This window comes from Macaca fascicularis, chromosome 9 (genome assembly GCF_037993035.2).
Source record: "Macaca fascicularis isolate 582-1 chromosome 9, T2T-MFA8v1.1".
Lineage (NCBI taxonomy): Eukaryota > Metazoa > Chordata > Mammalia > Primates > Cercopithecidae > Macaca > Macaca fascicularis.
The window spans coordinates 126,131,348-126,202,005 of record NC_088383.1 but is presented as its reverse complement, the minus strand read 5'-3'; the positions used below and the strand labels follow the sequence as shown (position 1 = coordinate 126,202,005).

The 70,658-nt window shown below is 47.7% G+C and overlaps 2 protein-coding genes and 1 long non-coding RNA gene across 5 annotated transcripts in view; 2 read left to right on the top strand and 1 right to left on the bottom strand.

Moving 5' to 3' along the window:
• Nucleotides 1-155, bottom strand: part of KCNK18 (potassium two pore domain channel subfamily K member 18) — a 12,734-nt gene extending 12,579 nt beyond the window's left edge. The window contains exon 1 of the mRNA XM_005566543.4: nt 1-155. This exon is cut by the window's left edge and continues 68 nt beyond it. Coding sequence (XP_005566600.2) covers nt 1-155 — 155 coding nt within the window.
• Nucleotides 156-30,197: 30,042 nt separating this feature from the next.
• Nucleotides 30,198-45,742, top strand: LOC107130898 (uncharacterized). Its single transcript, XR_001493629.3, has 3 exons — nt 30,198-30,392; nt 38,410-38,636; nt 45,599-45,742. It is a non-coding gene; the product is annotated as an uncharacterized lncRNA (long non-coding RNA).
• Nucleotides 45,743-60,621: 14,879 nt separating this feature from the next.
• On the top strand, nt 60,622-70,303 carry VAX1 (ventral anterior homeobox 1). Of its 3 annotated transcripts, XM_065521462.2 has the most exons (4): nt 60,622-61,065; nt 62,222-62,409; nt 66,391-66,428; nt 66,566-70,303. In XM_065521462.2, the coding sequence occupies exons 1-4, from the start codon at nt 60,825-60,827 to the stop codon at nt 66,657-66,659; spliced, it is 561 nt and encodes a 186-aa protein (XP_065377534.1). In that variant the 5' UTR covers nt 60,622-60,824; the 3' UTR covers nt 66,660-70,303. The 3 variants fall into 3 exon arrangements, with proteins under 3 accessions (XP_065377534.1, XP_045217545.1, XP_073856910.1); XM_045361610.2 differs by lacking the exons at nt 66,391-66,428; nt 66,566-70,303 and adding an exon at nt 64,304-65,580; XM_074000809.1 differs by lacking the exons at nt 66,391-66,428; nt 66,566-70,303 and adding an exon at nt 64,304-65,580 and having other exon boundaries at nt 60,622-62,031.
• Nucleotides 70,304-70,658: the final 355 nt, after the last annotated feature.

The window sequence follows — 70,658 nt, the reverse complement described above, 5'->3', positions numbered from 1 at the left end:
GCCACCAGGACCTGGCCATCCTCAATGGCAGAGAAGAGCACAGCACCCACCAGGGCGTAGGTCACCAGAAAGCAGAGGAAGCAGAGGCCGGGAAAGAGCTTTCCCAGGGCCTCTGGGCAGCATCTCCTGGCCTGGGGGTGCCCGGAGGCCTCCATCCTCCCTGGAGCATGCAGGGCAAGAGTTGCTGGTGGAAGAGGCAGGAGCATCTAAGCCCCGCCAGGAAGATGGGGTAGGAGTGCCCGGAGAACAGCCAGGCTCCAGCGCTAAGTGGATGGTGCGTGTGCTTCCCCAAGGACTCAGGAAGCAGCCGGCAACTCATCATGTTCAGTTCATCCGAACTACTCAGATGGCGCCCTCCCTAGCACCCCAGATTGCTATTGATCCGCTGGGCCGGCCCTGGAGCTGCCTGGAAGGGGCTTTGGGAGGATAGTGTGGTGGTGGTTTTGTGCTTCGTTTAATCTTTTCTATCCCCGAACTGCAGTTTTGAATTGCAGATCCCAAACCTGATCTTTGGCATTTAGTCAAGTGATTCTTTCCTGAGAGCTGCCCGTGACACCACTTGGCTTAGGGTACCTGGTCTCCTGGACAGGTGATAATAGTAGTAACTAATAATAGTAATAGTAACGAGAGTAACTAATGCGGCCAGAGCTCAGTAGTTTCCAAAGGACCTTTATCCTGTGTGGATCTAATTACTGGTCCCCATGCTTCACTGCCCTGCTGCATACCCCCTCTTGCCGTGGCCTCACGGTGGGCAGAGTACTTCCTTGAACTTGGCTTTACAGCAGGTCATCTCAGTTGTTCCAGCCAGCTGGGCATTAGCAGATGTGATGCAAGCAGGGGCGAGGCCTGTGCTTGTGCATTTGGACTTCCTCAGCTATGCCTTTGTCTGCCATGAGAAAAGGTGCCCCAGCTTTCAATTTTCAGTTCAGAGTAGGCCAGCGTGCAACTTTTTTTGGTCGTCCTGAATCCAGGTTCATCCAACACCAGCTACCTCCACCCCGCACCCTAAGTTTGACCCCAACGAGACTAAAGTCTGAGGTGCACTGGGAATGATGTTGGTGCCATGTCTGTGCTGGCCCCTAAGATCAACCCCCTGTGTCTGTCTCCAAAACACATTGGTAATGACATTGTTAGGGCAACCAGTGACTTGAAGGATCTGAGGATGACAGTGAAACTGACCATTCAGAACAGACAGGCACAGGTTGAGGTAGTACCTTCTGCCTCCGCCTTGATCATCAAAGCCCTCAAGGAACCGCCAAGAGACAGAAAGAAACAGAAAAACATTAAGCACAATGAAAATATCATTTCATGAGAATGTCAACATTGCCTGACAGATGCAGCTCCGATATTTAGTTAGGGAACTCTCTGGAACAATTAAAGAGATCCTGGGGACTGCACTGTCTGTGGGCTGCCATGTTGATGGTCACCACCCTCATGACATCAACAATGATACAGCGGAATGCCCAGCTTGTTAAGCACAAAGGAAAATACTTCAATAAAGGATCGTTTGACAACCAGTGGGGGTAAAAAGTGCCTCAGATGGCAGCTGTGGAGATGCAGGCAGGTTTAGATCCCTCTTCCAGAAAGGACTCGCTGTGCAGCTCTGAAGAGCATGGTTCGTGACAGCCCCTTTCGTTCTCTAAGGGTTTGCTACTGGTTTCAAGCCCTCTTCTTGGAGAAGCCTGTGCCTACTGACTAAACAAGGCGGGGACCCAAGGGCCTATTCATTTCTGCCCAATACAGGACTCCTCCAACCTTCAGTCTTTGTTCCAGAGTGGCCCGTTGGTCTACAGAGACCTTGTTAGTCTGCGTTATGATCCAGAGACTTTCCCTGTTCCATCTACTTCCTTCGTTTTCATTTTACCAGTCTTCCCAATAAAGCTTTTGCAATCATGACTCTGTCTTGGTGTCTGCTTCCCAGAGGATCCAACAGTAGTTGGCACCAGAAGTGGTCTGAGAAAGCCTGCTCAAAAAGCTAAGATGGGGGCCGGGCACAGTGGCTTGCACCTGTAATCCCAGCACTTTGGGAGGCCGAGGAGAGCGATTGCTTGAGGCCGGGAGTTCAAGACCAGCCTGGCCAACATGGCAAAACCCCATCTCTACTAAAAATGCAAAAATCAGGTGTGGTGGTGCACACCTGTAATTCCAGTTATGTTGGGAGGCTGAGGCACAAGAATTGTTTGAACCTGGGAGGCAGAGGTTGAAATGAGCTGAGATCACACCACTGCACTCCAGCATGAACAACAGAGTGAGACTGTCTCAAAAAAAAAAAAAAAAAAAAAAGCTAAGATGGGGTTTGAGGACTGGGTCCCTCAATACTGAAGTGGTAAGGAGATGATATATAGGTAGCCTTTGGTGCAAGGTGGCTGCCCAACTATTAAACTTGTCACCAGCAGTGAGCTGGGATGGCATGTTGACTAGTGCAATGATTCGCATTTGAAACATTGAAGGAATGATAAACACAAGATCAATAAGTTTGGATGGCTATTATGAAGTTGCACTGACCCCCTGCAGGCAAGCTGAGAAGAAGGAAGTTCATAGAACAAACAGCCCCTGTTACTGCCACCAGTCTCAAGGCTGCAACTGACACTCATCATCTCCTTCCTTCACTATTCATTCTAACTTTTCCTTGCCCTCTGCTACCTCTTCTACTGGTCTCAATGGCTTACCCGATGGAATGATCCTAATCCTCATCCCTGGGGGGGTCTGAGCCCTTGGTAACCACATCCTTTTCCGGTTGGGGCTGCTTGTGCTTGTCCACTTACAGACAGTTGGGTAAGAAGTACCAAGAGGTACCTAAGTGAGTCACCTGAGCTCCACCTATATTATTCTCTGCCCTCCTTGTGTGAAAGCAGCCCTGCCTCCTGCTGACCAGGTCAATTGCCCCTGTATTAGTCCGTCCTCATGTTGCTGCAAGGATACTACCCAAGACTGGGTAATTTATAAAGGAAAGAGGTTTAATTGACTCACAGTTCAGCATGGCAGGGGAGGCCTCAGGAAACTCACAATCATGGCGGAAGGGGAGGCAAACACATCCTTCTTCACAGGTGGCAGGAAGGAGAATGAGTGAGTGCCCAGCGAAGGGGGAAGCCCCCATAAAACCATCAGATCTTGTAAGAACAAACTATCGTGAGAACAGGATGGGGGAAACGACCCCATGATTCAGTTGTCTCCATCTGGTCCCTCCCATGACACATGGGGGTTATGGGACTTACAATTCAAGAGGAGATTTGGGTGGAACACAGTCAAAACATATCAGCCCCTGACAAGATGGCCACCTATTTTCTTACCTGCTGGTTCCTGGACACAAGGATCTCAAAGTGCCCAGGGAGCAGTCATAAGGTGTATTCAATGCACCCCTTGCTGGGTTTCCAGATGAGTGTGTCCCCCTTGGGGACCAAGAATTCTAACACTGCAGAGCCTAGAGTTCTGGAGATGGGAAAAAGTGAAGACGACATGTAGTTGCATAATTTTCCAGAAAAGGGCAAATGCTTCATTGCACCTGTACCACCCTGAAGAAAGAGAAGGCAAGATCTCCAAGCCTTGAGCAAACCAGTCTCCCGGCACGTCCTACTCCCACACTCCATCTGTATCCAGCCTCCCAGATGAGTCAAGTGTAAAAATTCTTTGCCTAGCCCTGAATGCCCAAGGTTTTCTGCTATCTTCTCAAAAGTTCTATGGTTTTGTGTTTTCCATTTCAGTCAGTGATCCATTCTGAGTTAATTTCTGGTAAAGTGTGAGGTTAAGCTTCACGTTTTTACCCTATGGATGCCTGTATTGTTCGGGCTTCATTTGTTGAGAAGGTTGTCTTCACTGCATTGAATTTGTTTCTCACCTTTCTGGAAAATCTGTTGAACATATTTGTGTGGGTCTGTTTCTGGGTTTTCTATTCTGTTCCATTGACCGATGCATCAATAGCACATAGCCCTTCACCAATAGCACACTTTCTAATTCCTGTAGCTGTGTAGTAGGTCTTAATGTCAGATAGAGTGATTTCTCCTGCCTTATTCTCTTTTCAAGATTGTTTTAACTGTTTTTAAGGCTTTTCCCTATAAATTTAAAAATCATCTTATCTATGTATACATAAAACCTTGCTGAGATTTTGATAGGGATTACATGAAATCTAGAGATCAATATGGGCAGATGCAACATCTTTACTGTGTTGAATCTTTCAATCCATAAATGCGGTATGTCTTTCCTGGCCATTACTTTTGAAAAACAGCTTAGTGTGCTCCCATGATTCTTGATTCAAGGCAAGAATTAATTTTTAGGGCCAGGTGCAGTGGCTCATGCCTGTAATTACAGCAGTTTGGGAGGCCGAGGTGGGCAGATTGCTTGAGGCCAGTAGCTTGAGACCAGCCTGACCAACATGGTGAAACCCCGTCTCCACTAAAAATACAAAGAAATTGGCTACTAAAAATACAAACAATTGGTGGCACATACCTGTAATCCCAGCTACTCGGGAGGCTGAGGCATGAAAATCATTTGAACCTGGAAGGTAGACGTTTCAGTAAGCTGAAATCGTGCCACTGCCCTCCAGCCTGGGTGACAGAGCAAGACTTTGTCTCAAAAAAAAGAAAAGAAAAAGTTTAAATATAAGAATGAGTGGCCGGGCGTGGTGGCTAATGCCTGTAATCCCAGAATTTTGGGAGGCCGAGGCGGGTAGATCACAAGGTCAGGAGATCGAGATCATCCTGGCTAACACGGTGAAACCCCATCTCTACTAAAAATACAAAATTAGCCAGGCATGCTGACGGGTGCCTGTAGTCCCAGCTACTCTGGAGGCTGAGGCAGGAGAAGGATGTGAACCCAGGAGGCGGAGCTTGCAGTGAGCTAAGATCGCACCACTGCACCCCAGCCTGGGCGACAGAGTGAGACTCCATCTAAAAAACAAAAAAGAGCAAGTAGTCAAGTTATTTGTTACTTTTTAGGTAAGGCATTCTAAGTGTTATTTAATGCATGTGAGGTCAGTGTTAATGGAGAAAAGTGTTAGATGGTGAAAGTCTGAAAATGTATTTTTACTCCTTATTTTAAGTCTTTTCAAAAATACTTCGAGTATCTAGAATAGTGTACAGAACGACTTCACAGACCCCTGTGTCTCCATCCTCCTTGATGGTGGGTATCACAATGTCATGCATCATCTAGAAACCAACAGGGAACTGGGAGGGAGGGACACTGATGAGCCACAAGCTGAAGGTAAGTGAACTCCAGCACATTACTAGCCAGATTATCTAGTTGTGTGTAACTCCGTGTGTCTATTTCCCAGTTTCAGTTTTTATTGAAACATTCCAGTCTTGTCTCAAGTATACAAGAGTCATTTGGCCACATTTGGGCCAATGTAATGATGGTGGCAAGAATGGGCAAGAACCCACAAGAGAAGGGAAATATTGTGGATAAAGTCAGGACCGTGAGGTCCAGCCACTCCTCCGCACTACATGCCTGTCAGAGAGAGAGAGAGAGGGAGCAGGTGGCCATCAGTCAAGCAGCCAACAAGCACTTCCAAGGCCTGCTGGAAGCCAGATGATGTGAGGGTACTAAAGGTCCCCCACAGTTCCATGGAAGGAAAGGATGTAGATAGATGAATTGCTATACTTAAATATGGGTGCAGGATGAATTACAAAGTAAGATGCCAACTCTCTGTGTCTTGTGGAGTCAGAAGAAAGATGCCATGAGCCAGCACAGCCCATACAGGGCTCATTAAAAAAGGAGCTCACAGGATGGCAAAGAGAAGTAGAATAATGGTCAGCTGAGAGCGGACCAGTGCTAACAGGTCTCACTAAGGGCATACTTTCTAGTTCCTGAGGATGGAAATGATAACAAGTTTTTTCCCCTCTATATGAGCCGTCCTTTTGCAGAGCACACGGGTTGCACAAGGTGCAGATAAGATAAAATCAAGCTTTAAAGCCACTGATACAGTTTGGCTGTGTCCCCACCCAAAGTTTCATCTTGAATCATAATCCCCATAACCCCATCATCCCCACGTGTCAAAGGAGAGACCAGGTGGAGGTGATTGAATCGTGGGGATGGTTCCCCCGTGCTGTTCTCGTGATATTGAGTGAGTTCTCATGAGATCTGATGCTTTTATAGTGTTTGGTAGTTTCTCCTGTGTTCGTTCTCCCTCCTGCCGCCTTGTGAAGAATGTCCTTGCTTCCCCTTCACCTTCCACCATGATCGTAAGTTTCCTGAGGCTTCCCCAGTCATGTGGAACTGTGAGTCAATTAAACCTCTTCCCTTTCTGAATTACCCGGTTTCGAGCAGTTCTTTATAGCAGTATGAAAACAGACTAACACAGCCACCTCCTGTGGCCTGAGACCTAATGGGGTACCTCACTCCAGGCAGGTACAGTGCACACAGTGGAGAAAGCCGGTAATGTTCTGTCAGCCAAAGATGAATCCATCTAATCCAGGATTAGGGGAGTGCTACGGTATGAATGTATGTGTCCCCTCAAAATTCTTATATTAGAATCTGAGACCCAATGTTTAGTATTAAGAAATGGGGCCGGGCACAGTGGCTCAAGCCTATAATCCTAGCACTTTGGGAGGCCGAGACGGGCGGATCATGAGGTCAGGAGATCGAGACCATCCTGGCTAACACGGTGAAACCCCGTCTCTACTAAAAAAATACAAAAAACTAGCCGGGCGCGGTGGCGGGCGCCTGTAGTCCCAGCTACTCGGGAGGCTGAGGCAGGAGAATGGCGTGAACCCGGGAGATGGAGCTTGCAGTGAGCTGAGATCCGGCCACTGCACTCCAGCCTGGGCGACAGAGCCAGACTCTGTCTCAAAAAAATAAAAAGAAAAATAAAAAAAGAAATGGGACGTTTGGGAGGTGATTAAATCATGAGGGTGGAGCCCTCATGAATAGAATTAGTGCCTTTATAAAAGGGCTGGAGAGAACTAGCCAGGACTTTTTTGCCCTTCTGCCTTCTGCCTTCTGCCATGGGAAGATGCTGCCACAAGAGGGTGCCATCGGTGGAGAAAGTCCTCACCCAACACTGGCGGCACATTGCACCTGGACTTCCAGCCTCCAGAACTACTGCGAGCAACAAAGTTCTGTTCTTTATCAATTACCCAGTCTGGGGCATTTTGTTATAACAGCACAGGTGACTGTGACAGGCAGGGAAAGCATGGCCTCCCCAGGTGCTGCAGCAGCAGCAGCAACCAGTGTGAGCTCCATTGTCACATCTGGCTCCCAGCAGGCCTTGGAAGTGCTCGTTGGCAGCTTGACTGATGGCTACCTGCTGCCTCATTCATAGAGGGATGTAGGCTTCACAAAGAGGCCTCTACCTAACCCATCCGCCTTCCTCCCAAGGAAAAGGGGCTGGGTAAACTATGGGACTGTTAACAAATTCCTCCCTCCTAAAAACAAAAGGAACTCAGATCACTTTGGAGTTCCATGTTGGGCCAATGTGATGATGGTAGCCAGAATGGGTGAGAACCCACAAGAGAAGGGAAATATTGTAGATAAAGTCAGGACCGTGAGGTCCAGCCATTCCACCCTCAGGAACTAGAAAGTGTGCCCTTAGCGAGACCTGTTAGCGCTGATCCGCTCTCAGCGAGACCTGTTAGCGCTGATCCGCTCTCAGCTGGCCATTATTCTACTTCTCTTTGCCATCTTGTGAGCTCCTTTTTTTTATGAGCCCTGCATGGGCTGTGCTGGCCCATGGCATCTTTCTTCTGACTCCGCAAGGCACAGAGAGTTTGTATCTTACTTTGTAATTCATCCTGCACCCATATTTGAGTATAGCAATTCATCTATCTACATCCTTTCCTTCCATGGAACTGTGGGGGACCTTTAGTACCCTCACATCATCTGGCTTCCAGCAGGCCTTGGAAGTGCTTGTTGGCTGCTTGACTGATGGCCACCTGCTCTCTCTCTCTCTCTCTGGCATTCGGAGGTGGGCTACTTAGTCACAAAGTACCCACCAACTCTTTTAAGAATAATGAGAAGCCAATTACACTCCTACATGAACACAGCATTGGTACCTAAAATCCAATTGCTGTGTTACAATCCAGTTGTATGGCCAGCTTGCTATTCATGGCCTACAGGTTTAATCACTTTAGGAGAGACTGTGGGAATTGAAGAAATAAAGTCTGAAAAAAAAAAGTTGGTAGAGAGAGCAGGAGTGAAAGCCAGCCTCCAAAGCTTGTTTATTTGACCCAGCCCACACACTCGGCCCCCAGATGGGCACCTCTTGGGTAGGGGCTCCACCTCTGGCCCCACTGGCTTTGCTCTGGCAAGAGTCATGTGGTCTGCTATGTAGGGGCTATGGGCAAAGGACAATTCTTTCAGAAAAAGATGGTCTTGCACAGCTGGCCGTGGTGGCTCACACCTGTAATCCCAGCAGTTTGGGAGGGTGAGGCGGGTAGATCACCTGAGGTCAGGAGTTCGAGATTTGCCTGGCCAACATGGTGAAACCCCATGTCTACCAAAAATATAAAAATTAGCTGGGCATGGTGGCGGGCACCTGTAATCCCATCTACTCCGGAGGCTGAGGCAGGAGAATCGTTTGAACCTGGGAGGCGGAGGTTTCGGTGAGTGGAGATCATGCCATTGCACTCCAGCCTGGGCAACAAGAGCAAAACTCCATCTCAAAAAAAAAAAGAAGAAGAAAAAAAGAGCAAGAAAGGAAAGAAAGAAAGAAACTGCCAAGCTGTCTTATGAAGTGGGTGTATTATTTTGCTTTCCCACCATTGATGAATGAGAGTTCCTGTTACTAGTGTTTTGCATTTTGGCTATTCTAATAGAGATATAGAATATTTCATTGTCATTTTAATTTGCAATTCCCCAGTGACATATGATGTTGAATAACTTTTTATATGCTTATTTGCCAGCTGTATATTTTTTTTCATGAGGCATTTATTCATGATTTTTGCCCATTTTTAAATTGGGTTATTTTTTTCTTTTTTTAATTTTTATGAATACATAGTAGGTGTGTATATTTATTGAAATTTTTCTTATTGTTGAAATTTAAGAGTTATTTGTGTATTCTGGATAACAGTCCTTTATCACATATGTCTTTGCACATATTTTCTCTTAGTCTGTGATTTACCTTATTCTCTTGAATCTAATAAGCTTTAAATTTCATGTATTTTAATTTTGAAATCTAGAATATACTTTTGATTCTCTCTCTCTTCTTCTTCTTCTTCTTTTTTTTTTTTTTTTTTTTTTTTGAGACAGGGTCTTGCTCTATCCCCCAGGCTGGAGTGCAGTGGCGCAATCTTGGCTTCCTGCAACTTCCACCTCCTGGGTTCAAGCAATTCTTATGCCTCAGCCTCTCAAGTAGTTGGGATTACTGGCACCCACCACCACACCGAGCTAACGTTTTTATATTTTTAGTAGAGATGGGATTTCACCATGTTGGCCAGGCTGGTCTTGAACTCCTGACTTCAGGTCATCTGCCCACCTTGGCCTCCCAAAGTGTTGGGATTACAGGTGTGAGCCATCATGCCCAGACAGATGACATCTTTAATCAGTTAAAGTCCCTCCTTCCTGTTATTGGAAGATAAGGTGAAGCACTGATGACCTCAATTATAGATTGAACTGGGGGAAGTTGCAATTTTATTAAGTCCTATTATCTTTGCAATTTTTCTGGCCCCTCAAGCATTATCCCTTTGAATAGTATTTTGGGTGAGAGATCGGCAGTTGTCGGTCTTCTCAGTTATGAAAGATTTTCTTTTTAGAGGATCTCTTAGCCCTTAGTCTCTTGCCACACATAGACCCAACATATGGCAAACATCTTCAGGGGGAGACTTTCCATATATTTGAGATAGAACTCTTCTCTCTAGCAAGACGTCATCTCCTAAGCACAGTGGGATTTTACTGTACCTTTCTATCCAGCCCAGCTTCTCAGTCTGTCACATCACCCTAAAATATATCGTTTTCCATATGGGAAAATCAGCCTCATGTTTGGTGTCCTTTAGTTTCTAATTTGTTGTGCTAGCCCCAAAATAACCACTGAAACCTCTCTTGTTTTCTCTTTCCCCAAGCAAAGTCCCTGCATAGGCCATGTCCCAATCCTGCAGCCATGACCAGATGACCAAATACCCAAAGGGCAGAAGATGCCTGGTGCCCACCAGCTTACCTAGGGAAGGCTCTTTCCACTCTGGAAATTTTATCTTCTTGTTTCCAGAACTCTCTTATGCTTTTTTAAAATGGGATTTTTGCTATTTGTCTTTTTTTTTTTTTTTTTAAGTTGCTGCAGCAGGAGTGCTGGCTTCTTGCTACTTTCTCCTGGCTACCAGAGCACAAGTTCATGAGTCAGCTTCTGCATCAGAGTCACAGATGCCTATGTCTTTCTACACAATCTCATTCTCTGGATCATGAAGATTATCTGTGCCATAGTATGTCTTAAAGAGTGCTCTACTGTGGTTTCTAGGTTTTTTGCCATGCTGCAGACACACTCTACAAATTTTGATAAGAATTTGACTAAATTCTTTCATTTTTTGCTTCAATTGAATCAAAATCAAATTTTACTGGAAGTTCCTCAGCTTCTGTTTCAAGACAGCAAGAAATTTATGACAAATTGAAGTTTAGCATCCTAACTGTTAACTCAACACAACACATAAATTGGTCACACCAGACTCTTTTAAGTTGAAATTTCTTTCCTTTGTTCTGAGAGTATTAGCAACTTCTCCTCATGTCACCTATATTTTCTGGCCTGTATTATCAACAGTGGACATAACTCAAACGAAATGACAAAGTGTGAACAACTGTGACCCAATTTGTGCACATGGGAAGGGATGACAAAGTCCTTGCTGCTGCCTGGTAGGTGCAGATTATAAAATGCATCTTGATTTCAGAAATGTGATAAGTGCTAAAGCTAGAAAGGTGAATAAAGCAGATACAGTCTCTACTCTTAAGGAGTTCACAATTTAATGGAGGAGATGAAGATTAATTAAATATGTATAAAAAGCAATTACATGATTTAAAGTGTATAAGGTGTCCTAACACATAGAAAGCAAGTAATAAATTTTTGATGAGCTGGGTATGAAGAAGTATAGGATGCTATCATAGCAAAAAAAAAATATGCTACATATTACCAAGGATAACTTTTCAGCTGCCATAACATTGATCGAAATAATAAGAATGCTATTCTTTTTTCACAGTCTGGTAAGTGGCCCAGGCCTGGCCAACTGGCTCTGCTTCATGCAAACCACATTCATTCTATTGTTTTGCCACCCTCAACAAGTTTACTACCACCATCAGGACTCATTAAGTCATCGGCAGTGACTAATGTTGCAGTCACTGATTTAATTTGGTCCATGTGGGCACCTGGCTCTGGTAGCCTTTGAGGCTTCCTAAGGTGGCTTTGATGAGTAGCCAAGGATGAGAACCACTGGTCCAGTGGGGTCCTTGGCTGAAACCATAATCCACCAATTTTATTCCTAGCACATTTTGTGAGTGTTCTAGGCTAAACACTTTACATGTATAATCTAATTTTCTACCTTGCTAAGGAGGTTATTATTTCCATTTTACTGATGAAGAGATTGAGGCTCAGAGAGGCTAAGTAACTTGCCCAAGGTCCCTTGGCCAGTAAACAGCAGAAACGTACGCTGGGGAGATTACCCAGAAACTCTGTTCCTTTCTCTCTTCCCAACATCCTACTTACTCAAGGCTGTACAGTCCCTCCTTGATCTGACTTAGCTTAAAAGATCATTTTGTACCAAGAAGTTGGTTGGTCCCAAGCCAAGATTTTCCAGGAAACCCCTAGTCTTCTAATACCCCTCAGTGAAAGTAACATAAAGGCCCCAGATCAAATCAGTTGATCAATTGTTACCTTTCGTAGACCCAGGTTCTGACTTGTCCTCCCAAACAGTGGCTCCCAACCTTTTTGGTACCAGGGACCAGTTTTGTGGAAGACAATTTTTCCATGGGCCACAGAGGTAATGGTTTGGTGATGATTCAAGCATGTTACATTCATTGTGCCCTTTATTTCTATTAATATTACATTGTAATATATGATGAAATAATTATACAACTTATCATAATGTAGAATCAGTGGGAGCCCTGAGCTTGTTTTCCTGCAACTAGACAGTCCCATCTGAGGGTGATGGGAGATAGTGACAGATCATCACGCATTACATTCTCACAAGGAGCATGCAACCTAGATCCCTCACATGCGCAGTTCACAATAGGGTTTGTGCTCCTATGAGAATCTAATGCTACCTCTGACCTGACGGGAGGCAGAGCTCAGGCAGTAATATGAGCAATGGGGAGCTGCTGTAAATGGAGACAAAGCTTCGCTTGCTCACCCGCTGCTCACCTCCTGTGCCCTGTTCCTAACAGTGTCCATTGCCTGGGAGTTGGGAACCACTGCTCCAGAACCCTGCCTGTGTTTATTAGGGAGAAGTTAGAAAGTTCAAGATGGATACCACTCTTTTTCCAGCAGAGGCTGCAAATTTAAGTACTGTATTTCCCAGTCTCCTTAGCTGTTAGGATTCTGGATACAAATTAGGTTAGATTCTAGACAACAAATGCAATTAGGTTTTGGATTCAGAGTAGATGTCTTTCCGCAAGATTTGGAAAGCAGAAGAGCAGTAAAGATGCTTTTCCCATCCCTTTGGGACGTTTCTCTGCTGGCAAGCAGGGTCACAGAGGTAAGGTGCTTCTCACTGGCCAGGCATGGTTGTTCACACCTGTAATCCCAGGACTTTGGGAGGTCGAGGCAGGCAGATCACAAAGTCAGGAGATCAAGACCATCCTGGCTAACACGGTGAAACCCCATCTCTACTAAAAATACAAAAAATTAGCCAGGTGTGGTGGTGGGTGCCTGTAGTCCCAGCTACTCGGGAGGCTGAGGCAGGAGAATGGCGTGAACCCAGGAGGCGGAGCTTGCAGTGAGCCGAGATCGTGCCACTGCACTCCAGCCTGGGCAACAGAGCGAGACTCCATCTCAAATAGATTAGATAGGTAGATAGATAGATAGATAGATAGATAGATTAGATAGATTAGATAGATTAGATAGATTAGATAGATAGATAGATAGATAGATAGATAGATAGATAGATAGATAGATAGATAGATAAGCAAGCGAGCCAGAAGTAGTCCCAGCTACTCGGGGGCTGAATGGGAGAATATCCGAACCTAGGAGGTGGAGGTTGCAGTGAGCCGAGATTGCATGACTGCACTCCAGCCTGGGTGACAGAGTGAGACTCCGTCTCAAAATAAGTATTTTGATCCTGTGTAAGCTGTGGAACTGCCTCCTCTGTGACGGTGGCTACCCTCAGGCCAGGCCCAGGGCCAGCACTGGGCCTGCTTCAAGGGCTCATCGGTCCCTCAGATTTCCCAGGGGAGAAAGTCCAGCCTTGACCACAGTCTGTTACCAGATTGGGCACAGTGCTGCTCAAGCCTCTCTGTCTTCACCATTTGGGAGGAAGACGAGGCTGCAATGGACAGGCTCCTCTGGGCCATTCATAAGATGGAAATCTGGGATGCCTGCATAGGCCCTGAACAATGACACTTGATTTTTATCCAAAAACCAAACCAAAAACCAAAACAACCCATGCAAAAACTCCAAAAGGCTGTTGTGGAATGAGAAGAAAGAAGACCTGGCATCCAAGAAAGACCAGGCTCTGCCACTACCTAGCTGTGCAGCCTTGGGCAAATTGCTCAGCCTCTCTGAGCTTGTATCTCTTTCTGTAAAATGGCTATGATGATACCCATCTCAAAAGCTTGTCTTAACTTGCTTAGCACAAGGACTAGCACATCCGAAGTCCAAATACATGATTGCTCATTCATTAGTTTTGCTAGCGTGGTGGCCAGCACTCATTATGTGTTTGTTGGTTGTGTTTCAAAAGTATTCTAAGAAAAAACTGAGTAGGTACAGTTCTGTCACAATATGGTTCAAAGAGGTTTGCTGGTTGCCTGAAAACCCTGACATGATTTTAATAATTTAGGTCACAAGTAACCAATTTATTACCATGACCAGTACAAGCCACAGTTACCACTTACTGAACACATACAGGGTGCCAGGAGATATGCTAATGCTCCACATGCATTATCTCATTTAATCTTCACAGTAAATGGAGAACTGAATGCACCAGACCTCAGTAGAGGAAATAGTTTACTCTGGGTGTTTCAGCAGGAAGGGGTTTAATATGGGATACTACATGCTTTCAAACACTGCAAAGCCCAAAGGAGCAGGTTCTCAGCTGGTCCTGCAGGCTTGACACCCAGACACTGCAGACCTGGTTCTCCAGGGGAGCTGCTACCTCAGAGGCTGGCACTGGAAACACTGAGTTTATGAGGACATGCAGCAGCAGCAGCAGCAGCAGCTGAGATCCAGAGATCAGAAAGCCAGAGTCAAGAAGCCACCTGCCCTGAAATTTCTTCTGGACAGTCAGGAGGCTGGAGAACATGTCTTGTGTCTTGGAGCACAGCCCTGAACAAGCACCTTACCTCTGTGACTCTGCTTGCCAGCAGAGAAACGTCCCAAAGGGATGGGAAAACATCTTTACTACACTTCTGCTTTCCAAATCTTGTGTAAAGACATCTACTTTGAATCCAAAACCTAATTGCATTTGTTGTCTAGAATCTAATCTAATTTGTATCCAGAATCCTAACAGCTAAGGAGACTGGGAAATATAGTACTTAAATTTGCAGCCTTTGCTGGAAAAAGAGTGGTATGCATCTTGAGTAAGTCAGTAGTGCCACAGATGCCATTGTTATTCCCATTTTAGAGAGGAGGAAATGGATTCTGAGACTAGGACACAGGTCATCTTTGCCCTGAGTGAATGAGCAAATCCATTCAATGGCTGGCGGAAGTCACTGAACATCGATTTTGGCCTCAAGTTCAAATCACTTCCTCAGATCCAACTTTATCAGCAATAAAGCTGATGTAGGGCCCCTCTCCGACTTGCGTGTCTATTTCCCAATTGGTGTGGAACCTGTAGGAGGGAAGGGATGGGACTCTCCAAACCTCAAAATTCTAGAATAAAAATAGCCACCACCGCAAGAGCAAGAAGGGTGGTACCCTTTGGACTTAGTGCTTTCAAGTTCCTAAGGCATTTTACATGTATTTTATCTTTAAGCTCTCCTCACTCTGTTCTCCTCCAACCAGGATAATTAATAGCAGGCTATAAGAAGTCATTTCTAAAAGGAGATTTTATTAAAGCCCTTGCCAAAGGCTCGGAGGTGTGAGTTTCCATCAGCAAGGGTAGTGATTTCAGCAGCCGTCTTAGGATGTCCTGTTTCCTTTAGCAGGATTATGGTCAGTTGTGCCTTCAAAATCAGTTCTTCCTTCTTCCTGTGCAATGGACACCTGCTAGAGGCTACAGTTGGCAGCTGACTTTGTGGCTGGGTGTGGCTATGACAACTTGGTCATCAACTGGATATAAGCAGAAGCGGTGTTTGCCATTTACACGTCACTGGCCTAAAAGAAAATTGATTAGACTGGACTTCCTCTCTTTCGCTTTTCCTTGAGCTAGAAGAGAGGTGCGCCTGAGATCGCAGTCTTACCCACACAGATGAAGATAATGCCTGAGACTCACCTGGAAGTCTTGGTCAGATAGCTGTGTCCCACTCCTAGTGTTTCCAATTCAGTAGGTTTGGCATGGGGCCTGGGAACTTCCATTTCTGACAAGTTCCAAGATGATGTTCATGCTATTGGTCCAGGGACCACACTTTGAAAACCACTGCCCTGGAACATGAAAGGGAAACAAATGGAAGACCCTGGACTTAATGGCTGAGTGCAGCAGAGCTGCCCCCAAACTGGAACTGCTGCTTTTGGACATCAGTAAGAAACCAATCAACTTCTATTTCTTTTAAGCCACTTGCGATGGTTAATTTTATGTGTCAACTTGACTGAACCATAGGATGTCCAGATAGCTGGCACCGCATTATTTCTGGGAGTGTCTGTGTGTATGTTTCTGGAAGAGATTAGCATTGGAATCAGTAGATTGAGTAAAGAAGGTCTGCTCTCACCAATGCAGGTGGGCATCATCCAATCTATTGAGGACCTGCATAGAATTAAAAAGTGGCAGAAGGGCAAACTCGCTCTCTTTTTGAGCCGGGGCATCCTTCTTCTGCTTCAGAACCCTGGAGCATCGGAACTCTGAGTTCTTGGGTCTAAAGACTGTGGGACTTACACCAGTGGTCCCCGGGTCTCTGAGGCCATCAGCCTCAAACTGAGAGTTACATCACCAGTGGCTCTGGTTTCCAGCCTTTGGACGCAGACTGAATTATACCATTGGCTTTTCTGGGTCTCCAGCTTGCAGACAGCGTATTGGGGGACTTCTAGTCCCCATAATCAAGTGAGCTAACCCCCACAATAAATATCCTCTTCTATGGCTTTATATATCCCATTGGTTCTGTTTTTCTGAAGAATGCTGGCTACCCCACCATATATATATATATGCTGATATATATATGGCTGATATATATATTATATATATATATTCCTCTTTGTGAAAGCATATATATATTTTGGTCCTCTTTGTGAAAGAAACTTCCCTTTTGCCCCATCCAGCACCCTGAGTGATTGTCTAGACAAGAAATAGGAGCCAGAGGCTGATTTTCAGCCAGCGGTTGATTTAAAGTCCAATTAATTATTCCTCTATGGTTAGGTCCTGCAAGAATTTTTTTTTTTTTTTTTTTTTTTTTTTGAGATGGAGCCTCGCTCTGTCACACAGTCTGGAGTGCAGTGGAATGATCTCGGCTCACCGCAACCTCTGCCTCTTGGGTTCAAGTGATTCTCCTGTCTCAGCCTCCTGAGTAGCTGGGATTACATGTGCCCGCCACCACACCCAGCTAATTTTTGTATTTTTGTTAGAGACGGGGTTTCACCATGTTGGCCGGGATGGTATTGAACTCCTGACCTTAGGGGATCCACCCTCCTCGGCCTCCCAGAGTGCTGGGATTACAGGCGTGAGCCACTGTGCCTGGCCGGCAGTTTCTTACAAAACTACATATACTCTTAACTGTATAATCCAACAGTCATGCATTTTTTTTTTTTTTTTTTTTTCCTTTTGTGAGATGGAGTCTCTCTCTGTGGTCCATGCTGTAGCACAGTGGCATGATCTCGACTCACTGCAACCTCCACCTCCTGGGTTCCAGCAATTCTTGTGCCTCAGCCTCCCAAGTAGCTGGGACTGCAGGCATGTGCCACCACACCTGGCTAATTTTTGTATTTTTAATAGAGACGGGGTTTCACCAGGTTGTTCAGGCTGATCTCGAACTCTTGACCTGAAGTGATCCACCCGCCTCGGCCTCCCAAAGTGCTGGGATTATAGGCATGAGCCACAGTGCCTGGCATGCTCCTCAGTATTTACTCAAATGAGTTGAAGACATGTCCACACACAAACCTGCACATAGGTATTTGTAGCAACTTTGTGCATAATTACCAAAACTTGAAAGCAACCAAAGTGTCTCTCAGCAGGTGAATGAATAAATAAGCTGTGGTACATCTAGACAATGGAATATTATTTAGCATTAAAAAGAAATGAGCCATCAAGCCATAAAAAGACATGAAGGAAACATAAATGAATGTTCCTAGTAGCCAATCCAAAAGGCTACTTACTACATGATACCAACTATACGACATTCTAGAAAAGGCAAAACTATGGAGACAGTAAATATATCAGTGATTTCCAGGAGTTAGTGGGGATGGGGGTGGAGATAAATATGCACAGCACAGAGAACTTTTAGGGCAATGAAACTACTCTATATGATATTATCATGGTGGGTACATGTCATTACACATTTATGTACACTCATAGAATCTGCAACACCAAGAGTGAACTTCAATGTAAACTGCAGACGTTGAATGATAATGATGTCAATGTAGGTTCATTGATTGAACAAATGTCCCACTCAAGCATGGAATGTCGATAGTGGGGAAGTTTTGCATGCATTGAGGTATGGGTATATGTGAACTCTGTGCTTTCTGCTCAACTTTGCTGGGAACCTAAAACTGCTCTTTAAAAATGAAGTCTCATTTTTAAAAAATAGCTTACTGGATTGGTTTGACTGAAGACTGAACACAACAGAAGGCAAAATTAATGAACTCAAAGACAGTCATTTGGCTCAGCCAAGATGAAGAAACAAAAATCAGATTTATCCTCCCACATGAAAAAAAAAAGTTATATAAAGCAATGTTTTTAAAAAAAAAAAAAAAAAAAAACTGGGCATCAAGTAACAAAGGCCAGTGACCCCTGAGACGAGGGGAAACCCTGAGGTTGTCCAGCTTACTGCCTTCAGTTTCCAGGTATGGCACAGGGATGGGGAACCATGGCAGAGCTGGGTGGGTTCCCTGAGTTGAAAAGAATGAGCTGAGAATCTGAAGAAAGCCAGACATCTAGGATTACCAGGACAGAGAGGACAAGAGAGAAGTAAATGTTTAAAGTGGGTGGGTGCTTGGTGTTTGATAAATGCTAGTTTACCTTCCCTCCTTTCCAAAGTCTTTGCATCCTGAAAGGCATCTTTCAAAGAAGCAGAGCTTTCAGCTTTCAGAATGGTTTTTAGAGATGGAACAAATTTCTTTTCTTTCTTTCTCTCTCTCTCTCTCTCTCTCTCTCTCTCTCTCGCTCTCTCTCTCTCTCTCGCTCTCTCTCTCCCCCTCTCCCCCTCTCTCCCTCTCTTTCTTTCTTTGGCAGAGACTCCCTCTGTCACCCAGGCTGGAGTGCAATGGCCCCATCTCGGCTCACTGCAACCTCCTGCTCCAGGGTTCAAGCGATTCTCCTGCCTCAGCCTCCCGAGTAGCTGGGATTACAGGCACGTGCCACCACACCCGGCTAATTTTTGTATTTTTTTTTTTTTTTTTAGTAGAGACAGGGTTTCACCATGTTGACCAGGTTGGTCTCGAACTTCTGACCTCAGTGATCCGCCTGCCTCAGCCTCCCAAAGTGCTGGGATTACAGGTGTGAGCCACTGCACCTGTCAGAGATGTAATGAACTTCTGATGTCTCTGTTCACAAGGAGAAAAGACCTTTCTGAGCAGAGGCCAGGTCCTTTCGCCAGGTCTGAGATTGCATCAGGGAGGCAGCCAGGTGCTCCCGACACTGAGTGAGACTGCACACACACGCCCTCCTTCGATCCTGCAGCAGAGGCCCCATAGACCAGTTAGCTGCGTCTGAAAAGGAAACATGGAGTCTCATTGAAATCTCTGCACAACTTAGATTCATTCTTCTCTGAAATCTGAATTTTTAATAGAAAGTTCCAGCCATTCAGAAAGTGAGCAGAGGCCCTAACACTGCAAAGAACGCATCTCCTGCTGGCGATTTCTCCAGTCTGCTGTCCATTTCTGAGAATGTTACATAAGGTGAATAATTTATGCTACTTATTGATTCATGGTCCTTAAAAGGCTGAGGTTAAAGGAGACTGAAGGTTTCCACTGAGTGGGAGCCCAGCTTCCCTGAAGGCACTTCTTGCAGATGCTTGGCTGCTCCACACTTGGGTGTGGGGGATCGCTATCTAAAAATATCCCACAGTGCAAAATCTTTTGTATGAACATCATGAATGTCTTTGATAAAATGTAAATATGTCAGAGAAAAGGTAAATTAAGCATTTAAATTACAGCTAAGAAACCTCGTTAGGAGTGGTAGGGGGAGATCACTGTCCCCAATCCTTTAATCCTTGCCTGTAAGAGGATGATACGGCCACACCCTCTGCCATGTGACTGCAGCACTGCCTGATGGAGCTGGTATTATAAACCCAGAAAATCTGAGACAGGTCTCAGTTAATTTGGAAAGTTTATTTTGCCAAGGTTGAGGGTGTGCCCGTGACAGTCTCAGGAAGTCCTGATGACATGCGCGCAAGGTGGTCGGGGCACAACTTGGTGTTATACATTTTGGGGACATATGAGACATCAATCAATATACGTAAGAAGCACATTGGTTCAGTTTGGAAAGGTGGGACAATTGGAAACAAAGGCAGGAAGACTTGAAGCAGGAAGGAGGCTTACAGGTCATAGGTAGACGAGAGCAAATGGTGGCATTCTTCTGAGTCTCCCATGAGCCTTTCCAAAGGAGGCAATCAGATATGCATCTATCTCAGTGATCAGAGGGATAACTTTGAATAGAATGGGAGGCAGGTGTGCCCTAAGCAGTTTCCAGCTTGAGTTTTTCTTTTAGCTTAGTGACTTTGGGGGCCCAAGATACTTTTCTTTCACAGTATAAACAACGCCTCTGCATTAAAATTTGGTTTGGTCATGTATCTTGTTTTAGCCAGTGAAATAGTAGCAGCTGTGATGCCAGCTGAGGTTTTGAATGTGTTCGCATGGATTGATTTAGCCTCTCGAGTTTCTGTTATGCACCATAAGAAGAGCATTTTCTGGGAACTGTTGGCCCTAGACACTTGGTGCCCAGAGGCCCCAGGAACCCCATCTGAAGCAAAGCCAAACCAGCCGGCCCACAAACCTGTGGCAGATACGGGAGAACCAACAAGGAGGTGTGATGTGGTTTGGATGTTTGTCCCTCTCAAATCTCATGTTGGTGTGATTCTCAATCCCTCCTGAATGGTTTAGCACCATCTCCTTGATGATGAGGGAGTTCTTGCTGTTACTCCCCATGAGATCTGGTTGTTTAAAACTGCGTGGGGCCTCCTCCCTCGTTCTCTTGCTTCCACTTTTGCCATGTGATACACATAACCCTCCTTTGCCTTCCGCCATACTTGGAGGCTTCCCAGGGCCCTCTCCAGAAGCAGATGCCAGTACCATGTCTCCCGTACATTCTGCAGATCCAAGAGTCAATTAAACCTCTTTTCTTTCTAAGTTACCCAGTCTCGGGTATTCTTAATAATAGCAATACAAGAATGGCCTAACACAGGGTGTTAGGAATTGGCAGATCCTGGAGGACATTGTCATCCATCCCCTCTTAATGACCCTTCACTCTAAAGAGCACTGTCAGCCAGGCAAGGTGTCTCATGCCTCTAACCCCAGCACTTTGGGAGGCTGATCACTTGAGCTCAGGAGTTCAAGACCAGCCTGGTCAACGTAGCGAGACCCCATCTTAACTAAAAATACAAAAAAAAAAAAAAAAAAACCTGGACATGGTGGTGGCGTGTGCCTCTGTAGTCCCAGCTACTCAGGAGGCTGAGGAGGGGAGGATCACTTGGGCCTGGGGGCAGAGGCTGCAGTGAGCCAAGATGGCGCCACTGAACTCCAGCCTGGAGAGAACTCCAATATGACCCAGAAATTCCACTCCTAGATACATACCCACAAGAATTGAGAACAGGAACTCAAATATTTGTATATGAATGTTCGTAGCAGTATTGTTCACAATTGCCAAAAGGTAGAAACAACCCAAATATCCATCAATGGACGAATGGAAAAACAAAATGTGGACATAACAGATTATTCAACCATAAAAAGGAATGAAGTTACATGTCACGATGTGTATGAACCTCAAAAGCCTTATATTAAGCGACAGAAAACAAACACAAATGGACAGAAAGTATATGTATTCCTATTACATACCCAAAATAGGTAAACCCATACAGACAGAAAGCAAATTGGTGTCTGCCAGGTGCATGAAGAATTGGGAATGGGGTCTACCTGCATCCTGGGTACAGGGTTTTATTCTGGAATGATAAAAAATATTGGCCGGGCGCGGTGGCTCAAGCCTGTAATCCCAGCACTTTGGGAGGCCAAGACGGGCGGATCACGAGGTCAGGAGATCGAGACCATCCTGGCTAACACGGTGAAACCCCATCTCTACTAAAAAAATACAAAAACTAGCCGGGCGCGGTGGCGGGCGCCTGTAGTCCCGGCTACTCGGGAGGCTGAGGCAGGAGAATGGCGTGAACCTGGGAGGCGGAGCTTGCAGTGAGCTGGGATCCGGCCACTGCACTCCAGCCTGGGCGGCAGAGAGAGACTCCGTCTCAAAAAAAAGAAAAAAAAAATATTTGGCCAGGCGTGGTGGCTCACGTCTGTAATCCCAGCACTTTGGGAGACCAAGACAAATGGATCACCTGAGGTTGACAGCTCGAGACCAGCCTGACCAACATGGAGAAACCCCATCTCTACTAAAAATACAAAAAAAATTAGCCGGGCGTGGTGGCGTGTGCCTATAATCCCAGCTACTCGGGAGGCTGAGGCAGGAAAATCGCTTGAACCCGGGAGGCGGAGGTTGTGGTGAGCTGAGATCACGCCACTGCACTCCAGCCTGGGCAACAAGAGCGAAACTGTTTCTCAAAAGATATATATATCTCTCTATATATTTTGAACCTAGATAGAGGTGATGGTTTACATAACATAGTCAATGTACTATATGCCACTGAATTATTCACCTAAAATGGTTAATTTTGTGTTATGTAAACTTCACCTCAATAAAAACAAGAAAAGATTATGTCCGTACAATGGGGTGTTGAATAACCAGAAATACCACATGGGCTTAGTGTCATCTCCTCTATCAATGAATCCGCTCTGCAGTAGGAGCATACCAGGTCTCAGAGCTTGCAAATTTTATTCTTTTTTTTCTTAACCGCCTCACTCCGCTCCCAAGAAGCTTGCAAATTTTAATCTGAGTTAATTTGCAAGTGGATTTGGGTAATCTGGCTCTAGATCCACTGAGAGGTTGCCTATAAAAAGCTGTCTTGAGGGTAGGGGAAAGGCATTATGGCATTAAGCAGATAAAGCCTCTGATCTAGTTACAGCTCCTTTCAGGGATGAATAAAGCTTTGGGGATATTATCCAACCCCTTTATAAACCCAGGTTTATAAGGCCTGAACCCTCAGGCCCTTGAATTCCTTGTCACCACTTGCAAATTTAGATGAGCTGCCGCAAGGGGGCAGTGGTGTCCAGGCGATGACCTCCTATGTTGCGCAAATTCGTAGAAATACTGAGTTTCAGATTCTCGAGTTTCTCTCGTTGAAAGTGGTAGCAATTATCCCCAGGCCACTTAACAAGCCAACAGCCATTTAGAAAATATGTACGTATATTACAGAAAATGCTGGATCTGGAAAAAGATCTTTCGAAAACAGCATGTCCAACCAGGGTTATTATACAGAAACTGGGTTGAGAGAGGGCAGTGACTGGCCCAGAGCCGCGGAGCCAGGTCTGGGACCCAGGTCTCGTATATTCACGTCCCATGCTCTGGGTGCTGCAGCCTCCTGCTCTCCTGAGCCTTTCTCCAGCGTTCAGCACAAGCCATACCTGCATGTTGACATGAGCACGTGTCATTGTTGTTCCTACAGCACAGTAGGAACTTGACCCCTGCCTCCAAATTCCCACCCCAGCTGCGCCCTTTCTCCCAAGCAGAGCTGGCGGTCCGAGAGCAGTGACTGGGGACAAGCGTCCACGCGGGGCTGACGAACTGTCAAAGTCGCCACCATCTGTCAAGACCTATGAGGACGCACACAGTACGGGCAGGCGGGCAGGAGAAGTGGCGGACGCAGTCGGTCACCCAGCATCAGCTTCCGAGGCGCACTGCTTCACCTGGTGACCTGTCCCCGGCCTACGGGTCTCCAGGAAGCGCTCCAGTCCCTGCCAGATGCTAGCGGGAAGGCGGGAGGGGGCGCCCTGCAAAGCTGGCTGAGACGCTGTCCCAGCGCCCGAGAAGCTGCGAATCTGCCTGCGGGGCTGAGACTCAATCTAGGAAAGGGTAAGCAAAGATGCACGCGCCTGGGAGGCACGCAGCGGATTTCCAAGTCGTCTGCACAAATCATTCACCCCCAGGACACGTGCGCATGTTGACAGGGCCGACTCCGGAGGAATTCCAACTCTCCTGTATCTGCCATCTGGCAGAGGGGACAGCTGACCCTTCGCCCCATCTCTGAAAGGGCGGAGGATCTTTCCTCCCATTGCTTCCTACCGAATGCTCAGGATGCCTCGGTGTTGCCTACCTTCCGCAAAATCCTCAGGGCTGGATCGTTTTCCGAAACTGCCACCAGAGGGAGCGCCAACGATAGAGCTGGATTTTGCTTCCTCCCAGCTCATAAAGGAAGTCGGGGGCGGGGGAAATGCTGTTCTCTGCTACCAGCAGGTGCAAAGATGAGCTTAAAACGCCCAAGATTGTAACTTCACTACTAATTCATGAAAAGCATATGGTGGAATAATGCTGGATCTGCAGAATGACAGAATAGCTGTCCTCCACCGTGAGTTTGCCTCATTTCAGACTCAAATACTCCAGACCCAAATGATCTCCAAAGTAGAACTCCTGCCTCTGCATTCAGTCTGTACTGTTCTCTCCAGAGGACTGAATCCCAGCATCCTCCCTTCCCTCCCCTCCCCTGCCAGGCTTTACAGCCTCAGGAACTGCCCTTCCAACCAGAACAGAGCCCAGACTGTCACCTCGAACATCAGAGGAGTCCCAGCCCCATTCCTGAGTGCCCCCTCTTCCCCAAACTGCCCTGTGAACGGTGATAAGAGCCGTGACTGTGTTCTCCAGGCACTGAAATAAAGTCAGAACCACTCCAGCTATAGATTCCACGTGCCACTTCTTACTGCAGACCCTCATCTCGGTTTGGGATGGGGATGTGGGCAGTGTGTTTTGCTGCCAGGATGAAGTGGCTCAATTCTCCTAGAAGGAGATGCAGCAGTCAAGTCCAAAAGCATGACAAAGCCCGCTGAGATGACCGGTAGCTTAGAATAGTCTGAATTCATGAGTTTTCCATCATGTGAAGATGTCACTAGCACTTGTTCCTTCTTCTGGGGGTTATTTTACTCATCCAGCAATTTCCTTCTTTATGTTTGGAGGCAGTTGTAAAGAGGGGAGAACCCATGGGCTCGTGGGCCTTTCTGAGCAAAACCTGAGACCCCACCTAGTGGGGGAGGCAGAGGGAATTGGTCCTTTCAGGTTTTGGGGTTCAACACAGATCACTGTTGTGGGCTCCAGACATTCCTGCACCCAGGAGATGTGAAGGACAAGCATGAGAAAAACTATGCATCTGGCTGGGCACAGTGGCTCACGCCTGTAATCCCAGCACTGTGAGAGGCCAAGGCAGGTGGATAACCTGATGTCAGGAGTTCGAGACCAGCCTGGCCAACATGATGAAACCCCATCTCCACTAAAAATACAAAAAGTAGCTGGGCATAGTGGCACATGTTTGTAATCCCAGCTACTCAGAGGTTCAGGCAGGAGAATTGCTTGAACCTGGAGGAGGTTGCAGTGAGCCGAGATTGCACCACTGCATTCCAGCCTGGGCTAACAGAGCCTCAGAGGAGAAGAAAAGAAAGGAGAGGAGGGGAGGGGAGGGGAGGGAGAGGAGAGGGAGAGGAGAGGGAGAAGAGAGGGAGAGGAGAGGGAGAGGAGAGGATAAAAGAAAGCAAAACAATGTATCTGAGGCGTGGGTGACTACTGCATAACAGCAGCCGTTCTTTCCTGGTGATGTCTGGAAAGGCTTCAGAGGGCAGGCCAACCTGAGCTCCTCCTGCCCTCTACCGAGAGATGGCTGCAGCCTCCGCCCTGGCCTGCACTAGCAGGCACCTTCGAGAGGGATGACAGAGGCCGGACGCGGTGGCTCACGCCTGTAATCCCAGCACTTTGAGAGGCCGATGCGGGAGGATCACGAAGTCAGGAGATCCAGACCATCCTGGCCAACAAGGAGAAACAGCATCTCTACTAAAAATACACAAATTAGCTGGACGTGGTGGCGGGCGCCTGTAGTCCCAGCTACTCGGGAGGCTGAGGCAGGAGAATGGCGTGAACCCGGAAGGCAGAGCTTGCAGTGAGCCGAGATTGCGCCACTGCACTCCAGCCTCGGCAACAGAGCGAGACTCCGTCTCAAAAAAAAAAAAAAAAAAGACAGAGGGACGACAGGACCAACAGGGAGCTGCTGCTGTCCCCCAGGCCTCCCCTGCTCAGATCTCATTTGCCATTCATGACTCGTAGCTGAGATGGGTGGAAGGCGCCCTCTGAGGCATCTGGATTCAAAACTCCATGAATGAAGACAGCGCTTGCGTTCTCTTTCTTCTCATGCATGGTCAAAAACGCAGACTGTCCAAGATGGCGCACACTCAGGGTTTTGGTCAGGGATGATCAGCCCCTTCATCGGTGATTTTCATCCTTATGTCAGCTAGTGCCTCCTCTGAAATAGCCTAGAGACTTCATGCTATTGCCTCTGCCTTCCCCAGCATCCCTATTTCACAGGGCAGCTTGGGGAAGAGGGGCACTGAGGAACAGGGCTGAGACTCCTCTGATGTTTGTGGTCACAGTCTGGCTCGGTTCTGGTTGGAAGGGCAGTTCCAGACCAGCCTGGCCAACATGGTGAAACCCTGTCTCTACTAAAAATATAAAAATTAGCTGGGCGTGGTGGTGCACACCTGTAATCCCAGCTACTTGGGAGGCTGAGGCAGGAGAATTACTTGAACCCAGGAGACGGAGATTGCAGTGAGCGGAGATCCCACCACTGCACTCCAGCCTGCAGACAGAGTGAGACTCTGTTTAAAAAAAAAAAAAAAAAAAAAAAAAAAAAAAAAAAAAAATCCACCACAGTGCTCACATTCTGTTATTCTTGTGTGCGTTTTTAAAAAAAGAAAAAAGAAAAATGGCCTTATCAAGGACAAGGGTTTTGGCATTTGTGCAAAGCCTGAGGTTTTAGGAAAAAGTCATTGATGAAGAGATGCTGGCAAGACTCTCCATTTACAGTAACCTGTGACTAGAAATGTCTCATGATGGGAGAAAAATGTGGAATCCAGGAGAATAAGTGTGAAGGTGGGTTTATGTGGGGCATTTTCTTTTTTGTCCAACACCTCAGATCTGTAACCAAACCAGCAAAAGCAAGTATGTCTCAGGAAAAATTTCTGCTTGTTACCGAGCTTCCTGGAAAATTGCATTTGGAGAGCTATGACGGCATGGCCGTGAGTAATTTGCTTTTTAAATAGTTCTGTTAGTTGGTCTACATTGTGTTTTTCGTTCCACCAGAGCCGAAGGTGGTGTTTCTTTTGTTTATGGTATTAGTGTTATATTATTGGTGATCTCATTGTTCTTGTTTGTGACATATTTACCTCAGTAGGACAGTTATTGTAGAAGGGAAGTCGGGAGCCAGTCTGCCCACCAAACCTGCAGAACTAAAGAAAAAGACTCCAATCTGTCCCGCAGGGTGCATATTACTCCTCTCTTGGATTGTTAAATTCTAATTATAGGCTGTTGATCCCCATTAGAACCATTTGTAAGCCTAAACACTGTTCTGCAGCATCTTTTGCCAATAGGTGTGTTTCATTTTGATCGTTGTATAAAACATAACATTTGTGCTTTTGGGGGACTAGAACACGTTAGTGTTCTCTGGCAAAGTTGGACAAGAAATAGGCAAAATATGACTCAAAACTAAGATAGGGCAAACAAAAGTGCACTTTGCCTTGATGTTTATTTATTAGGGATTTCTGAAACCCTAGGACTCTAGAGCTCACCTTTCAGATCTCAGACCTCAGATGCCACATCCTCAAGGAAGCTCTCCTAGACTGCCCACCTCCACATTCTTGGGACAGCAGGGACCTCCCCCAGCCCTTCCTAGCACTTGACACAGTGGATCATTTCACAGGACTGGGGGGATTATTTAACTGTCTTTCCACTAGATGGAAAGTTTCAGAGGAATCCTGTCAGGATTACAGACACCTAGTATAATGCTTAGCACACGGTAGGCATTTAATAAATTTGTTGTGTAATGCCTGTGTACTGTTTTATTTGGGAATCTTCAGAAGGTAAGAAAAACAAATGGATACATTCATAATAAGTATGAGATGTGGAGAGCAAGCAAGTCAGTAGATTACAAGATAGAAACAAAATTCATAGGATGTGTTAAGTAGAAGAGGGGATGAATAAGATGGAGCTGTGAGACTCAGGATGAATTCACAGAATTCACATGGATAATGAGTAAATCAATAACCTGTGAGAGATGTTGAAGACAGATACAGTAAGTGGAACATATGATAGAACCAACCAGAGTGCTATGGACCAATGGAGAGACATTAAGAGACCAAGTTGTAAGATACATTCATGCTACTTCAGGGCTGGCAGCTATCTGATTGCCAAAATCAGCCACTCATCCATCAGTGACACCCATTATGGTCCCAGTTGTGTTCTGCCCAAGAAGCACAGATAAACAGAGAGAGCTGTTCAGGAGGCTAATGGATGCTCCTGCTGTGGCCAGGAGAACTTGCCCCTGGCTCTCCAATAGCAAAAGGGTGTATCGTTGCCTTGGGCACCTTCTTTCTGTTGGTTCATTCACTCACCCTCAATTATGGTCCTTGTAACCACATCATTAAGAGAGAAACATGTGAACATTGCTTATTAAATGCCCCAGGATTCAGGAAGGGGACTTACCACCTGCTTCTGTGGTATATGTGTTAACCTACCCCATCTTTTTATTCTTGCTTCTCCCTGTGTGTTTAAAAGGTATTCGACAATCTGTGTGATTCAAGTATCTTAACTTGATCTTTCTATTCTATCACCTCCAGAATAATTTGTCTGGTAGCACATTTGGAGGTTAATTTCCTATACAGCATATTGAAATAGTGCGTTGTGAATTAGCTACTATGACTGCTGATTAGGGTGAGGGTTAGGGTTAAACTAGTTTCTGAATCTAGCTACTCCCGCCTACCATAAAAACCACCTGCATTCAACAATTAGCCATTGCGTTAAGTGCTAAAGATACAATGATGAGAAAACAGCCATGATTCCTGCCCTCATGAAGTTTAGAACAGAAGAAAGACCATCTGGTAATCACACAAATAAGTGACAAATAAATCTAACGTTTTAACCAGTGATAAACCCTCTGAAGAGATAGTACACCGAGGTCCTCTGAGAGCATATGCCAGGGGAATTTGACCCATTCAGAGAGAGTTAATTAAGCTAAGGGAAAAGGCATAAATGTCTCAGGCAGAAGGCACTGGCTGTGCGAAGGCCACGTGATGGGATGATGTCATCAACCATTCATTCAGCAGTCAGCACTGACCCCGTGTGCCCGGCCTCATGCTACAGGCAGGAATACGGGGGAGAAAGACCAGCGCTGCCCCAAGAAAAGCCCAAGACGACTGTCGGACCTAGGAGGATCCTTGGAGAACTTCAAAAGCTTTCACATTGCATGGAGGAAAAGACTAGAGCCTTATAAGATAAGACATCACTGAGAGTTCAGTTGTTAATCCTGGGAGGGGTGGACTTATGAATGGTCACTGGGTGTGGTGCATCCCTGGCTCTAGTCTTACCCTCCATGCAACTTGAAAACTTTTGATGCCCCAACTCAAACCTAATTTTCAAGCCTTCATTAGCTAAAATCTTACCGAATTCCAGCTTTAGAAGAAATAAATAAGATACTATTCCCGGGCTTATGCCAAACTCTTTACATGCATTGTTTTGTTTTTTGATCTTTGTAACAACCATGTGAGATTGCACTAAACTGACACTCAGAGAGAAGGTAAGTCATGCCCCCGAATCATTCAGCTAATAAGTGAAGAAAAAAAAAAAAAAATCAAGATCCAAACCCAGGTCATTCTGGCCCTAGAGCTGAATGAAATTCAGTGAACACCAAGCTCTAGCCAGGAATTGTGGTTACAATAAAGCTGCTGCCGACTGGATACTCCAGGGTGTTTAGGAATGTGCAGTTTGTGGGTATTTCTTGGTATTCTGGTTGTGTTGGTGCTATTGTAGTTTTGGTAATGTGGTCATCTCTTGACAATACATGCTGAAAATGCTTGCAGATTAAATGTGGCAATGTCTAGGTTTTACTTGCAATTAATCTGTGTGAATGGGGGAAGCAGTGTGTGTGTGTGTGTGTGTGTGTGTGTGTGTTTTGAGAGTTGGGGAGGCAGAGCCCGTGGGGAGGAGGGGAGGAAATAGATTGGCCTTGGTTATTGGAGGTTGAGACGGGCGTATGAGAGTTGATTATAATACTCTCTTTTCTTTCGTATATGTTGGAAATTTTCCATAAAATGTTTTTTTCAAAAACAAGTAAGTTCTGGGTTATGTTTTGAGGGCCTACTCCTTCATTTCCAAATCCCATAGAATTTCACAATTGTATTTTCCCCCATAATTGGAAGTTCTATGGGGCTGTTTCAAAAATCTGAGTCATCAAAGATGTAATCGACTTCCTACCGCTGGATTAGCAAACAAAAAGGTACCTGATACTTTGTCTTCCGGCGCTGTGTTGGGCTCTGGGCTGAAACCTAGTCTCTCACAGGCCCTGGGAACAGTCCCACCAATTAAGATCCATCCCTGATTTCCGACTCTGTAACTGGGGACAAGTTAATCAACTCCTCTTAGCCCTTAGTGTCCTCATCAATTATTACGTGGTAATAACCCCTCCAGAGTCGCGGGGAGAATTAGCTCGGAGCGGTGCATGGGGCTAGAACTCAGGGACCAGCGGATCTGACAATGCAGGTTTCCCGCTCGCCTCTTGGGTTTTTGAAACGCCCTCAGCGGCGTTTTCTTCCTAATTCTGGTTCGGAGGAGCCATCTCTCTCCATCGCGTCTGCCAGCGGGGTTTGCTTCACACACAGACGTGGGCAGATGGCATCGGGGGCACACGTGTGAAAGCCGAGAAGGTTGCGGCGCATTCGCGGTTTGGTTCACAGGACGCGGGCGTGGGGTTGGTGGGGTGGGATGGGTGTGCTGGGTGGGATGGTGTCGGGGGTCGCAGGGGACAAGAGGGTGTTTGGTGGTAATTGGGAGTCCCGGGGATCTTTGTAAAATTTGGATGCCTACAGTATTCCACCCCTGAACTTGAGTGGGCTTTGGGTTTTTGTTTATGTGGGGCTTTTCTCCTCTTGTCAAGCACAGCGCTTGCCCCCAGCGGCCTGGCGTCGGGCTGCAGCCGGCAGAGGGAGGGAGGCGACCGGCATCCGCGCTCGCTGATCAGGGAGTGCGGGGCCTTCTGCTGGGAAACGTGGAGGGGCTCCGGACAGCCGCGCGCCCTGGCGGGTCACGCAAAGCTCTGAGGGACGGTCGGTCTTCCGGGACGAGACTGGCCGCCGCAGCGCGAGCTGGGGGTGCTGGCGGAGCAGCGAGGGGGGCAGGATCAGAGGGGATGGAGCCCCGAGGGCGGGTACGCTCTCGGCTTCCTGCCGCCAGGGGGCGCCCACGGGCAGAGCCGGGCGGGGCGGCAGCTACAGAAAGAGGGGTGCGTGGAAAGCAAGTAGGCCAGGCCAGGCCAGGAGGGCGCAGCCCCCGCGCGGTGTCTCCAAGCTCTCTCCAACTAGTGTTGGGTCACCCTCGGCTTAGCCCCGGGGGAGGACGAAAGGGTTGGGTGCAAGGCCTAGCACCTAGTGGCCATTCATTAAATACGTGCTGGCTGACGAGCTCAGGAACGGCTCTAGGGAGCAGCTGGCTCAGAAACCTGAAGTTCAAGCCCACTCATTCCCGTCTCCGTTCCCGACGGCCTTTTAGTTACCGTGCCCTGGGCTGCGACGGCTTCCTTTTGGAGTAGGGTAGCAAGTGAGCCCCCGCGCAGCGAGGACACCGACTGGGCGGCGGGGACAGGGGTGTCCGGAGGTATCCCCGCTCCGTGTCCTCGCCTTCGACTGCCTCCACGGTACACAGCAGTCATGGCTTCGACTGTGACTTCTTAACTGGCTCCTCCCTGATGGCTGAGCGAAGCCACGGGAGAAAGGCAGGAGGGCTTCCTTCCCATGACCTTAGTCCAGGCGCCTGCCCGAATCGTGCTCGGGTGGATAAGTCTGATCTGAGCACCACAGGGGCCGGGCGCCTGGACCAAGGGGGTTCGCCAAGAGGGTCTAAGAACAAGCTCGGAGTCTCTGGAACTAGCTGGGGTGCGTGGGAGTGCGCGCCACGGCCCGCGATTTCCGGGAGCGTGTCTCGACTTCTGCCAGTGCCAACGCAGGAGAGAGAATTGCAGCTCAGAGAGGGCAGCGGGAATGGAAACTGAAGGGCAAGAGCTTGGCTCTCTAATGCCACCCAACTTAGTGGTTCAGAGCTTGGCCTCAAAGGAAGATTCAGTTCAAGTCCCGGCTCTCCCACTCACCAGCTGTGTGATCTTGGGGGAAGTTAACCCCTCTGAGCCTGTTTCCTGCTCTGTAAAATGGAAATTTAAAAACTTAAACATCTACTTCTGTTGAGGCTGTTGTGAAGAAGTGGGATTGTGGGTGCATAGCTCTTAGCACTGTGCCTGGCACAGGTTAAGGCTGGGTACGTGGCACCTGTGAGAACCAGTGTTCTCATAGCTGGCCTGGCCAGATGCAATCATAAGCGAAGATGACTCACTTCCCCAGCAAAGGTGTGCGAAACCCTGCGCATGCTGCTGTACTCTGCACCCTGGCAGAAGAGAACCCAGGAGGGTCGGGACCTCCAACACTCAGCCCTCAGGGCTGAGGACACTGCGCTGTTTCTGCCCCTCCTAAACCCGGAGGCCGCGATGCCCCTGTGCAGTACGGCTGGCACCCACCCTACAAGCTGATTCCTGGGGGACTGTCCTGCAGCAGACACCGGCAACCATCACTGGCGACCTTGACTGAGCACATGTGGGCATCCTAAGGACATTATCTCAATCCTCACACCATTCCTGAAAAAAACAAAGAAACTGGTGCTCAGAGAGGCAAAGTAACTCACTCAAGGTCACACAGCCAGAGAGTGGCCAAGCTGGGACCCCAACCCACTCTGGCTCCGGAGCTGGCGCCACTTCCTTCCTTCCTCTCCATCAAGCTCGGTCCCAAAGCCTAGGACAAACCATCCGATTGGGGTAGGAAAGGCCACACGCGTCCTGGGGTCGAGGACCCTGTGCCCACGACGGCAGTCTTGCTCTCGGCAACCGTAGAAGCCAGTGCCAGACAAGTTGGGTTGGAAGGGGCGCGCTGAGCTGGCGGAAGGGGACTCTGGGCCCCGCCCTGCCCGCGCCCCCGCGGATCGTGCCTCGGTGCTCTGGCTCCTGCCAAGTTTGCCCCCATCTCTCAGGTGTCCTTGGACTGGACCTCTGCACCTCTCCAGCCTGGGGTGCACGGAGGGGCTGGCCCTGATTGATACCCACTTCCTTTCTTCTCTGGAAAGCCCAGGTGCCAACGAAAGGTGCCCTGGAAGCTGGTGTTGCTTTAAGAATGAACTGTCCCAGCTCCAAACCAGTCTCTCTGAACACAAGCCTCTTCCTTCCGTTCGCCCGGGCCAGTAGTCGAAGTCTCCCTGGGTCTCCAGCCCCCTCCCGGGTAGACGTCAGTCGGGACTTGGGCCCCGGAGTTGAGAAAGGGTGCGGACCATGCTGGGGACCTAGCTCAGGCAGTCGGGGTCCGGGTCCCCTTTGGGGAAGTGAGCGCTTGAGGCAGAGGGAGAAAGGCTTTGAGTACGGCTTGGGGGACTTCTTGAGACCCCCGGGTATAGCTTCTCTGTCAGGCCAGGAAAGGAGAAAAAATCTGTCCCGCGCAACCCAGGGAGGAGCCTTGCAGCTGCGGAGGGGGGCAGTTTCAGAGCTGGATACCAGGGGGCAGTGCTGCGCAGCGAATCTGCCGGGCTCCAGTTTGCAGCCCGGGGCAGCACGTTTACCGAATTCCCTTCGTCTCTCAAAGCCGCTGCAAAGTTCCTCTCAGAGTGCTCCTGACGCCAACAGCCCCCTCGCCCCGTAACATGCGAAAGAGGGCACAGTCCTCTCCCTCCGCGCGTTGCAGTTGGTGCGGGCGTCCTGGCTGTCTTTCCTTGGTAAAGGCAGCTACCCCCGGCTTGGTTTTTGACCACTGACTTAGCCCTAGGGAAACGTAAGGTGGGGTGGCGGGGTGCCCCGTCGGGTTTTTGCAGGCCGTGTGAGCAACCTCAGATTAGAGGTTGAGGGGACTTTCTCAGCCTGGGCTGGAGCTCCCGAAAATGCAGGCGCCGCCTTTGAGACGAAAAAAAGGCACTGGAGATGGGCCGCCTGCATTTGATCGCCTTCCAGATTTACGTAGAAATGCATCCGAGGAAAGGTCTGATAGAAGGCAGAGAAGGTGGAGGCCCACCCCCGCCCAAGTAGGAGCCATCCCAAAACTACAGGTGCGAAGGGGGCTGAACCTTATCTCCAGGACGGCGCCAGGCCCACTGCACCCCCAGAATCGGTGTTGTTTGAGGAATGTCTTTCTATTCTACAGGAGGCTGTGTCCATGCTTAAAATGTGCAGAAGCAGTGAGCAGACGTGACCCGGTGACGTGCACGGGGCTTTTCCCACCCACGGGGCTAGGAACTCCACTCCCTGTCCCGTCCCGGGGAAAGAGACCGAGCACTTCGGGCTCTGGGGCCAAAAGTGAGCCCAGGAACTTGGTGAAATAGAAACCGGACATATTATCTTTGGACTCGGCCTCCTTTTGCTGGGAGTTTTGTTTTTGGTTTCTCTCTCTTTCTCTCTCTCTCTCTAATAGCGCTTTGCAATAAATAAAATAAAAAGGCATGTCTGTGTGTGAATGCTATGGCCGTTTGTTCTTTGAAGAATTCACACTTTAAAATTGCTTTCTGTGAGCGCAGAGGAAGAACATATAAACCACCGTTATGTAATTTGAAACCATCAATAGCCCCCTTTTAAGGTTGTCTTTATTGTGAGAAGTCAAGGTAATGATTTTGTCGCTGTCTAATTTCATCCCAATGTATGGCGTTGCTTTTATAGCCTTTCAAAGGTAAGTGAAAGGCATCAATCTAGGGCCCTTTTTTGTGGCCGATTAACAGTTTAAACTGGTTTTCTAACCCTGTCACAACTATTGGGCTGATAAACAGGATTTCTGCGGAGGCATTAGCAAGTCTGTAAATAGATCATTAAAAAAAAAAAAAAAAAAAAAAAAAAAAAAAACCACAGCACCTCAGGCAATTCTGAGTTCCTCTGACAAAAATAAACCGTAAGTCCACAGAGGTGTATGTGTGTATGCATGTGTGTGTTTCTCACCTCCAAGAAGAGGTAGTTACAAATGACTTCTCAAGAGTTATTTGTGTCCTGGTTATTATTATTACTACTATTGTCATAATCTTAGGAGAAAGTGAGCAAGCTGACGACACAGGGATGGAAATCAATGAGCTTGTGGGTTCTGCATTGACTCTACCTTATTGTAGGAAATGTCCCCCTTTAATCATTGGGTAAGCCTGGCGCTGCTGCCAACCTTCTTTGACATAGAACGGTCCAAAGAGAAATATCCTATTTTATTGCAAGGGTTCCTTGGAAGAAGATACTTTATGTGGGACAACTGCTGAAGAAACGACAGACATGAAGGCAAGCTTGACACCAACATAGGGATACCCGTCAGTCACCTTTGATCTCCCCTCCCACATGCCACTGAGAAATAGTTTTTAAAAATAGAAGCAAAATGACAAACTAGACAATTTGAGACTTAAATAAAAATAGCTTTAGGCCCAGTTCCACTGAAAGCTTTTTCTCTTTGACGCTGCCGTGTTTCTCTGTTGCAACAGAAACCTCTAACTCCCCGCCCAGGGTCTCACACCGAGGCCAGACAGCCCCGCTCCCGGGATCACCCGAGGGTTACCTTTGGGTGCAGGCGCGGCCTCTTTCTCCGAAGGGAGGGGCAGCTCCCCCAGTGCAAAATGAAGGAGAAATGATAAGCAGCGGTGAAACGGTCTAGAGGCCCAGCCTGGCACCCGTCCCGCAAGGTGCTGGGGGAGGCGACACCCTGCAGCGCCAAGGGGATGCTCCTCAGGCGCAGCGGGCGGGACAGCTTGGGCTGTCCCTTTTGTCTTCCACGCTTCTCCTGCGGCGGGTTCCGGGAGTTTAGGGCCGGGCCCAGAAAGGAAAAGGCGAGAAGGCGCGTCTGGGCTCTGTAGGAGTGCAGCCGCTGCCGAGTCCGCACCCGGCCTCTTCCCTAGCGGCCCCAGACCAGGCCAGACGTTGAGGTGAGGTTGCCCGGCAGGCGGAGACCCCAGCTGGAGGGTTCTCCGAGTCCCCAGCCGTCGGCGCAGGAAGTTGAAGCGGCCAACACGCCTTCCTCCCCACTAGACTCCCGGGCCCACGTGCTGGTCCACGCCGGGGACCCGAGAGCATCGCGACGGGGCTGGGGGACGCCTCCCGGGCGTCGAGGAAAGACTGGACCGAGGGGGCAGGCGGGGCCCACGCGGTTGCATTTCGCGCCCCGCCGCCGCCTTCAAGAAGCAGAACCCAGAGCCCGACCTGCACCCTCACTCCGGCCCCCGAGCCCGGCCTGGCCCGCAGTGCTCGGGGAGGCCCTGGGTGGCGCTGTCTCCTCTGCTCCTGCAAACGCCACCGCCAGAAAATAGCACCCATCCGACCCGGCCCGGCGAGACACCGACCCGGGGCTGCGTCAGCTTCGCTTCAGCCTCTCCGGGTGCGGATCCCAGGCCGGGCCGGCCGAGGGAGGCGGGCGGAACGCAGAGTCCAGGCGGCTCCCACCTCCCGGAGGGGTCCCGGGGACCTGCGTGGGGCCGGCGGGGGCCGGGATTCCGGGCGGGGCGAAGGGACCCAGTTCGGCTGCGGGGCGCGCGGTCGCTCTCCCTCCGGACGCCGCTCGGATCCCGCCCTACCTCTCCGGTCCCTCGCCGGACTCTACATCGCCTTCGGCGTTTCCTCTCCCTCCCGGAGTTTCCACCCCTCGGCTTGTCTTATTCTCGGCTCCTTCGCCCACCCTTTCCTCCCCACCTTGTCCCCCGCCCCCACTCTTCTGCAGTTTGTGACTGAGAGCGCCCCAAACACCTCATCAAGCCAATAAACCCAAAATGTAAGCACTGCCCAAACCCGTGTGCTTATCCTGCCGCTTCTAGAAGGCAAATTGATACGGGGTGGATTTGGATCGGCTTTCTCAGAGAGGCCAGAAAGCTTTCAAAAATTCTAAGTCAGGAGACAGCTGTCTGTTTTCTTAGCACCTCTGTAGCGCCGAGGACGTCTTCAACCTCCTTAGACACCCCCAGCCCAGGGACGTTAGCCCATTGCCCAGATGGAAGACAGAGCAGGGAGGTAACCCCAAAGGTTACAAACTTGATTCTTCTCATGTGGTGGATTCCAGTCTTTTGAAGACGATCTCCACCTCTTGTTTTCCCTTCTTATTTAATTTCTTGATGTTTTCTTGGATGGCTTAAGCGACAGGAGGAAGAGAGGGCAAAGGCAGCCCCCATACCTTTCAATAGAGTGAAATAGCCTGAAATTACAGCTACATAACTATCAAAAATGAAACTGTGTTTGTGAAAATCTGTAACCCTAGCTATGTAATTGGAGAGATTCATGAAAAAGGATATTGCACAGGTGAAAGTGATTTTACAATTGCTTTCATATTTTTAATATTTTTCAAAAATTGTTGAGAGGACTTTTCCTGAATACAAGGGATGAATGTTTCGGCTTGGAAAGTTCAGTGTAGCCCTAGTCATTGGAAGGCTACAGTTATCATAAATTGCTTTTAAAGTGTTTATTAAAGTGATTGAAATTTGTTTCTTTGAAAAAAAAAAAAGTCTCTGAACTTACCAACTTCCTACCTTACCAAATAGACTTTCCTGAAACTTGAAAATGGTTCCCATGAACTTTCTCTTGGCAAAACTGCACAGTAAACATGTTCTTGGAACTCTTTTTAAAAAGGAGTTGGAGCCCAATTTTCACAACCATTCATTTTCCTGCCAGATTCTTTGCATTGGGCATTTCCCTGTGTGCCCGGGACCTTACTATTGTTGAAGCAGAAGTTCTCATGTAGGAAATTTTGTATTCCTAGGGGACTCTGCTTTAGGGCAAAGGCTGAAATGATACAGGTTTAGGCATCCCATGGTTACTGAGTCAGTGGTCATCACATTAAATATTTTGGGCATGCTGACGAGGTAAGGAAGATGCAGAAACTGACCAGATTGATGAAGGCTGAAGACAAAATTCTAAGCAGTCCCTTGTTTTGCATGAAGCACTGTGATATTCAGGAAGATAAGGTGTTAAGATCGAAATTGCCCAAAGTGTCTATGCACCTTCATATTTATTGCTAATTATCACCTCTTTTCCATTTGTCGTTGTATTTGGCCAGCCCTGAATACCTGGAGACTGATCTGGGAACGGTTTGCTTTCGTTTCTTCCCATATATTTTTATTAACAACTTGAACTGATCCTGCCTAATCCAAATTCTTATACTTTGATCTTGTTCCTTAGCATCCACATTAAAGAGGTTTTTTTGTTTGTTTCCACCAAATTTTTACCTCCCGCTTAACTTTGTCCCTATGCTAGTTCTATTTGCTTATTATTCTCCTATTTATTCTCTCGACTTGAGATTTCTGTGATGGTTACTTACATTAGTGACCACATTGCCAAAGCACCTTCAAAAGTGACTGATGCCCTTTATTACATACTGGAGTTGCGTTTAACCAGGGAATCCTCATCAAGCCAGAAAGGTGAGGGAGAAAACTGAGATAATCACATACAGGTAACTGAGGGCAAAAACATTGTTTTGTCTCATCATTGAGTTTTTTCCAAATGAATGTTTTAAAATTAGAAATATCAGATTAATGATGGTAATAAAAATATAAATTGCCTCTTTCCAATGAGTATTCAGGCCAGGATCCTCTTCTGCCAGTGACAACATGAAACACAGAAAAGTTATATGTCTGGCCCCAAATGCTTAGTTCCTGTTACTAACAATCGATCTGGCGTTCTTCTTTGTAGGGAAACCTGACCTTAGAGGAAATGGAAAAGTTGGAGAGACACTGAGCACTGATATGAAATAATTCTCTTGCTGAAATACATGAAGGGAGTCCCAGCAGCCATATTAGTATTTCCATGTCCTGTGTCAGCCCCAAGTAGAGAGAACTTGGAATGGGAGGAGAAATGGCAGCCATCAGGAAATAAAATGCTGGCCCAGAGAATTCTAAGCAAGTCAATCACCAGTCCAAGTAAGGAGGTGTTTTTTTGTTTTGTTTTGTTTTTTAAAAAATCCACTTGCCGTTTGTTTTACCCAATTCAAAATTTTTTCCCAAGAAAAAAAAAATACACTTGTAAAATGTCTCATTAACAGCAAAGATGAATTGGACCTCAACTTTTGAATGCCATGCTGCTTTAATGGAAACTGTAGAAGTTCGTGGAATGAAAGAATACTGCCAGCATGCATTCGGACTATTTTCCATCTGTGTGGTAGAGTCTGAGCTGTGTGTTCTACAGAAGCTCCAGTTGGCAGAAGGACGACTTTGGCCCTGAATTTTCATTTATTTTTGTTTCAAAAATGAAAGGATAGTTGCTATTTTTCCAAACTTTAGAATTTTAAATCACTACCCACTTTTGATTTCTGATTTAAATCTTGTTTTGAGAGACACATGAGACAGTCTCTACATATTATATTATTTTGCAAGGGAAAAAAGGGAGAGAAATCGGAAAGTGCTGACTTTCTATGTCAAATGAATGGATTATCGGCTTCATTCTTCTTTATTTTATAAAGGTTTTCTTTTCAAGAAATGCAGAACCTTATCAATACAATATATATCAGTCTAATCGGCAGTCATAAAATGGGTGGCATGAGGGTGGGATATGGCAGCAGGGAGATCTCAGCGGGTAGCAAAGCATGATGTGATTGTGTTTTTATGGAAAGCTTGTTTTGTCCAGTGGCTGATGAAATTCAAAATGGTCCCCTAAGCCTATCTCTGAAGTCAGCAGTTCAGAAACAGTAGAGCTAGCAGCTCTCTTAACCTCTGTACGCTGCCCCCTACTTACCCAGCAACACCCCGGCCCAGAGCACCTCCAAATGTAAGACTTATATAACCAAATGGAAGCTTCTAGGAAGTACTCAGTTCCAGGATCAACAGTTTTTGCTTTATAAAGAAGGTAGCAGTTCAACCCCTTGTTTGTTTTTGCGTCCGCATTTCCCTACCAGCAGGAGACCATTACCCGGGACAATGTTCTATTCCATTGTCATTATCTCCTACGGAACTAAAACAATGCTCTGTTTGGCCTCCCAGGCAAGGGGGATTTGTTCTGCTCTTCTTTAAGCAGAGTTTCCGACTGAGTTTCTGACCCAGTCACTTGATATCCAGCAGGGATACCTGGTGACAATTTTTTTAAAATGTGCTATCTTGTGTTTTGTAATTTCATTCTCTGAGAAATAACCCAGAAACTTGATTCTCAATCAAGAGGAATCACACCATGGCTAAGAGAAGAGGGCTTGCTCAAGCTGCATGAGCTCTATAATTTAAATCAGCCAGATAGGATTTATTTATAGTTGTTTTATCTTTTGTTTTGTTTTGTTTTGTTATTGAATAGCGAACCCTAAAAGGTTTCCTAACATTGTGTTGTTGATTATCAAACCCCAAAAGGTTGGGAACCACAGCAGCTCAGATGTTTTCCATTAGACCATGGTGTTTCTTTCTATTTCTTTTTAAATACACAAGTAAATTATAAATATAGATAGAGATGAGATTGAGATAGAGATCAATGATGCCAAGGTTTCTAACATGACAAATGTTGATGAACAATAACTCATTGGAACTATTTTGTCATACTTGAGATTTTCCAGAAAATAGAACAAGTCCACAGAATGGGCTTAATCTGCCAAAGCATCTCCCTCTTTACAAGCATCTACACAGGCCTCCAGCCCTAAATACTTTCACCTGGACAATGTTATGAAGCTTAATCCAGTACTAGTAGCAGAAAGACTTGTTTACTTTGGAGCTAAGGAGTGAGCAGGACACTGAAGACTTTGTTTTGTCCTTGGACTTGAGGCAAACTAATTGTTAGCATCGCTCCAGTTGTTGCTATCATTTTATTACTCATATGTAGCTATGAATAACTTGAGAAACTGAAATGTAACTGCTGCATATAATAAAAAATCAATGGCCAAGACTGGCTACCTGAGGAGACTGAGTCCCATGCTAATGAGGCTAAGATTTTATACTGATTTTGTTTTGCTCTGAGATGGTAGTCTAATAACCCCCCCGTCTCCAGCAGCTTGGTGGCTGAATTGGTGGAAACCTATTCTCAGATGGCTAGTGGAGAAACAGTTCAGAGCCCAGATCATGCTGGAGAGCAGGAGAGCCTTGGTGAAAGATGAGATGGCAAAATGCTTAAGATGTGGGGATCAGGAGGCAGACACACCTGCGTTTGAAACCTGGCTCCCCCATTTGCTCTCTAGGTGATAGAGTAAGTTACTAACCACTCTTACCTTCTGATATCTTATCTCTAAGAGTAGAAGAAATAAAAGGAATAGTGCCCCATTATTTGTAAGAAAGTGTGAGCGATAAGGTGCAGGTAAAGCGTTCTACACTAAATATTAGCAATCGTCATTATTATTTGTGTATCCAATGAACAGCACTGCCCACTGAAGGCTCCAACACTAGAGTCCTTCCCAACCCTGTCTCTATCACTTGAAAGAATGGTTACACGTTTTGTTCCTAGAGCCCAGCCTACTTACTGTCATGCCCGAGGGAAGCTTCATTTAGTTGATCTGTTTGGGTTATACATTCATGGATTTATTCTGCAAATCACAGTGGTCTTCACAGTCATGATGATTCTTCTTTATGAAAAATAGTTGAGAAAGCTAGAATATATTTTTAAGCCCTAGTTTTACAAATGGGAACCTACAAGCAGAAATTAACTGGCATATTACTGTGCTCCATGTAAGTCTAAGAGGTTGAAATAACTAAGGCCAACACATTTTATTTTTCCTTAACGATACCAGACATGTGACAAAACAAAGCTTTCATAAGGAATGCCTGAAATAGGGGAGACCTTCTCAAGGAAACTCCAGCTATGGGAGCTGATTGGTGGCTTGTGAGCAGTTCTCATTTCCCTACTGATGGATTGAGAGGCTAACAGAAGTCTATGGAACAAAAGAGATCCACTCCAGCTTTGAGTGCGATAAATTTTTTAAGGCCATGGCTGTCTTATTTATGTATTTATTTATTTATTTTTTGAGACAGAGTTTCACTCTTGTTGTCCAGGCTAGAGTACAATGGTGTGATCTTAGCTTACTGCAACCTCTGCCTACCGGGTTCAAGTGATTCTCCTGCTTCAGCCTCCCGAGTAGCTGAGATTACAGGCATGTGCCACCACACCCGGCTAATTTTGCATTTTTAGTATAGACGGGGTTTCTCCATTTTGGTCAAGCTGGTCTCGAACTCCTGACCTCAGGTGATCCACCCACCTAGGTCTCCCAAAGTGCTGGGATTACAGGCGTGAGCCACCGCACCCAGCCGTAGGTCATGGCTGTCTTTAATACCCTTTCCTTAAAGTTCCCTAGTCCTAAATGTATGAATTCTGAAATATTCTTAAAGGGTCATGCTTTTGATGGCATTACATTGGTTTTTTTGTAATATGATCCCATTACACATCATGATGTGATGATGTATGGTGTGTCTGCAGAAAGTCCAGGATTATGGCAACAAGTGAACTGGATAACCCTTCTGCTTTCTTACAGCTCTTCTGAAAACTTCCTTGTTTTGCCTTTTCAAACATCAGGGGCACGACTTATAAGAGCCAAATTTTGCCCCGCATGCTATATCATGGTTTCCAGTCTGTGGAGCTCCATCATACTCTGTTGGGCATCCTGTGTCTTATTCCTCTCTTTAGGTCCAGTTTCTACATCCATTATCTGTGTTACCTCAGGCTTCAGAAGCTTCCCCAAAATGTGGGCTACTTTCCCCTCGTCACTGGGTATTTATTTATTTATTTTTACTGAAGCCTGAGCCCTGTAATCTTACCACACTGGCCACAGCTTCAGGAGAAAGATCACTGCTCTCAAGAACTTACAGTCTAGTGATGGATACAAATGTGCATGAAAAAATAACTAGCAATGGAAAGCAAGGCATGAAATGCGATGAAACATGGTCAAGATGCTAAGTGCTATGACATATTACACTCTGAACCTCACTTTGCTCATGTGAAAAGCTGGAGAGAATCTTCCCAAGCTTAGCACACCCTTATAGGATTTTGGTGAAAATCAGATGAGGTGGTAGGTATGGAAGATTTCTGCCAACTACAAATCAATTACACCAAAAAATTAAGAGGGCTTGTCAAATCACAAAATTAACAGAATTATTATTAAACCTTAAGAGGACACTTAAGGATAAATGCCAGATTTAGTAGCATGGTAGTATCATTCTATCCGGGGGGGGGGGCAGGAGGGCGGGAGTACCATTGGGAATGGTACACAGAGGGCCTTCAGTTCCATTGGTGTGCTGTGTATCTTATGCTCAGTGGTGGTTATACAAATGTTTGTCATCTCATTTTATAAACTTTGGTAGATATTAAATATTATAACATATATTATTTAGTTATTGAGTTTTTTGTTTGTTTTTGTTTTTGTTTTGAGATAGAGTCTTGTTCTGTTGTCTAGGCTGGAGAGCGGTGACACAATCTTTGCTCACTGCAACCTCCACCTCCCAGGTTCAAGTAATCCTTCCACCTCAGCCTCCTAAGTAGATGGGATTACAGGTGCCTGCCACCATGCCCAGCTAATTTTTTATTTTTACTAGAGATGGGTTTCACCATGTTGGGTAGACTGGTCTCCAACTCTTGACCTCGAGTGATCCACCCACCTCAGTCTCTCAAAGTGCTGAGATTAAAAGCATGAGCCACCGTGTCTGACCAGTTATTGAGTTTTAGAAGTGTTATTTTCCTGATAAGGAACTGAGATCTAGAGAGGGAAATGCTTGCCTAGAATCAAACAGCCTCTTACTAGCTAAACTAGTGCTAGATCTTAATTGTTTCCACTCCCCCTCAATGTGTTATTTCCTTTGTCCTCTGTAGATATTGCAGTCATCCTGGATTCCCTTTCCCTCATACTCAATCCAACGGCAGGTCCTGTCATGTCTACCTTCTAGCTATGGACTGCGTCTGTACTTCTCCCCCTCGCCCCTGCCTGTGCGTCAGGGCATTCCCCAGCTGCCCTTGACTGAGGGTGGAAGGGGGAGCGTAGAGTCAGGCAGGGCTATGGTACAGGTTTCCTGGTTGGGTCTAAACTGAAAGAGCATTGTATTTATTCAGATGGAAAACATAAGGAACCAGCAAGTCTGTTATGTGAACTTTCGTAAGACATTTATGTAGTTATATTTGAAAGTACTCTAAAAGTATGATGTGTTCTTAAATTTTTTTTTTTTTCCAGATATGGCCTTTTTCTCTCACCCAGGATGAAGTGTGGTAGTGCAACTATAGCTCCCAGCAGCCTCAAACTCCTGGGCTCAAGTGATCCTCCAGCCTCAGCCTCTTGAGTAGCTAGGATTACAGGTGTGCACCACTACATGCAGCTATTTTTAAATTTTTTTTTGTAGAGACAGGAGTCTCACTACATTGCCTAGGCTGATCTGGAACTCCTGGCTTCAAGCGATCCTTCTATCTCTCCCTCCCAAAGTGCTGGATTACAGGCATGAGCTGGCGCCCAGCCTGAAGTGTTGTTTATAAATGCATACGTGCATGGGGAGGTGTTTAGACATGGTTCTGCAGCCATTGGAAGAAAGACACCTGCTTCTCTCCTATGCTCATCTTTGAATGCCAGGATTGAGTTCCACATCTTCAAAGACGCTGTGGCCACAGTCCGGCTCTCATCCCAGCCAGTCCTTTCTTTCTTTCGAACTCCTTCACCACATGCAGCCTGGACCACAAAGTTTAGCCCTCAGGAATGTCTTGATTCATCTGACATTTCAGTGGAAGATTAGAAGCATCCTGCACTGGGAGCACATATGGCAGGTGAGGTCCCCTCCTGCAACCCAGGAGGCTCTGTGCTCCCCGAGAGTGGGTGTCAGCACATTATGTGGCAGGTGGGTGCTCCTTAAATATTTGCTGGATGAACGAATGAAGAGCCTCCTCACTGGGGTCCCTATTTGCACTCTTACATTGCTGTGAGGTATCTTTACACTGCTACAGAGGTCTTTTAAAAGCATCGATCAGATTGCAAACTCTCGTGGCTGCCCATTGCTCCTAGAATAAATATAAACTCCCTCTCGTAGCCTATGAAGACATTCTATGGCCTGTTGCCTGCTTCCTTTCCAAGCTCTTCTTTCACTCTCTCCTTGACTCAGCCAAAGCAGCCTTCCTCTGTTCCTCTAATATGCTACACGTTCCTGCATCAAGGCCCTTGCACTTGCCTTTGTTCTGCCTGGGAATCTCTTTCCCTGGTTCTGCACGTGCTTGGCCAAAACAGTCCCAGTCACACACTCTATGACCTCGTAGCACTTAACCACTGTCTGAATTATCCAGCTGATTGATGTGTTTACCTGTTCCTTGCCTGCTGCTACCCTCTCCTTCTAGACTTAAATTTCTAAGCCAGGCATGGTGGTTCACTCCTGTAATCCCTGCACTTTAGGAGGCTGAGGTGGGCATATCACTTGAAGTCAGGAGTTCGAGACCAGCCTGGCCAACATGGTGAGACCCTGTCTCTACTAAAAATACAAAAAAAATTAGCCAGGCATGGTGGTGCATGCCTATAATCCCAAATGCTCAGGAGGCTGAAGCAGGAGAATCGCTTGAACCTGAGAGGCGGAGGTTGCAATGAGCTGAGATCACGTCACTGCACTTCAGCCTGGGAGACAGAAGGAGACTCCACCTAAAAAAAAAAAAGAAGTCCCTAAGAACAAAGCCAATATTTGCCTTTTTCACTGCTGTGTCTCCAGCCATTTAACCTAAGAGTGGCAATTCTTTGTGCTCAGTAAATGAATGAATGAAAAAAATCATTCCACCCTGTTATGGACTGAATTGTGTTCCTCCAAAATTCATATGTTGAAGTCCTAACCCCCAATATGACTGTATTTAGAGACAGAACCTTTAGGGAAGAGATTAAGTTTAAATGAGGTCATAAGGGTGGACCCCTAATCCAATATGGCTGGTGTCCTTTTCAGAAGAGGGACACCAGATCTTTCTTTCCATGTGGTCACAGAGGAAAGGCCATGTGAGGACATAATGAGAAGAAAGCCATCTACAAGCCAAGAAGAAAACCCTCGCCAGAAACCAACTCTGATGCTGGTACCTTGATCTTGGATTTCCAGCCCCTGGACGATGAGAAGATAAATGTCTGTTGTTTCAGCCCCCAGTCTGTGGTATTTTGTTGTAGCAGCCCCAGCAGACTGACATACACACCATCACTTACCAGCTGGCTGGCCTTGGACAAATCACTTAACCTCTGTTTGCCTTAGTTTTTTTTACCTGTTATTTTCACCTGTTAAATGGAGTTAGTCATAGTCCCTGCCTCATAGAGTTGTGGTCAAAGATTAAATGAGTTAATATATGTAAGACCTTTAGGATACTATTTTAGTGTTAACTGTATTAGTGTTAGTAAAGCAGGTTCAGTTATATTTAGTGAATAACAGCAATAATGCAAAATTTTAGAACTCCTGGTAGGACATCTGGGAGGAAAATGTCACTGCAGAAAAAGGTGGCTTGGATAGGTGGCAAAATTAATGAGCAGATGCAAGAGGATGGAGGAGGAGAAGAAGTTCTGGGGGAGACAGTCTTGGAAGAGACAGGCTATGAGATGTGTCTAGGGGCAGCACACAGGGTAGTCTGGCTTGGGCGGAGTGACTGTAGAGGAGAGAATCTTATTTTTACTTGCACAAAAACACCAGTGTTAGAAAGCAAGGGAGAAGCCAGCAGATGTCCTGAGCATGTTTCCTGTCAGTGGTGACTCCATTCTCTGGAACTGCCTTCCCAAGCTTGTCACCAGGCCCTGTTCCCCAGCTCATAATCAGCTGTCACTCCTCTCTCTTCTTGGTACCATGTCTGTCAGAACACTCTGCTTCTCTTGTTCTTCTCCAGTCACACACTTGAGTGATCATCTTGGTTCGGCAGTGCCTGTCTCTTCATTTCTGAGCCACTGTGCTATACAGTCCCAGCTCTGCTTTTCTGTCCCTCTCCTCCTTTTTGACATGCAGAGATTTGTTCTTTAAAGAAAACTTTAACTGTAATGTTGAACTGCTGTCTAGTGAATTGATCTGTGCAATTTTGATGTTTTTAATCCTTCTTCTCTTCCACAAGACTGAAACAGGGCTGGAATTTTCCTCTCCAGGGCAGTTATTGCCTTCATCTTTCTTCTTTGTTCTTCTCCTGGAGCTAAATAACTCACCTTTGCCTCCAGGGACACATGCCCGTGTTCTCTCACTGTTCCCCATCTGCTCAGGGTAAACACCAGTCTACTGTGTCTGCCACCAGCTCTCTGGGTACAGAAACGCAGGCCTTGCAACAGAAGATATAGGCTGTTCTCCTCATTCTGTTCCTCTTTTCTCCAGCCTTGTCACTCTGAGGTTGCTGAGCCTCAGTTTCCATATCTGTAAAATGGGACAGGCAGTGGAGAGATGACCGTGAAAGCTCTTGCTGACTCATAACACATGGGGTGGATGTAGCTGTTCGTGTTGTTTTCACTACCTGCCTTTCATTTGTTCCCTTACATTCCCTGGCTTCATGGTGGCTGGATCTCCAAACTGGGGAGGAAAAAGGGATGGAGGTCACTCTGCTTCAAGGCCCTTCCCCCAACACAAGGCTTTCCTGATGTGACCTGTGTTCTAAGTACGCTACTGATGGTACAAACCAGACGGGGCAGTCTTGTTAGATGTTAGATTTTTTTTTTTTTTTTTCGAGAGCAGCAAGCAGTGAGAACCCAAGAGTGCCACTGAGGCTCTTCCACTTTGTTAGCTCCTGGGAGAAAAGAGAGCCTACACCCCCACCTTCTCATGCTGCCCAATCTGATAGATATAATAATATTTAGAATGCTGGCTCTTCATGACATCATCTTCGATTCAGATGCTGCAAGGCTCGAGCACATCACGTGAGTGGCCAGGCCAGCCTCATGGGGACCTGGAGCACACAGGCCCCTTCAGGAGGGGTAGTCACCCCTCAACTCCAGCTGACTATTTTTTTTTTTTTTTTTTTTGAGACAAAGTCTCACTCTGTTGCTCAGGCTGGAGTGCACTGGCATGATCTTGGCTCACTGCAACCCTCATCTCCCGGGTTCAAGCAATTCTGGTGCCTCAGTCTCCCAATTAGCTAGGATTACAGGTGCCCGCCACCACGCCCGGCTAATTTTTGTATTTTTAGTAGAGACAGGGTTTCACCATGTTGGTCAGGCTGGTCTCAAACTCCTGACTTCAGGTGATCCACCCCCCTCGGCCTCCCAAAGTGTTGGGATTATAGGCGTGAGCCACTGCACCTGGCCTCCAGTTGACTATTGACATGAAAAAATGAGCCCAGTGCAACCATGTCATTTAATGTAAAAAAAAAAAAAAAAACCTGGGAATTCAAGTTTTTAGCTAAAATACCTGTTATGGTTTGGCTCTGTGTCCCCACCCAAATCTCATGTTGCATTGTAATTCCCAGTGTTGAAGGAGGGACCTGGTGGGAGGTGATTAGATCATGGGGGCAGATTTCCCCTTGCTGTTCTCATGATAGTGAGTGAGTTCTCACAAGATCTGGTTGTTTAAAAGTGTATAGCACCTCCCTCTTCACTCTGTCTCGCCTGCTCTGCATGGTAAGACCTGCTTGCCTCCGCTTTGCCTTCTGCCGTGATTGTAAATTTCCTGAGGTCCCCAGACATACTTCCTGTATAGCCTGTGGAACCATGAGCCAATTAAACCTCTTCACTTTTCTTTTCTCTTCTTCTTCTTCTTTTTTTTTTTTTTTTTGAGACAGATTTCCGTTCTGTCACCCAGGCTGTAGTGCAGTAGCACAATCTTGGCTCACTGTAACCTCTGCCTCCCAGGCTCAAGTGATTCTCCTGCCTCAGCCTCCTGAGAAGCTGGGATTACAAGCGCCTGCCACAACCCCTGGCTAATTTTTGTATTTTTAGTAGAGATGGGGTTTCACCATGTTGGCCAGGCTGGTCTTGAACTCCTGACCTCAGGTGATCCGCCCGCATCGGCAACTCAAAGTGCTGGGATTACAGGTGTGAGCCACCGTGCCCGGACATATTGCTAATTTTAAAAGTGTTTTTAAACACATTAAACCTAGACTCTTTTCTTTATAAATTACCCAGTCTCAGGCAGTTCTTTATAGCAATGTGAGAATGAACTAATACAATACCCTTATTCTTAAAATAGTGGAAATTAACTCAAATGTTTTAAAATGAAAAAAAGTTCAATGTCCAAACAGAACCCAAAACCACACACTGGATTTGGCTCAGGTTTTCAGCCTCTGCTTTAAACTAATCCATGTCGTCATCTTGGAAGATGCTCAGAGTTATTGTCCTGTGACATGACCTATTTGTGTTTCTCCTGGAGCCTTGGTGCCTCAGAATGACAGTAATGGTAGATATTGTGGACGGCTGAGGGGATATGTTTTTGGTAACAGCACATGGAAAGTCACTTACTCCACTTTCAGACCAGCTTGTCTAAATATCCAGCCACAGTCATATAATTTACAAAGCCTGGTGACTCTACCATCAAAGCACCCAACTCCCTTAGGCTTACCATGTATGATCACAGAATCTGAGAATGTTAGAGCTGGGAGGACCCTTGGGATCACCCTGACCTGCCTCCTGCTTCAGCAAGAACGTGAAGGCCACATGGGGTAGGGTCTTGCCTGGGGTCACTCAGCTTTTTAATGACCCAGTTGGAGCAATAGTATAGCCTCTTAAACCTCTGACTCTATTTTCTTCCCCTTTTCCTATTTACAGCTATAAAATACTTGTCTTTGCTTCAACTCCACATTTTCCTCAGAAAGGGTAGTCCTCTGAGTCACCGGGATTCCAAGCCATGAAGGGCAGGTTGAATGAGTGGCCAGTACTGTGGTCTACTTACGGCTGAGGTCCAAAACAGGACCAGCAGAATCCCAGAAATTCTAATACAGCAAACCAAAACTCCCCCTTTGCGTACACTTTCAACTGATTGACTTCTGTTTCCTTCACTAGAGAATCACGAAGTCTCCCTTTTACTTAAAAAAAAAAAAAAAAGGCCAAATGTAAAAGCAAGCCAAATAATTTGTCCAGATTAAGAACACAGTGGGAAGGCCAGGTGCGGTGGCTCATGCCTGTAATCCCAGCACTTTGGCAGACCAAGATGGGCAGATCACTTGAGGCCAGGAGATCGAGACCATCCTGGCCAACATGGCAAAACCCCGTCTCTACTAAAAATGCAAAAATTACCAGGCATGGTGGTGCACGCCTGTAACCCCAGCTACTTGGGAGGCTGAGACATGAGAATTGTTTGAACCTAGGAGGCAGAGATTGCGGTAAGCCAAAGTCACACCACTGCACTCCACCCTGGGTGACAGAGTGACTATTTTACTATTTTAATCACTGTGACTATTTAAAAACATTTCTGTGGTGGCAGCAGCAACCAAATATCCGAATGGAAGCAGATTGTCCTGCTCTAGACCAGGGAGATCAGACACCTTCCCAGCTCTGAGCTCTGGGAAGCAGGGCACTGGGAAAGTGTCTGACCCCTGCACCTCTTTAGCTGACTCCTTCTGTAAAAATAGTAGATAAAGTTTGGTTGGCTCACAAGGCAGATGTCCTCCTCTTTCCTGCTTCCATCAGCCCAGGGCTCAGAGTCCTGCCCAGAAAAACAACAACAACAAAAACACCTTATGACAGGTGACCACAGTCAGCCACAGGCTCCTTCCAGAGAGCCTCTGTGGTATTTGCAACTCAGTCTTCAGTGGTTGATGTTGGAGCAGTCACATAACATTGCCATAAATAGGTTCTGAGCTCATCAAATGCCACCACCACACTTTGATATTTAATCCCTCACAAAAGCTGTTTATGGTTCTGTGTACTCCTTTTCATGAACATTATACCTTAATTTTATTAGCTTTTTCTGAGAATTCAAACAGATTAAACAGGCTCAATTTTCCCTTCCAGAAGTCATGCTGATTTAATTAGTTAATGTTTGTAAAGCACTTCTGAAGTGGGAAAGTGCCACAGAAGAACTAAGTAGTAGTATTTAGGAGTTACTCAACATACTTTATATTAACAACTCCAGTTCCTAAATGCCATCCCTCCTTGGTCACTGTAGGGAGAGGGGGGTGTTCCCACCATTGCTTCATTCCTTGGAGACTGTTTCTTTCATTTGGATCACATTGGGTTCCAGAGCCACTTACAGCCATCTGTGACCCTGTGACCACAGGTCTCTGCTTCTGTTATAGCTGAGAGTCTTGGCAAACTCTTAGAACAAACGCTTTCTCATAAATAGCTAACAGTCTTTCTGTTTTCTTCCCTCCTTTTGTAAATATTGGTGAGTGTCCACCATGTACCAGGTATTCCCCTCCCTCTGGGTCTTCTTTTCTTGCCTGGGCTAATGGATTTGCTGAGGGATCTTGGATGAGTCATTTCATCTCTGCTTTTCATCCCTTTACCTGTGTTTCAGGGGAGCCAACACAAAATACCTGGGGATGAAAATATGCTCATGCTCAGTTCTGTATTCCTTCATCAAACATCTCACCTTGGACAGCTTTAAGTAGTGAATGAAGGAAAGTCAATGTTGCTTGCATTGTTTTCACATGGGTGTAGTTCTGCCTTTCAAAATTATGGTGTTGGGGGATGGAGCTCAGTGGCACAAGAATTGACTATAAAATTGCAATGACTTCTCCCTTACTGTAAAGGAATAAGGTGTCACATATGTAATTTTTCTGAGTTTGTTTTATGTTATCTCTCAAATGAGTTGTGTGCTTCTCTGCTTTCTTAAACGAAATGCAATGTAATCTATTGAGGGTCACTTCCTGAATATCCACTGTCACACTGCATTCTACTGTATTCATGCCCTCAAGAGCACTTGAGGTTGCAGTTACTTGTATCCAAGCAAAGTGACCCCAGAACCTGATGCTTTTTTGAGTCAGTTGGTTTGTTTTTTATCCCTCTCCAAAACTTGCTGCTGGTGGATATTCTCACTGTCTTCAGTGTTCCTGCTGCAAACACTGCTCTCCCTTCTGATTTGTTGCTGCTAATCTACTGTCTGCCGCTAATCCCAACCGCTAAGCAGGCTGGGAAATGGGAGAACTATACTGGTTAGAATTAGGTCAAAAATAAACATGAATAGGCCAGGCGCAGTGGCTCATGCCTATAATCCCAGCACTTTGGGAGGCTGAAGCAGGCGGATCACCTGAGGTTGGGAGTTCGAGACCAGCCTGGCCAACATAGTGAAACCCAGTCTCTACTAAAAATACAAAAATTAGCTGGACGTGGTGGCAGGTGCCTGTAATCCCAGCTACTTGGGAGGCTGAGGCAGGAGAATCACTTGAACACAGGAAGTGGAGGTTGCAGTGAGCCAAGATCACACCACTGCACTCCAGCCTGGGAGACAGAGTGAGACTCCATCTCTAAATAAATAAATAAATAAATAAATAAATAAGCAAACCAGGCGTGGTGGCGTGTTCCTGCAATCCCAGTCACTTGGGAGGCTGGAGCAGGGGAATCTCTTGAACCAGGAGGCAGAGGATTCAGTGAGCCACTGCACTCCAGCCTAAGCAACAAGAGCGAAAACTCTGTCTCAAAAATAAAATAAAAATAAACATGAATAGGCTTTGAATGAGGGACTGAGAAGGTCCCCTATGAGCAAAGAACTCAAGTTGATATATACAGACTCTGTGATACACCAATTTTAACTGCTCAGTGGCACTGTCTTCTTCCTTTTCCAGTTGGGGCTTTCTTCTGGATGGGGTGAGGTTTATAAAATAAGTGACTTCTGAGCAAGCATTCCTACACATTGAAATAAAAACACTTCATGGTTTTGATACAGGGAGTTCTTAGAGACTTGCATGGAGTAGGTGTCACTACCTGCTTGTTGAATAAGTGGCTCCAGCAGCTTTTCATGCAGTAAGGAATTTTAGAAAATGATGGGTTTAAAGACGCTTTGAAACACAAATGTACTCCTGTTAGAAAGATACACATTTATAAGTCAGGTTTCCTAGAAAACCTCAAAGTTCTTTGTGACCCAGAAAATGTTGTAATAAAATCAACCTTTCTTTTTTTTTTCCTCCCAGAATGCTTCATCTGGAGAATTTCAAAGAGCCAACCAACTGCCTGTTGTCAATTTCCATTTACCACCCTAAGTGTTAATGTATCTCTGGTTTCCTAAAGGTGACAGCAGAACGTGTTCATTTGCATCTTTGTTTTTGAAAAATACAAAATTTAGAGCTCTGTACCCACCTTCCAGTGAGACGCCTCCTTTCGATTTCAAGAAGTGAGATCTTGGCAGAGATCACTTTTGCTTCTTTCTTTCTTTCTTTTCTTTCCTTCCTTCCTTCCTTTCTTTCTCTTTCTCTTTCTCCTTCCTTCCTTCCTTCCTCTCTCTCCTCCCTCCCTCCCTCCCTTCCTTCCTTCCTTTTTATTTTTGAGATGGAGTTTCGCTCTTGTTCCCCAGGCTGGAGTGCAATGGCACAATCTTGGCTCACTACAACCTCTGCCTCCCAGGCTCAAGCAATTCTCCCACCTCAGTCTCCCAAGTAGCTGGGATTACAGGCACACACCACCACACCCAGCTATATATTTTTTTTGTATTTTTAGTAGGAAGAGGGGTTTCACCATGTTGGCCAGGCTGGTCTCGAACTCCTGACCTCAGGTGATCCTCCTGCCTCTGCCTCCTGAAGTGCCGGGATTACAGGCATGAGCCACCATACCTGATCCTTCATTTCTAACTCTAACATTTTTATTCTTTATGGTCTTAAGACTGACATGTTATGTTTTTTTGTTAGTCCAGCCTACATTAGGTAATGTCTGAAATAAGGAAAGAACAAAAATTTTATTTGTGAATTATTCTTCAGACTTTGGTTATTCCATAGGAGGCACTATGTAGTTTGCTGGTTATGATCATGGCTTTTGGTGTCAGATGGTCCTGGGTTTCAATCCAGGTTGTCCCGCTTCCTAGCTCCTAGATCATGGACAAGTTGCTTAGCCTTTCTGAGCCTCAGTTTCTCATCCACAATATGGGTGTTTCAGTTACCTATTGCTGTATAACAAACCTACCTAAAGCTTAGTAGCTAAAAACAACAACAACCTTATGTTTTCTCAAGATTCTATTTGGACAGGGCTCAGCATGGGTGGCTCATCCGTGCCTCACATGGTATTTTCAGGATCTCTCATAAGACTGAATTCAGCTGGAAATGGAACATCTAAGATGATCTCATTCACATGACTGGAAATTGGTGCTGTCAGCTGGGGTGCTTCAGTTTTCATGTAGCCTCTTTTCCTCTCACAGTCTAGACTGCCTTCCTTACAACATAGCAGCTGGGTTCTATGAGAGAGCAAGAACAAAAACTACCAGACCTCTTTAAAGCCTGGCCCCAGACAGAACAAGGGCAACTTCCACTTCATTTTATTGATTACAGCATGTCACAAAGCTCCACCTAATTCAGCAAAAGGGAATAGAATCTACCTCTTGATGGGAAGTATGGCAAAAGATTTATGGCTATTTTTAATTCAACACAATGGATATACATAATTGTTCTTTTCTCAAAGTGCCATTATGAGAAGTAAATGAGATAATGCTGGTCAGTAAGTCCTTAATAAGTACAAGCTGTTCATTACTGTTTTACAGTATTGAATCAGTATGAAGCCAATCAAGCTTTGCCATGGAGTACCTGGACCAATCAGTTACCTTGGTTGACTGTTAGTTCCTTCTTGGTATATCTGGTTCTATTTAACACAATGCAGTTGGGTTCTATGGCTCCATAAGAGATGCTCAGATAAAGACACTAATAGCAAATATTTATTGACAGTGTTCACTGTGCGTCAAGCACTGTTTTAAGCACTTTTGTTACATAACAACACTACAGTATCAAAGCTAACCTTATTTTGCAGATAGACTAATGAGGCACAGGGAAGGAAACTGACCTGCTAAAGTCACATGCCTAACAGGTAAGGGACCTGGGGTATAGATCTATAAATCAGGCATCCTGAGTAACTCCAAAACCCATGTTTGTATGATTTGTTGAATAAGTGAGCCTATAGAATTAATGGGGTTCCTTTTAACTCTAAAATTGTATGATGTTTCCAAGTGCAAAATGTATACATAATTGATGAAATAGTTTCTTGGTACAAAATGCTAAGTTGAGAAATGGAGGCCAATGGGATTGTTTGCTTGAAGTGTAGACAGAATAATTCAAAATTTAGCTGTGTACACATTGGCTAATACTCTAGCTATAATTGGTAAGAAATATATGGATATATGGCTGCATTTTCCACTTTGGATAGTCAACATTGGTTCTTATTTCAAGTGCTTCCCCAATGCCCTGACTATTTTCGGTGAAATGGGAATAATAGCAATTAAATGAGATTGAATTCATCACCACTGGAAACTTTGATTGGAGATGAAAGTCTCTGTATAAATGCTAGCTATTCTTCCTTTTAATTAATTATTGTTGTCAAGTACCCTGATTCATTGTTACAGAAACTTAATTTCCGGTTGTATCATCTCTTCTGATGCAGTCCTTCTTAAAATGTTGTCTCAGACATTAAGTTATGTTGTCCCCAACCTGCTCATAATCTAGAATGATCTCAGATTTTTTCTGCCTGTGTGTCGTCCCTTCCTACTTCTTTCTGAAATAGAAAGTGAAGATGGAAAAGGAAAGCACTCTGTGCCACCTCGATCCTGCTTTCTGTGACTGGAAGCAAGTAGGCAGGGTCAGGGAATATGAAAACCATCCCCAACACTCAGATTGTGATTTAGTTCATTTTGATGGCATCATTTCACCCAACCCCAGACAGTGCATCTTGTTCAGGTTTCAAGAAGCCTGGGTGGAGGTGGGAATGTAACTTTGAGTCAGGAGACCAGGATTGTAGCACAGAGGCCCCCACTAACTAGTTGTCTAATCCTTAACAAGTTGCTTTGTCTTTGTGGGCTCATTTTTCTCATCTGTCAAGTCAAATGAAGGTTATGGAATAGATGATCTCTAAAAATCCTTCCAGTGCTACAGTTCTATTCTGGGTCTGTCTGCACCTGCAGACAGTGATGCGGGGGCAGGAAGGGCACTGAGGAGGGCGGCAAATTTAGTCAAGAGAATAAAACACTTTCACCTGGAGCAGCCTTGTGTCCTTGTGTGTGTTGTGCAGTACAGGCTTGTCTCAGATTATCCAAATAATTGACTGAGTTCTCTTCTTTCTTTGCCAGTGAGCACACAGCTTTAGTTTTTTTCTGGGACTAGCAGCTGCTTTTCTGAAATTTCCATCCCAGGGCTTCCGTCCTCCACTGTGTCCTCTCAGAAACCTGTCATGGTTTTTCTGGATGGATGCCCACAGAATTTTAATCCAGACACACACACACACACACACACACACACACACACACACACACACAGAAAGAAAGAAAAAAGAAACAAAAAAGAAAGGAAGGAAGGAAGAAAGGAAGTAGAAAAAAAGAAAAAAGTACCATGTATAACAAAAAGCAAAACCAGGTTACAAGTTGACTTTCTTTTTTAATTTGGTTACTTCATTTGTGCTGCCAACCTGAAGCCATGACTAACCTAAAGCCAGTGAGTTTTCTTAATTACTGGGTTTGTCTATGACGATGCAAAGATGAGGCCTATATCCTTCAGGGGCTACCTGGGTCCTGGCACCTCCAGACTCCTGGTAAATGTCTGCCTAATTCAATTAGTTGTTTTTCCAGAATACCCCATTTTCTCCTCCTCCTCCCCTCCCCTCCCCGTCCTCCTTCCCCCCCCCCCCCCCTTCTTCTTCTCCTTCTTCTTTTCTTCTTTTTCAGACAGAGCTTTGCTCTGTCACTCAGGCTGGAGTGCAGTGGCGTGATCTTAGCTCACTGCAACCTCCACCTTCAAGGTTCAAGCGATTCTCCTGCCTCAGGCTCCCGAGTAGCTGGGATTACAGGTGTGACCCACCATGCTTGGCTAATTTTTACATTTTTAGTAGAGACGGGGGTTTTGCCATGTTGACCAGGCTGGTCTCGAATTCCTAACGATCCACCTGCATCGGCCTCCCAAAGTCCTGGGATTATAGGCATGAGCCACTGTGCCCAGCCAGAATATCCCATTTTATGCCTTTTCTCAATAAGTATTTGCATGTCCATTAAGGAAGGAGGGATGGAAGTCCCTGCCCTCAGGAAGCTTAGTGGAGTCACCGAAGTTTAAAAGGTGAAATTATCTAATTTAATTTGTGAAAGATCCTTTGGCAAGCCAGGTAGAAATGCAAATTCCTGGACACTGCTCTCAGATGATCATTCTGTAAGTTTGAAACCCAGGAAATGATTTTTTACTCATCCCCGATCAGCTAGTAGAAAAGTGATAAACTCCTAAGAAATGCTCATGGCTAGAAATAAATAGCATCATCAGAGACAATAATTTCATGATTCAATTTCTACTTAATGTTGTTTAGATACAATTCATGAAAATTGATGCCAAATAATGAGGATTCCTTGCATTAACATTAAGGTCATTGCTCTGTGTCTTTTTAATATACACGTGATCACCTGAAGATTTGGAAAACTCAAAGCAAGTATGGGTTTGGAACTAAAAATGGGGCAGAGTCTTGTGGGGTGTGGCAAAGAAGAGCATGAATAGCTTTGAAGTCAGGCATCAGTCGATTCAAGTTCTGCACATACCAGTCTGTGTGACTTGGGCAAGTTACTGAACCTCTCTCTGAGTCTCCATTCTTTCACCTATAAAGACGGAATATTACTACATCTCTGAAGGAGGAGTTCAGATTAAGTGAGTTAATGCATCTGATAAGTGACTGCTTCGTAAATAATTCCCCTGGACACGGTGGCTCACCTCTATACTCCCAGCTACTCAGAAGGCTGAGGTGGGAGGATCGCTTGAGCCTGGGAATTTGAGGTTACAGAGAGCCGTGATGGTGCCACTGCACTCCAGCCTGGGCGACAGAGCAAGAGCCTGTCTCAAAATTAAATAAGTTTAATAAACAAACAAACAGGCTGGGCTTGGTGGCTCACGCCTGTAATCCCAGCACTTTGGGAGGCCAAGGTGGGCGGTTCACGAAGTCAAGAGATCGAGACCATCCTGGCCAACATGGTGAAACCCTGTCTCCACTAAAAATACAAAAATTAGCTGGGCGTGGTGGCGCACCCCTGTAGTCCCAGCTACTAGGGAGGCTGAGGCAGGAGAATCTCTTGAACCCGGGAGGCGGAGGTTCCAGTGAGCGTCGACTGCGCCATTGCACTCCAGCCTGGCGACAACAAACAAACAGATAGTTTCCACTTACAACAAAATATGCCACAAGATGAGAGAGGGCAGAAACTTCCGAGGCCAAACTTAAAATTTGCATTTGGGATTTGGCCACAGTTTGGGCGTTCCCTGTGGCAGTGAATGCGGCTGCGGACCTCCCAGGGCCGCCATTGCCCGCAGGGAGTGTCATTTCTAAGGGCAACTGTTTGCTTCCGGACTGCCCCCGCCCCGCCCCGCCCCGCCCCTCAGCTCCCCCATCTACCTGAAAGAAAATGTAATGGGTTGGGCCATTTTTATTTTTTTAAAAACTTTCTTCCGGGTCTTTGACCGGGGGCCGCAGGTGTCCCCGTGGGGTTCCCAGGCCGCTGCGGCCTTCACCGACAGGAGGAGGCCGTAGAGAGAGGTGCGGCGGGCCGGGGACCCAGAGCCATCCGGAGGTGGTCCCATTTGGGCCAAGGCCGCGGTTTGGCACTTCCGCCGCCTGCAGGGCTCCTAAAGGGCTGAGGAAGGCCTAGAATCCTCCTGCGCACCCAATCCGGCGTAGTCCGAGGGTCCGACCCCTCCAACCCCGCCAGGGTAGGAGGCAAGGAGGGGCCGGTGTGCCAGGGGATTCGGTCGCACTCCTCCCTGCCCAAGGGGGCCCAGGAGCTCCCTTGGGCCGAGCTCTGCAGGGAAACGAAGGCCCCATCAGGAGGCACCCGAATCTCAGGCACCCGCACCCGCACCCGCGACGCGGTAGTGGGAGTCAAGACCCGGCGGCTGCGCCCCCGACGGCTTAGCCGCAGGGGAGCAAAGCCCTCAGTGCCTCGAGGCCAGTCTGGGTTTTTGAGCGTTGCGGGAGGTAACCGGAGAGTTCGCCGGATTTTAACACAATCCCACTCTACATCTTCAGAACAGGGTGGCCGCAAAGGCCCTTACCTCTTACCCCTCTCTGCTCCCACCCGCCCCACCGACCCGCCGGAGCAGAGCGGCCAATCAAAGGCACTTTCCCCGAGCGCCCAGTCGGCGTCGGGCTTCGAGGGCAGCTTGCGGAGCGAAGCCAGGCTGAGGGGCGGTCAGCCCGCTGGGGACCCTGGAAACCCGCCGCCCGACGGAGAGTAGCTCGGGACAGTTCCACCGCTCAGCCCAATCAACTAAAGTGGAAGCCCGAGGTCGGCCTGCAGGGCCAGAGATGCCCTCCGGAGCTGGGCCAACCCTGGGTGCCCCTAAGTGGCGGGAGGGGTGGCTGGGTGGAGAGCGCGAAAGACCCCGCTCAGGGGCCCCCTCTCGGCTCAGGACGGTAGAGGGGTCCCCTAGGGTGGCGGCGGAGGCCGGGGAGGTGGCGGCGGTGCAGGCGGTGCGCGCATCGCTGCGAGCTGGAGCCCCTAGGGGCCCGCCACACACACTCGCACCCCTCCCCCTCCCGGCCTGCCCACCCGCTCGCCGCGACCCCCGCCCCCATCCCCCTCCCCTCCTCCCGCCTCCGCCCCATTCTTGGAATTGTGTGGAAAAATTCTCAGCCAAACCTCCCACCTCTCCTCTCCTCCCACCCACCCCCTTTAAAAAACCCCTTTCCTCCCCGGCCCCTGCACTCTTTGTGAATGAGGGCAGGGAACACGGCCCTTCCCCCGCCCAGGAGCCACGCCAGACCGCCGCACTCAGAGGACTGTTTGTTAATAGTCCAATTAGATAATTGCCATCTTTCACTCCTTTTGCTCCGCATTTCCCATAAAGGAATGAATGGGGAGAGCGGCGTGGAGAGGGCTTCTGCCCCGGCAAGGTGACGAGAAGGGCTGGAGCATGCTCCTTGCACAAGGCCATGCGCTTGAATTGAATCATTGTAGCCTAATCAATGCTCTTATTGGATTACTGGCTGTTGCTTTTCTCAAAGATATTGTAGCAGAGACAATGAAATAGCTAGGGGAAAACTTTTTTTTTTTTTTGAAGCAGATCTCACAGTTGAGATTTCTCGGCCGTCTCTCCCTCTCCCCCTCTCTCTCCTGCTGGACTCTGAGTACAAAGCTGCCCTTTGAATGGGCTGCCTCAGGGCTGCTGGAGGTGCAGGCATGAAAAAATCCAACTGGAACTAAATGAAGAGAGGTGGCAGTTTAAGATGGCTGTCTGCGTCGAGGTGTGTTAAGAAGGAGTTGTTTAGGGGAAAAGCTTGGCTTTTTTAGAGTGCAGGGGAGATACTTTTTGGGAAAACTTTCTCCCCCCACCTTTGTCCCCCATCCCCCACTTCCAGGCAACTGCTTTCTTCTGCTGCTGGGTGTGTAGGGTTTTTTTTTCCTCCCCCCACCCGCCCCCACCGCCCAACCCTCATTCAGCTCTATCTGGCAAGTGTGGAGAAAACCCCTCTAGCCAGTATGTGAGCAGGAGGGTCAAAGGCAAAAGGAAAGTTAATAATGCCTGCTAATGGTACTAACAATTCAGGATGAATCTTGTCAAAAGTTTTTCTGGAAGTGTGGGTCTTTGATTGTGTGTTTCCTGAAAGCAAGACCAATCATTTCCGTTTATTCACTGGCTAAACCCCTACTTGATTGGGGACAAGGACAGAAACCATCCATTACGATCTGATATATTATCCAAACAATTTAGTGTATTCATGAGGTAACCGAAACGTGGGGGCTGCGAAATTACCCGTAATCAATTGCAACAGCGAGTGTGCGTCCCCCCGGGTGTCGGACAACTACAACTCGCCGTCTCAGAAACAGGCGGGAGCCGCAGCATTTCGGAGTTGCGCTGTTCGCTACCTGATCGCCAGGCTGGGTACACTGGACGTGCTCAGAGGACGCGGGTGCTGACGAGGCGGCCTCGCCGCAGCTCCACCGGGATCCTGAACCAGACTGGCCGCCTCTTGGCGAGCGCGCCACTCTCCCGTCGCCGCTGACCCGCGCGCGGCCGCCGAAGCCTCCCCGCGGGGACATTCATTCTTGGCTCTTGCCTGTCGCCGGGCCGGGCGTACGCGCTACGTTGTCGGGGGTTTTGTCCCTTTTTTCCTTTTTTTTTTCCTTCTCCCCCCTCTTTTTTTGGCTTTTTTTTTTTTTTCCTTTCTGTTGTTGTTGTTCTTGCCTATGTTCGGGAAACCAGACAAAATGGACGTTCGGTGCCACTCGGACGCCGAGGCTGCCCGGGTCTCGAAGAACGCGCACAAGGAGAGTCGGGAGAGCAAGGGCGCAGAGGGGAACCTCCCAGCCGCCTTCCTCAAGGAGCCGCAGGGCGCCTTCTCAGCGTCGGGCGGTGCTGAGGATTGTAACAAAAGTAAATCCAATTCCGCAGCCGACCCGGATTACTGCCGCCGGATCCTGGTCCGAGGTAGGGATGGGAAGGGCTGCCGGGCGCGTTCTTTGGGGTCGACTCCGGGGCCGGAGCTGCGCTCTGCAGCCGACACAGGCCGGTGGGGAGGAGTGCCGGCTGGGACTTGGGAGAAAGTTGTTGGCCCTCCCCGCTCCGGGTCCGGCTGGAGACAAGCGCCTGGGACTCTCCGGTGCGCTCTCCAGGGGCCTCGGCCCTCCACGCCCTGAGGGGCCCCAATGACCGGGCTGCGGGGGGAGACAGGGGGCTGCGCGGGTGCGGTCGGGCATCGGACTGCGGCCTCCGACCCGGGAAAGGAGCAGAAAACTCCGGGAGGAGGTGTGCGCGCTTCAAAGGCCGGATGATCTGCCGGGAGCCGGCCAGGGGACTCCAGCGCTCTGGAGGGCTGAGCGCACCCAAGGGGGAGCGCGAGCCCCGAAGAACAGCTGCCGATCGCGGGCTACGGCCCTGCCAGTTAGTGCACTGAGCCGAGGGCCCCAGCGCCGCGATCGGTGCCCAACCGCTGCCGCCGGGAGAGGCAGCTGGGCTGGGTTACGGAGCCGCGGTTGCCGCTTTGGTGCTCTGCTCTGCCGCTCTCGGATGCGCGGCGTGCGCTTAGCCCTGGCGGCGGAGGCTGCGAGGCCGGGCCCCGGCCTGGCGCCGCCCCAGCCAGCAGATCGCCGGGCCCGGCCGGCCCCGACTCAGTCCCTCCTCCTTCCGCTGCGCGGACTCCGGAGGGAAGGAGACTCGAGGGTGGGGGTGGGGACGACTGGAGCACGGTCTGGTCAGCAATCCCAGAGCTGGGGCCCGCAGGAGCCAGGCGGGGCGGCAAGGGTACCCTCAGGCTACAGGGGACCCGGCCTGCGCAGCCGAGGCCCCCCCAGGCCGGAAGAAACGTCCGCCTATTTGGAATTGATTGGATTTTTTCTCTCCCCTGTCTGGAGGACTCTACAAAAAGACAAAGTGTGGTCCCTCCTTCGGTCAGCGGTATGGAGTTAGGCCCCTTGCCTTCCACACAGTGTCTTTGCTACCTGGTTGTGGTCGTGCTCCGCCCCCCGCCCCCCATCCCCATCCCAAAACTGCACGCTTCTGGGGACTGTGTCCCCAAAGCCAGCTCGGGCCAAGGAGGTGGAGGGAGATGGGAGGATTCTGCCGGCTGACATCTCCCCTTCCCTAGATGCCAAGGGGTCCATCCGAGAGATCATCCTGCCCAAGGGCCTGGACCTGGACCGGCCTAAGAGGACGCGCACGTCCTTCACCGCGGAGCAGCTCTATCGGCTGGAGATGGAGTTCCAGCGCTGCCAGTACGTGGTGGGCCGTGAGAGGACCGAGCTCGCCCGGCAGCTTAACCTCTCCGAGACCCAGGTACCCAGCGGCCAGGCCGCACACAGTTCTGCACCAGCCTTCCTCCCCACGACCCCTACCTAGCCTGCTCTTCACCTCCTAACCTGCTCTGGACAGAGCCACCCTTGGGAGGTGGAGGAGATGGGCAGGATGGGTAAGAAAGGCCTAAGGATTCCTTCCCCTAAATAATACATCCCTTCCCCCCACCCTTCCTGCCATCCCTAAATCTTCCAGGTCCCATGTTTTATCCACCTTAGCCTAGGCCCAAGAGGCCCCAAATCCTGTCCTTTTGGAATTTTTATTGGCCCCTGGTTTTGAGCATTTCCTTCTTGCTTCTGCTCTACAAAGAACTGTCTTTTGCCCTTGTTTGGGGTACCCCATTTTGGCTAGATTTCTAGGCCCCACCCCTTGTGGGCCCTCCCAGCTGTACACAGCATCCAGGCCCATTCTGCAGGAGTGAGGCTAAGTCTAACACCCCCTGCCCCAGCACCATGGGTGATTCCTAGGAATTAGAAAGGTGTACGCCCTCCTGGAGATCTGCCTGTGCAGATCAGGCTGCCCTGACCCTTAAAGGAAGGCTTTCCCCATCCTGAGCTGGCCCCAGCCCTGAGCACCTGGGAGACCCTGTCTTCTGTACCAGTGATGTGTGAGGAATGTGATGGGAAGCAGATCTAGGACCCAGAAGCCAATACTGCCCATTGTGCTTTAGATCTTTCCCTTTACATTAAATCCGTATGATGCCCCTGGAGCTGGCCATGTGGGCTCTGGGCCCAGGAGAGGACCCAAGAACTTGCCAAGTGGCATGTCACCAGCTTGGCTTAGCTAAGGCAGACTTCTTTCTGAAGACTGACCCTTTTCCCCATGCCTAACCCTGAAGCAGGTGGAGAGCATTTTAGGTCTGGGATCTGGGCTGAAAGCTGAGGACTGACAGAACAGATAGGGGTGTTCTTTTTGAGTTTGAGATTGGTGTGGTAGCTTTTTCTATTCTCTCTGCTACTACCCCTCTTAGTTTATAAAATCTAGACAGGATAGTCTTTCCCTATTGCTGCAAAACTCTTCTGGGCCACTGCTAGGCCTGCAGAGGGGCAGAAGAATGAGAGAGGAGGTTAGTGGGGAGTGTTCAGTCCACCTTAGCCTCCTTACTTTCTCCCATGATTCCAAGTTCATGACTCAGAGTAGTGGAGAGAGAAACTAAGAGTATCACTCAGACCCTTCAATGCAGCTATCTGGTGAGAGGAGGTGCAGAAAGCTCCGTCTGCATAAAGTCTCCCGCACATATTATTCTCCTGCAGCCACTTTCCCTGCTTGCTAGCCGATGGTCACGATGGTCACGTCTGAAGCAGGAAATGGTCCTTTGTAGCCTTCACCAGGAGTAGCGCTTCTAGGACTAAATCTGAGCCCACTGGGCCAGGGGCCTGGGTCCAGAAAGCCTGGGCAATACTCGCTTCCCCCATCTCTTCCCACTTCCCTCTTCCTTCTTCCCTTTTCCTTCACCTCAGCCTAGGGCCTCACACCCTCCACCGGAAATTCCGGCTTTGGGGCCCGCACTGATTCACACATCTGTGAGCCCCAAACACCGCTGCGGGGTAGCGCAGGAGCCAGAGAAACCCTTTCCGGTCTTCCTTCGAGTTCCTGTCGTGGGCATTTTATTACTTTGTTCTGTGTAAGCGGCGCCTGCCTGGGCCTGCTTCGCTGACCCGGAAGCGCAGCCCAGTGGAGCAGCTGTGTCCCCCTCGTGGCGGCGCCAGCTCCCCCAGCAGCGCCCCAGCCCGGACCTCTCCCGCTGCTGGGTGGGGCTGCGGGTAGGGCTGGGGCTTGGGGAGAGCCCTGGAGCCGCGCGCCCCGGGAGCTCGCTTCCTTTGACGCTGGTCTTCCCTGCCCCTCTCTCCCACTTTCCCCGCACCCCGGCGCGCAGGTGAAGGTCTGGTTCCAGAACCGGCGCACCAAGCAGAAGAAGGACCAGGGCAAGGACTCGGAGCTACGCTCGGTGGTGTCGGAGACCGCGGCCACGTGCAGCGTGCTACGGCTGCTGGAGCAGGGCCGCCTGTTGTCGCCGCCCGGCCTGCCTGCGCTGCTGCCGCCTTGCGCCACGGGCGCTCTCGGCTCAGCGCTGCGCGGGCCCAGCCTGCCGGCCCTGGGCACGGGCGCCGCTGCCGGCTCGGCCGCCGCAGCCGCCGCCGCCCCGGGCCCAGCGGGCGCCGCGTCCCCGCACCCGCCGGCTGTGGGCGGTGCTCCAGGCCCCGGGCCCGCCGGGCCGGGGGGACTGCACGCGGGCGCCCCGGCCGCGGGCCACAGCCTCTTCAGCCTGCCGGTGCCCTCGCTGCTCGGCTCCGTCGCCAGCCGCCTGTCCTCCGCCCCGTTAACAATGGCTGGTTCGCTAGCTGGGAATTTGCAAGAACTCTCCGCCCGATATCTGAGCTCCTCGGCCTTCGAGCCTTACTCCCGGACCAACAATAAAGAAGGGGCCGAGAAAAAAGCGCTGGACTGATTTTAAGTGTTTCCCTGTATTTATATTTATACTATCTATTGTGGTGATATTTATGGACTCACGCGCGTTAGGTGCCCAGAGCTCCTGCGCTGGGCTCCTGGCTCCCACCAGGCCTGTGACAGCTCTCCTTTCCCACCCAGGCTCTGCTACCAATTTTATCTCATTCGGGCTATTTTTTTTTCTACCTTTCCTCCGAGATTCCTCCCCAACCCCCAACTTCCTTCTGAATCCAGGAGCGATCCAAAGAATTGGGAAAAATGCCCGAGTTAGTCAACCTGATGCCCTGACCCCGTGCCCAGCCCAGGAGGGAAAAGACTGGTTCTACGTCCAAAGCACAGGGCGTTTGCTCTAGATCCGCGGCTGCTGCCGCTGCCGACTATTCCTAGGAATATTTGAAAGAGGAAAACTGCGCGCAGACCCCAGGGGCTTCCAGGTTTCTGTAGACCAAAAAGGGAGGACGTTCCTTCCTCTTGCCAGAGAAACCAGGGCTTGTGGGAGCCCCTGGGCCCCGCTTTGCGGACCTCTCGGGATAGTCGATACACAACACAGCTTCCTGGCGGGACAAATCCTGCGGTTTTTCCCCCCTTTAGGGCAACTCCAATCACAACCACCCCGGACCCCAGGAAACAGTAACAAACGTCCTGGTAGGCAACGACACTAATAAATTTGATCTAATCAGCAATAAAAGCAATTGCTACGTAAAACCAGATGAAGTGGAACCAGTTTTTAAATACTCGTAATGATGAAGTTTGGAAGGTGTAAGAAAATTCAGGATAGAGAATGCCCCACAGGGCAATGCAAAATTAAGGTTCTGGGTATTGTAACCTTAAACAGGAATTTAACGGGGGAAAAGCAAAGGAAAAGCCAACGCCGCTAATCAAAGAAAACTCAGAATCTTTTCTCCGAGGCTGTTCGGGGCGGTGGCCGACAGCTTCTCCCTCCTCCAGGAAAGAGCAAAGCGGCTGCCGGCGGTAGTCTGGGCGCCGGCGCTTCACCCTACGGCCTCCCAGGCGCGTAGCTTTGGGCACAATCGCTCGGCTTGGAAAACGAGTCAGCACTCATTGCCTCTTCTCCCAAACTCCCGGATTCACAAATCCTTTCCTGCACGCAGGAAACGGCTGGATTTCTGAGCAGTTCTTTGCGGAAGGGGAGACAGGGACGCCGCTGGGCGGTCGGGCCTCCTCTAGCAGTAGTCTCAGAGTCCAGACAGCGTCTTGTGTGATTGATAGGAAAGACACTCCCCTCACCTCCCCAGTCTTAGGGTTTCAGTGGTCCCAAATCAGAACACGAACCGCGACACCCTCTTTCCTTACCCTGCGCAGCAGCGATCGTCCCTACAGCCACGGCCACCCACATTTTAACCAAATTCACAGACCCAGACTGCGAGGTGCCGCAGTATCTAGAATGTATTCGTCCATCTGAAGCAAGCGAAAGGCATTTTTTAAAATAGTAATTTTATTGTAAATTATTTACGTCGGAAACTCCCCCCTCTTTTTCATCTTTTTTTTTTCTAGGCAAATAGTGAAGAAAATAATGAACGATTCAAACGCGGGTAGGTGTCACTGAATCCAGGCTACTAACTTTGTTCTGAATGTTTTGGATATTTGGATGTTTTGTATTTATGTGGTGAGAGTGAAATATATATATCTATGATGATAAATGAGGTGTATTTTTGTCTTGTATTTGAAGGATAAAAAAACAAAAGAAGAAAAGGAAGAAAGAGCCAGCAAATGATGAGTCTCGGCGTGGGGACTCCGGGGGCAGAGGGTGGCAGCCCCTATAGTGCGGGGCCCTGCAACTGGTACCGTGAGCGCCTGGGATGAGGTTTGGGCGGATTTCGGGTTTCCAGAGAGGCAGACGCCTGGCTACGACGATTTGTTCCACTTCCTTGAGTGTTTCGCTCTCGATTTCTCTGTCTGTACCTCTGAGGTCGGCCCCTCAGACCCTCCTTCTTCATTTCCCACTGCGTAATTCTTTATTTAGGAACTTATCTCCGGACACTATAAAGTCCCTGCCTCCTAATGCTACGTTTCTAGAGTCTTCCAGCTGCATCTTCATGCCGGCAGCATTTTGGATTTTGTGCAATCATGGGCCCAGAATAGGCAAGGTTTTATTTTCTTCTGACTTAGAATAAGTCTCGCCAATGTCAAAGAGAAACTTTGAGGAAGCAGGAGACTGAAATCGATATTAATTCCTGCAGAGACCTCTCGCCCCACCTCGCCCCAGTGCTTATGCTGTGGTGAGGGATGTAGACGTTGCAAACAAATCTTGGGAAGCGAGGAGGGCCGGGAAGGACACTTCAAGACACGCTCTCCTAAAGCGTGTACAGCACCGGGCGAAGTCCGCGCAGCGGGCGCAGCGGCCCGGGCTCCTTCTTGTAGCGCCCGCACACCTGGTTGTTGCAGGGATCCGCTGTTCCCGTGCAGCACCGGCACTAACCAGGCCTTACAACCCCTACTCGTGTACTGTGCCTGAAGCTGGAGTTGGAGGCATCCAAAATAAGGCGGGGCACAGTGTGGGCGGCGGAGTCCCTGAGCCTTGAGCTCGGCTTTTTGCTGAGATCACAGCAGCCGCCCACAGACAGTTCACTTTTATTTCTCAAAGTTGCTGCAGATCCCTCTGCTTCGCTACTCTTGGCTCTTCCCCTCCCTGTCCGCCTCTCCTTCCTTTCTTTTGCTTGAAACTGCTTTTCCTTTTCTAGTCTTTTCTTCTGTGCTCCGGTCCTGTAAATCCCTGCGCTTCCTCTAAGGAGTTCTGTCTCTCAGTGGTGTGGGCTCCGATCTAGTTCCCCCTGTCTCCCTCCTCCATTACTTCTTCCTTCCGGGTCGGTCTCTTGCTCTCTTTCTCTCTCTCTCTCTGGTTTTCTGGTTTTCTCCTCCTGCTCAAGGGGTCCCAAAGGCCAAGGCAGTGGGTGGCTCTCACTGCAGCTTCAAGGCTTGTGGCTGGGGCCCTCCAGGGCTGAGAAGGAAGGGAGAAGGTGGCATAACTTTTTGGGACAAAAGAAAACACAAAATCCTAGCTTGGAATTCCCAATACATTCAGCCTTCTCTCCCAGGGGCCTCAGCCTGGGAAGTCACCAAGCAGCTCCCTCCTTCCATCTTCCTGCCCTTTCTCCTTTTGGCTTTCTTAGCCCTGAAAGAGGGAAGGACCAGTCACCCCATCACTTCTGCTTTCACCTCCCTTCCCTCCCTGGCTTTGGGAAGAGCTGCTGAGCTCTTTGCCTGCCACTCAGGGAGTGCAATTGTTCTTAAAGAGCCTCTTCTGCATAGAAAAAGAATTGCAATTTTAATTAAAAAACAGTTATAGAAAATTCATTTAATTTTAGTGACTATCTTCTTTTCCCTCCTTCCCCAAGGGCCTCCAGTAAGCTGCCTTGGTCCCTGGAGGCCTCTGGCTTCCAACTGGAGACTCACAGGCCTTGGAGGAGGAGGAGGCAGGTAGCCTCTAGGCCAATAGCTGGGCCTGCCTGGGGAAAGGTGGAAGGAGGAACAGCTGCAGGAGGGGGGAGCTGAAAGGAATCTGATGCTCAAGCCTGCACAAAGCAATAGCCAAATTGTTTCAGAGCAGAAAAGAAAAGGGGAAAAAAACCTCTTAGCAAACCCCTGTGAGTTTGGGGGTCAGGTTCAGGAAAGATGTGGGAAGTCACTTGGAGAGCTAAATGGGACACATGCTCATATCCACACTTGCCGTTGGTCTAACCTTCAGCCAGAATGTATTAATAAGTAGCATTTAGCAACCCTTTATAGTTTACAAATAGCATTTCACATACACCATTCTACTGTTCCTCATGGTGGCTTTGAGAGGTCCAGCTCCATTTTAAAGACTCATATACAGGACTGGAGCAAATAACTTGCTCAAAGCCTCATGGCTGCTCAGAACCCAAGATTGTAAGCTCCCCCTAGGGCCAGAGCCCTCTTCTTTCAGTTTGTTTCTCTCTCCCGCCTTTGCCCCCTCTTTCCCTCTTCCCTTTCTCCCTTCCTTCCTCCTTTCCTTCTTTTTGTGCCCACAGTGTCTGGATCACGGTATCTGAATTCTTTAGCCTATTTGCACCCACATCTGCTAATGTCCATATCTAGCCATCTATTACACCAGCTGCTGAGGATTTCCTTGGTGCCCTCATCAAGAAGTTTGAATTTCTCCCTCCTTCCTGTTTTTTTTTTTTTCCTGCCACTGTCCCAACTCTTTCCCTGTACCTCTGTCTAGAATGACATCTTTAAACCCCTTACCCTCTTTGGTCTTACACATCCTTATAAATGATTATTTTTAAATTGAATTTTAATATCCATGTGGTAAACACAGGGTAAAGTACACAAAGCTTAATTATACAAGTTGATAATTTACACGCACACACACACCCCCCCTTCTTGAATCGCTCCAATGATAACGTTTTAACTTCTTCTCTTCAGCCACATAAGCCATATGATTATACACAGTGTCTTTCTCCTGTTTGAAAAGAAATTGTGTCATATTGGTGTGCTGTTCTTGCATAGAAAGCCTTTCTAAGAAGTCTTTTTAAGGTTTCTTGAAGAATTTAGAGGTCATGTAACTCTTCTAACCTCCTGAAGTCCTGAGTTTAAGTGGCTTGATTAAATGGCTGATCAAAACTTAAAAACATACTAGGTCAATGTTTTTCAAGATACAACTGAGGACCAGCTGCTTTAGAATCATCTAGGGAGTGGCTAAAATTCCAGGTTCCTAAGCCCTAGTCCCATCTGATGAATCAGAAACTGGGTTGGGGTTTAGGAACATGCATTTTAAACACGTTTCCAAAGTGATTCTTATCCAGACTAATATTTGAGAAGTACTGTATTAAATGGCAAACTCCCAAAACACTGCAGCCTCCTGCATCTGGCCCAGGGCCTGGCATTTGGTAGGAATACAATGAATGTTTGTTAAACAAATTAATCTACAGTTTCTGACACAGTTTAGAATTTCTTGGACCACATTATGCTATTGTAATTTAACACCATTTCTACATCGGGAAATCTTTACATTTCAGATTCTTTTTCATTTTCATGGAGGTTTCATTTTAATGGAGCAGGAGAGAAAAGAGAAATCTACTTTAGTGGTTTCTCAGGTCTCAGGGAAGGTGTTTTATAAACTCACTGGGGACCACCTGCCTGGACAGGCTGCTCCCTTACAGACCTGGTAGTTTGGGGAAAGGAGGAGGAGAGCCCTTCAGGTTTGCTGAAAGGCATTCAGATGCATACCCTTCTTGGTTGGAACCGAAAGCTTCTGTCTGAAGAGACATGAGTTCTGGAAGGAGCAAGGCCAGCAGGTTCAGAGAACCTGGCATGCAATGGACATGGAAGCTTAAAATTACTTGTGTATTCTCTGATTTATAGCTAATATGAAACTAATTTTTCTCTCTAGAAACACATTCGCCTATCTTCTTACCCTGAAACAGAAAATAAATATTGTGCTTTATGTGGTAGTGTTGTATTCATTCTTAAAAATAAATCCCATCATATATATGTGTAAAATATACACAAAATTTTTCACGTAAAAGTTTTCTTCATATAAAATCTGTTATGTGTGTTAGCAACAACATAACATGTATAGCAATAACACACACACATATATACACACATATAAACATGTACATAGCATTCCCTGGTATACAAGGTGGAGTATGCTAGTTTAATGCACAGAGAAAAAGTAATTCATCTTAATGGTTTCTAGTTATGGGTTCTGGAGTCAGAATGACTTGGGTTCAAATCCCAGACACACCACTTAATAGCTGTGTAATCTTGGAGAAATTACTCATTTGGCTGCTCTAAAC

Excerpts from the sequence above, each read along its gene's own strand:
- VAX1 (XM_045361610.2), top strand. The coding sequence starts at position 60,825 with ATGTTCGGGAAACCAGACAAAATGGACGTTCGGTGCCACTCGGACGCC. Across the intron at positions 61,066-62,221 it reads CCGCCGGATCCTGGTCCGAG|ATGCCAAGGGGTCCATCCGA; the intron begins GTAGGGATGGGA and ends CCCCTTCCCTAG. Across the intron at positions 62,410-64,303 it reads TTAACCTCTCCGAGACCCAG|GTGAAGGTCTGGTTCCAGAA; the intron begins GTACCCAGCGGC and ends CCCGGCGCGCAG.